The sequence below is a fragment of the Hypanus sabinus genome, unplaced genomic scaffold (assembly GCF_030144855.1).
Source record: "Hypanus sabinus isolate sHypSab1 unplaced genomic scaffold, sHypSab1.hap1 scaffold_504, whole genome shotgun sequence".
In the NCBI taxonomy this organism is placed as follows: domain Eukaryota; kingdom Metazoa; phylum Chordata; class Chondrichthyes; order Myliobatiformes; family Dasyatidae; genus Hypanus; species Hypanus sabinus.
Genome location: NW_026781371.1, coordinates 282,610 through 354,156, shown reverse-complemented (window position 1 = coordinate 354,156; position 71,547 = coordinate 282,610). Strand labels below are relative to the sequence as shown.

The window sequence follows — 71,547 nt, the reverse complement described above, 5'->3', positions numbered from 1 at the left end:
AGAGAGTGTGTGAGAGGGGGAGAGAGTGTGTGAGAGAGGGGGAGAGAGAGAGGGGGAGAGAGAGTGTGAGAGGGGAGAGAGTGTGTAAGAGAGAGGGGGAGAGAGTGTGAGAGAGAGGGGGAGAGTGAGAGAGAGAGGGGGAGAGAGTGTGAGAGAGGGAGAGAGTGTGTGAGAGGGGGGAGAGAGAGAGAGGGGGAGAGAGAGTGTGAGAGATGGGGAGAGAGTGTTGAGAGAGAGGGGAGAGAGTGTGAGAGAGAGGGGGAGTGTGAGAGAGAGAGAGTGAGAGGGAGAGACAGAGCCAATGTCGTGACAAGGAAGGAAAGAGAGAATGCGACACTGGACGAGGAAGTGGAAGAAATGCTGTGGAGGGAGTGAGTTTCGAGAGGGGAGCGATTCAGCCGACTCGGAGGGAGGGGAGGGGGCTCACTCACCTAGGTGGGGTGCAGGGGGCTTCGCCTGTGGCCGTGGTTCGTCTCGGGAGGTCCCCGGCGATCAGTGGGAGCGTTCGCCTGCCAAACCAGGAACCAGCCGGGGGATGCAAATCGCCAGGACAATAGAGGCTGTGTGTGAGTGTAACGAATACTAACGACATTCCCTCCTACCCCTCTCCCGCCCTGCTCTCTCCAGTGCCTTCCTTCCCTCCACTCCTCTCCTCTCCCCACCGCTCTGATTCCTCCCACCCCTCCATCGCCAAATCCTTCGCCCTCATCCCTCCCCGACATGCACCCATCTTTCCCCTCACTCTCCGCCATGCACCCATCTTTCCCCTCACTCTCCCACCTCCTACTCTCCGCTCCCTCTCATTCCATCTCCCTCCCCCTCCAATCCACCTGCCCCTATACCTCTCTGTCACAAACCCCCCCCCCAACCACTCTCTATTTCACCCCTCCTTCCCCATCATTACGCTCTCCCCGGCTCTCCCTCTTCTCACATCCCTTGTGCCCACTGTCCAATGTCACGCTGCCAACCCCACTCCCCGTCATTCTCTCCACTCTCCCTAACGTTACCCCTGCCTCGCTTATGGTCATCGACCCACCCTCAAACTCCCTGGCCCCCCCCCCCAACCCCACTGCGGTCTCGGTTCCTCTGTTGGTCAAAACTTCCTCTCTCGAAACTCCCCTGTCAACGCCGGCTTGCTCTCTGAGCGGCTGTTTCCCCTTGCTGAGCTCAGAGACACATACATCAACGTGAAGTTCACTAAAGCAGACTCCAGGACTCCGTCCCGAGGTGCAGTGGGGCAGAAATACGGAGGGACATTCACCCTGTGTCTGACCCCGGGAGTGTGTGACGGGACGGTGTGGAGGAGATTCACTCTGTGTCTGACCCCGGGAGTGTGTGATGGGACGGTGTGTGGGGGCAGATTCACTCTGTGTCTGACCCCGGGAGGGGGTGATGGGACGGTGCGGGGGGAGATTCACTCTGTGTCCGACCCCGGGAGTGTGTGATGGGACGGTGTGGAGGGAGATTCACTCTGTGTCTGACCCCGGGAGTGTGTGATGGGACGGTGTGGAGGGAGATTCACTCTGTGTCTGACCCCGGGAGTGTGCTGATGGGACGGTGAGGAGGGAGATTCACTCTGTGTCTGACCCCGGGAGTGTGTGACGGGACGGTGTGGGGGGAGATTCACTCTGTGTCTGACTCCGGGAGTGTGTGATGGGACAGTGGGGAGTGATATTCACTCTGTGTCTCTAACCCCGGGAGTGTGTGACGGGACGGTCTGGAGGGAGATTCATTCTGTGTCTGACCCCGGGAGTGTGTGCTGGGACGGTGTGGAGGGAGATTCACTCTGTGTCTGACCCCGGGAGTGTGGGATGGGACGGTGTGAGGGAGATTCACTCTGTGTCTGACCCCGGGAGTGTGTAATGGGACCGGTGTGGAGGGAGTGTCACTCTGTATCTGACCCCGGGAGTGTGTGATGGGACGGTGTGGAGGGAGATTCACTCTGTGTCCGACCCCCGGGAGTGTGTGATGGGACGGTGCGGAGGGAGATTCACTCTGTGTCTGACCCCGGAGTGTGTGACGGGACCGGTGTGGAGGGAGATTCACTCTGTGTCTGATCCGGAGTGTGTGATGGGACGGTGTGGAGGGAGATTCATTCTGTGTCTGATCCCGGGAGTGTGTGATGGGACTGTGTGGAGGGAGATTCACTCTGTGTCTGACCCCGGGAGTGTGTGATGGGACGGTGTGGAGGGAGATTCATTCTGTGTCTGACCCCGGAGTGTGTGATGGGACGGTGTGGAGGGAGATTCATTCTGTGTCTGATCCCGGGAGTGTGTGATGGGACTGTGTGGAGGGAGATTCACTCTGTGTCTGACCCCGGAGTGTGTGATGGGACGGTGTGGAGGAGAGATTCATTCTGTGTCTGACCCCGGGAGTGTGTGATGGGACGGTGTGGAGGGAGATTCACTCTGTGTCTGACCTTCGGAGAATGATGGGACGATGTGGATGGAGATTTACTCTGTGTCTGACACCGGGAGTGTGTGATGGGACGGAGTGGATGGAGATTCACTCTGTGTCTGACCTCGGGAGTGTGAGATGGGACGGTGAGGAGGGAGATTCACTCTGTGTCTGACCCCGGGATTGTGTGATGGGACGGTGTGGAGGGAGATTCACTCTGTGACTGACCGCGGGAGTGTGTGATGGGACGGTGTGGAGGGAGATTCACTCTGTGCCTGACCATGCGAGTGTGTGATGGGACGGTGTGGAGGGAGCTCCACCTGGTGTCTTAATCCGGGAGTGTGTGATGGGACGGTGAGTGGGGAGATTTACTCTGTGTCTGACGCCGGGAGTGTGTGATGGGACAGTGTGGAGGGAGATTCACTCTGTGTCTGACCCCTGGAGTGTGTGATGGGACGGTGTGGAGGGATATTCACTCTGTGTCTGACCCCGAGAGTGTGTGATGGGACGGTGAGGGGGGAGATTTACTCTGTGTCTGACCCCGGGAGTGTGTGATGGGACGGTGTGGAGGGAGATTTACTCTGTGTCTGACCCCGGGAGTGTGTGATGGGACGGCGTGGAGGGAGATTCACCGGTCAGTGAGGAGAGATTGAGTCAGTGGCAGTATTTTGGGGACTGACACCGGTCGGTGAGGAGAGATTTAGTCAGTGGGAGTATTTTGGGGACTGACACCGGTCGGTGAGGAGAGATTGAGTCAGTGGGAGTATTTTGGGGACTGACACCGGTCGGTGAGGAGAGATTTAGTCAGTGGGAGTATTTTGGGGACTGACACCGGTCGGTGAGGAGAGATTGAGTCAGTGGGAGTATTTTGGGGACTGACACCGGTCGGTGAGGTGAGATTGAGTCAGTGGGAGTATTTTGGGGACTGACACCGGTGGGTGAGGAGAGATTGAGTCAGTGGGAGTATTTTGGGGACTGACACCGGTTGGTGAGGAGAGATTGAGTCAGTGGGAGTATTTTGGGGACTGACACCGGTCGCTGAGGAGAGATTGAGTCAGTGGGAGTATTTTGGGGACTGACACCGGTCGCTGAGGAGAGATTGAGTCAGTGGGAGTATTTTGGGGACTGACACCGGTCGGTGAGGAGAGATTGAGTCAGTGGGAGTATTTTGAGGACTGACACCGGTCGGTGAGGAGAGATTCAGTCAGTGGAGTATTTTGGAGACTGACACCGGTCGGTGAGGAGAGATTGAGTCAGTGGGAGTATTTTGGGGACTGACACCGGTAGGTGAGGAGAGATTGAGTCAGTGGGAGTATTTTGAGGACTGACACCGGTCGGTGAGGAGAGATTGAGTCAGTGGAGTATTTTGGGGACTGACACCGGTCGGTGAGGAGAGATTGAGTCAGTGGAAGTATTTTGAGGACTGGCACTGGTCGTTGAGGAGAGATTGAGTCAGTGGGAGTATTTTGGGGACTGACACCGGTCGGTGAGGAGAGATTGAGTCCGTGGGAGTATTTTGGGGACTGACCCCGGTCGGTGAGGAGAGATTGAGTCAGTGGGAGTATTTTGGGGACTGACAACGGTCGGTGAGGAGAGATTGAGTCAGTGGGAGTATTTTGGGGACTGACAACGGTCGGTGAGGAGAGATTGAGTCAGTGGGAGTATGTTGGGGACTGACAACGGTTGCTAAGGAGAGATTGAGTCAGTGGGAGTATTTTGGGGACTGACACCGGTCGGTGAGGAGAGATTGAGTCAGTGGGAGTATTTTGAGGACTGACACCGGTCGGTGTGGAGAGATTGAGTCAGTGGGAGTATTTTGGAGACTGACACCGGTCGGTGAGGAGAGATTGAGTCAGTGGGAGTATTTTGAGGACTGACACCGGTCGGTGAGGAGAGATTGAGTCAGTGGGAGTATTTTGGGGACTGACACCGGTCGGTGAGGAGAGATTGAGTCAGTGGGAGTATTTTGGAGACTGACACCGGTCGGTGAGGAGAGATTGAGTCAGTGGGAGTATTTTGGGGACTGACACCGGTTGCTAAGGAGAGATTGAGTCAGTGGGAGTATTTTGGGGACTGACACCGGTCGCTGAGGAGAGATTGATTCAGTGGGAGTATTTTGAGGACTGACACAGGTCGGTGAGGAGAGATTGAGTCAGTGGGAGTATTTTGGGGACTGACAACGGTCGGTGAGGAGAGATTGAGTCAGTGGGAGTATGTTGGGGACTGACAACGGTTGCTAAGGAGAGATTGAGTCAGTGGGAGTATTTTGGGGACTGACACCGGTCGGTGAGGAGAGATTGAGTCAGTGGGAGTATTTTGAGGACTGACACCGGTCGGTGAGGAGAGATTGAGTCAGTGGGAGTATTTTGGAGACTGACACCGGTCGGTGAGGAGAGATTGAGTCAGTGGGAGTATTTTGGGGACTGACACCGGTCGGTGAGGAGAGATTGAGTCAGTGGGAGTATTTTGGGGACTGACACCGGTCGGTGAGGAGAGATTGAGTCAGTGGGAGTATTTTGGAGACTGACACCGGTCGGTGAGGAAAGATTAAGTCAGTGGGAGTATTTTGGGGACTGACACCGGTCGGTGAGGAGAGATTGAGTCAGTGGGAGTATTTTGGGGACTGACACCGGTTGCTCAGGAGAGATTGAGTCGGTGGGAGTATTTTGGGGACTGACACCGGTCGGTGAGGAGAGATTGAGTCAGTGGGAATATTTTGGGGACTGACACCGGTCGGTGAGGAGAGATTGAGTCAGTGGGTGTATTCTGGGGACTGACACCGGTCGGGGAGGAGAGATTGAGTCCGTGGGAGTATTTTGGGGACTGACACCGGTCGGTGAGGAGCGATTGAGTCAGTGGGAGTATTTTGGGGACTGACACCGGTCGGTGAGGAGAGATTGAGTCAGTGGGAGTATTTTGGAGACTGACACCGGTCAGTGAGGAGAGATTGAGTCAGTGGGTGTATTTTGGGGACTGACACCGGTCGGTGAGGAGAGATTGAGTCAGTGGGAGTATTTTGAGGACTGGCACCGGTCGGTGAGGAGAGATTGAGTCAGTGGGAGTATTTTGAGGACTGACACCGGTCGGTGAGGAGAGATTGAGTCAGTGGGAGTATTTTGAGGACTGACACCGGTCGGTGAGGAGAGATTGAATCAGGGGGAGTATTTTGGGGACTGACACCGGTCGGCGAGGAGAGATTGAGTCAGTGGGAGTATTTTGGGGACTGACACCGGTCGGTGAGGAGAGATTGAGTCAGTGGGAGTATTTTGGAGACTGACACCGGTCGGTGAGGAAAGATTAAGTCAGTGGGAGTATTTTGGGGACTGACACCGGTCGGTGAGGAGAGATTGAGTCAGTGGGAGTATTTTGGGGACTGACACCGGTTGCTAAGGAGAGATTGAGTCGGTGGGAGTATTTTGGGGACTGACACCGGTCGGTGAGGAGAGATTGAGTCAGTGGGAGTATTTTGGAGACTGACACCGGTCGGTGAGGAGAGATTGAATCAGTGGGAGTATTTTGAGGACTGACACCGGTCGGTGAGGAGAGATTGAGTCAGTGGGAGTATTTTGGGGACTGACACCGGTCGGTGAGGAGAGATTGAGTCAGTGGGAGTATTTTGAGGACTGACACCGGTCGGTGAGGAGAGATTGAGTCAGTGGGAGTATTTTGGGGACTGACACCGGTCGGTGAGGAGAGATTGAGTCAGTGGGAGTATTTTGAGGACTGACACCGGTCGGTGAGGAGAGATTGAGTCAGTGGGAGTATTTTGGGGACTGACACCGGTTGCTAAGGAGAGATTGAGTCAGTGGGAGTATTTTGGGGACTGACACCGGTCACTGAGGAGAGATTGATTCAGTGGGAGTATTTTGAGGACTGACACAGGTCGGTGAGGAGAGATTGAGTCAGTGGGAGTATTTTGGGGACTGACAACGGTCGGTGAGGAGAGATTGAGTCAGTGGGAGTATGTTGGGGACTGACAACGGTTGCTAAGGAGAGATTGAGTCAGTGGGAGTATTTTGGGGACTGACACCGGTCGGTGAGGAGAGATTGAGTCAGTGGGAGTATTTTGAGGACTGACACCGGTCGGTGAGGAGAGATTGAGTCAGTGGGAGTATTTTGGAGACTGACACCGGTCGGTGAGGAGAGATTGAGTCAGTGGGAGTATTTTGAGGACTGACACCGGTCGGTGAGGAGAGATTGAGTCAGTGGGAGTATTTTGGCGACTGACACCGGTCGGTGAGGAGAGATTGAGTCAGTGGGAGTATTTTGGAGACTGACACCGGTCGGTGAGGAGAGATTGAGTCAGTGGGAGTATTTTGGGGACTGACACCGGTTGCTAAGGAGAGATTGAGTCAGTGGGAGTATTTTGGGGACTGACACCGGTCGCTGAGGAGAGATTGATTCAGTGGGAGTATTTTGAGGACTGACACAGGTCGGTGAGGAGAGATTGAGTCAGTGGGAGTATTTTGGGGACTGACAACGGTCGGTGAGGAGAGATTGAGTCAGTGGGAGTATTTTGGGGACTGACACCGGTTGCTAAGGAGAGATTGAGTCAGTGGGAGTATTTTGAGGACTGACACCGGTCGGTGAGGAGAGATTGAGTCAGTGGGAGTATTTTGAGGACTGACACCGGTCGGTGAGGAGAGATTGAGTCAGTGGGAGTATTTTGGGGACTGACACCGGTCGGTGAGGAGAGATTGAGTCAGTGGGAGTATTTTGGAGACTGACACCGGTCGGGGAGGAGAGATTGAGTCAGTGGGAGAATTTTGGGGACTGACACCGGTCGCTGAGGAGAGATTGATTCAGTGGGAGTATTTTGAGGACTGACACAGGTCGGTGAGGAGAGATTGAGTCAGTGGGAGTATTTTGGGGACTGACAACGGTCGGTGAGGAGAGATTGAGTCAGTGGGAGTATGTTGGGGACTGACAACGGTTGCTAAGGAGAGATTGAGTCAGTGGGAGTATTTTGGGGACTGACACCGGTCGGTGAGGAGAGATTGAGTCAGTGGGAGTATTTTGAGGACTGACACCGGTCGGTGTGGAGAGATTGAGTCAGTGGGAGTATTTTGGAGACTGACACCGGTCGGTGAGGAGAGATTGAGTCAGTGGGAGTATTTTGAGGACTGACACCGGTCGGTGAGGAGAGATTGAGTCAGTGGGAGTATTTTGGGGACTGACACCGGTCGGTGAGGAGAGATTGAGTCAGTGGGAGTATTTTGGAGACTGACACCGGTCGGTGAGGAGAGATTGAGTCAGTGGGAGTATTTTGGGGACTGACACCGGTCGCTGAGGAGAGATTGATTCAGTGGGAGTATTTTGAGGACTGACACAGGTCGGTGAGGAGAGATTGAGTCAGTGGGAGTATTTTGGGGACTGACAACGGTCGGTGAGGAGAGATTGAGTCAGTGGGAGTATGTTGGGGACTGACAACGGTTGCTAAGGAGAGATTGAGTCAGTGGGAGTATTTTGGGGACTGACACCGGTCGGTGAGGAGAGATTGAGTCAGTGGGAGTATTTTGAGGACTGACACCGGTCGGTGTGGAGAGATTGAGTCAGTGGGAGTATTTTGGAGACTGACACCGGTCGGTGAGGAGAGATTGAGTCAGTGGGAGTATTTTGAGGACTGACACCGGTCGGTGAGGGGAGATTGAGTCAGTGGGAGTATTTTGGGGACTGACACCGGTCGGTGAGGAGAGATTGAGTCAGTGGGAGTATTTTGGAGACTGACAACGGTCGGTGAGGAGAGATTGAGTCAGTGGGAGTATTTTGGGGACTGACACCGGTTGCTAAGGAGAGATTGAGTCAGTGGGAGTATTTTGGGGACTGACACCGGTCGCTGAGGAGAGATTGATTCAGTGGGAGTATTTTGAGGACTGACACAGGTCGGTGAGGAGAGATTGATTCAGTGGGAGTATTTTGGGGACTGACAACGGTCGGTGAGGAGAGATTGAGTCAGTGGGAGAATGTTGGGGACTGACAACGGTTGCTAAGGAGAGATTGAGTCAGTGGGAGTATTTTGGGGACTGACACCGGTCGGTGAGGAGAGATTGAGTCAGTGGGAGTATTTTGAGGACTGACACCGGTCGGTGAGGAGAGATTGAGTCAGTGGGATGTATTTTGGAGACTGACACCGGTCGGTGAGGAGAGATTGAGTCAGCGGGAGTATTTTGTGGACTGACACCGGTCGGTGAGGAGAGATTGAGTCAGTGGGAGTATTTTGGGGACTGACACCGGTCGGTGAGGAGAGATTGAGTCAGTGGGAGTATTTTGGAGACTGACACCGGTCGGTGAGGAAAGATTAAGTCAGTGGGAGTATTTTGGGGACTGACACCGGTCGGTGAGGAGAGATTGAGTCAGTGGGAGTATTTTGGGGACTGACACCGGTTGCTAAGGAGAGATTGAGTCGGTGGGAGTATTTTGGGGTCTGACACCGGTCGGTGAGGAGAGATTGAGTCAGTGGGAATATTTTGGGGACTGACACCGGTCGGTGAGGAGAGATTGAGTCAGTGGGTGTATTCTGGGGACTGACACCGGTCGGGGAGGAGAGATTGAGTCCGTGGGAGTATTTTGGGGACTGACACCGGTCGGTGAGGAGAGATTGAGTCAGTGGGAGTATTTTGGGGACTGACACCGGTCGGTGAGGAGAGATTGAGTCAGTGGGAGTATTTTGGAGACTGACACCGGTCGGTGAGGAGAGATTGAGTCAGTGGGAGTATTTTGGGGACTGACACCGGTCGGTGAGGAGAGATTGAGTCAGTGGGAGTATTTTGAGGACTGGCACCGGTCGGTGAGGAGAGATTGAGTCAGTGGGAGTATTTTGAGGACTGACACCGGTCACTGAGGAGAGATTGAGTCAGTGGGAGTATTTGGGGGACTGACAACGGTCGGTGAGGAGAGATTGAGTCAGTGGGACTATGTTGGGGACTGACAACGGTTGCTAAGGAGAGATTGAGTCAGTGGGAGTATTTTGGGGACTGACACCGGTCGGTGAGGAGAGATTGAGTCAGTGGGAGTATTTTGAGGACTGACACCGGTCGGTGAGGAGAGATTGAGTCAGTGGGAGTATTTTGGAGACTGACACCGGTCGGTGAGGAGAGATTGAGTCAGTGGGAGTATTTTGAGGACTGACACCGGTCGGTGAGGAGAGATTGAGTCAGTGGGAGTATTTTGGCGACTGACACCGGTCGGTGAGGAGAGATTGAGTCAGTGGGAGTATTTTGGAGACTGACACCGGTCGGTGAGGAGAGATTGAGTCAGTGGGAGTATTTTGGGGACTGACACCGGTTGCTAAGGAGAGATTGAGTCAGTGGGAGTATTTTGGGGACTGACACCGGTCGCTGAGGAGAGATTGATTCAGTGGGAGTATTTTGAGGACTGACACAGGTCGGTGAGGAGAGATTGAGTCAGTGGGAGTATTTTGGGGACTGACAACGGTCGGTGAGGAGAGATTGAGTCAGTGGGAGTATGTTGGGGACTGACAACGGTTGCTAAGGAGAGATTGAGTCAGTGGGAGTATTATGGAGACTGACACCGGTCGGTGAGGAGAGATTGAGTCAGTGGGAGTATTTTGGGGACTGACACCGGTCGGTGAGGAGAGATTGAGTCAGTGGGAGTATTTTGAGGACTGACACCTGTCGGTGAGGAGAGATTGAGTCAGTGGGAGTATTTTGAGGACTGACACCGGTCGGTGAGGAGAGATTGAGTCAGTGGGAGTATTTTGGTGACTGACACCGGTCGGTGAGGAGAGATTGAGTCAGTGGGAGTATTTTGGAGACTGACACCGGTTGGTGAGGAGAGATTGAGTCAGTGGGAGTATTTTGGGGACTGACACCGGTCGCTGAGGAGAGATTGATTCAGTGGGAGTATTTTGAGGACTGACACAGGTCGGTGAGGAGAGATTGAGTCAGTGGGAGTATTTTGGGGACTGACAACGGTCGGTGAGGAGAGATTGAGTCAGTGGGAGTATGTTGGGGACTGACAACGGTTGCTAAGGAGAGATTGAGTCAGTGGGAGTATTTTGGGGACTGACACCGGTCGGTGAGGAGAGATTGAGTCAGTGGGAGTATTTTGAGGACTGACACCGGTCGGTGTGGAGAGATTGAGTCAGTGGGAGTATTTTGGAGACTGACACCGGTCGGTGAGGAGAGATTGAGTCAGTGGGAGTATTTTGAGGACTGACACCGGTCGGTGAGGGGAGATTGAGTCAGTGGGAGTATTTTGGGGACTGACACCGGTCGGTGAGGAGAGATTGAGTCAGTGGGAGTATTTTGGAGACTGACAACGGTCGGTGAGGAGAGATTGAGTCAGTGGGAGTATTTTGGGGACTGACACCGGTTGCTAAGGAGAGATTGAGTCAGTGGGAGTATTTTGGGGACTGACACCGGTCGCTGAGGAGAGATTGATTCAGTGGGAGTATTTTGAGGACTGACACAGGTCGGTGAGGAGAGATTGAGTCAGTGGGAGTATTTTGGGGACTGACAACGGTCGGTGAGGAGAGATTGAGTCAGTGGGAGAATGTTGGGGACTGACAACGGTTGCTAAGGAGAGATTGAGTCAGTGGGAGTATTTTGGGGACTGACACCGGTCGGTGAGGAGAGATTGAGTCAGTGGGAGTATTTTGAGGACTGACACCGGTCGGTGAGGAGAGATTGAGTCAGTGGGAGTATTTTGGAGACTGACACCGGTCGGTGAGGAGAGATTGAGTCAGCGGGAGTATTTTGTGGACTGACACCGGTCGGTGAGGAGAGATTGAGTCAGTGGGAGTATTTTGGGGACTGACACCGGTCGGTGAGGAGAGATTGAGTCAGTGGGAGTATTTTGGAGACTGACACCGGTCGGTGAGGAAAGATTAAGTCAGTGGGAGTATTTTGGGGACTGACACCGGTCGGTGAGGAGAGATTGAGTCAGTGGGAGTATTTTGGGGACTGACACCGGTTGCTAAGGAGAGATTGAGTCGGTGGGAGTATTTTGGGGACTGACACCGGTCGGTGAGGAGAGATTGAGTCAGTGGGAATATTTTGGGGACTGACACCGGTCGGTGAGGAGAGATTGAGTCAGTGGGTGTATTCTGGGGACTGACACCGGTCGGGGAGGAGAGATTGAGTCCGTGGGAGTATTTTGGGGACTGACACCGGTCGGTGAGGAGAGATTGAGTCAGTGGGAGTATTTTGGGGACTGACACCGGTCGGTGAGGAGAGATTGAGTCAGTGGGAGTATTTTGGAGACTGCACCGGTCGGTGAGGAGAGATTGAGTCAGTGGGAGTATTTTGGGGACTGACACCGGTCGGTGAGGAGAGATTGAGTCAGTGGGAGTATTTTGAGGACTGGCACCGGTCGGTGAGGAGAGATTGAGTCAGTGGGAGTATTTTGAGGACTGACACCGGTCGGTGAGGAGAGATTGAGTCAGTGGGAGTATTTTGAGGACTGACACCGGTCGGTGAGGAGAGATTGAATCAGGGGGATTATTTTGGGGACTGACACCGGTCGGCGAGGAGAGATTGAGTCAGTGGGAGTATTTTGGGGACTGACACCGGTCGGTGAGGAGAAATTGAGTCAGTGGGAGTATTTTGGAGACTGACACCGGTCGGTGAGGAAAGATTAAGTCAGTGGGAGTATTTTGGGGACTGACACCGGTCGGTGAGGAGAGATTGAGTCAGTGGGAGTATTTTGGGGACTGACACCGGTTGCTAAGAAGAGATTGAGTCGGTGGGAGTATTTTGGGGACTGACACCGGTCGGTGAGGAGAGATTGAGTCAGTGGGAGTATTTTGGGGACTGACACCGGTCGGTGAGGAGAGATTGAGTCAGTGGGTGTATTCTGGGGACTGACACCGGTCGGGGAGGAGAGATTGAGTCCGTGGGAGTATTTTGGGGACTGACACCGGTCGGTGAGGAGAGATTGAGTCAGTGGGAGTATTTTGGGGACTGACACCGGTCGGTGAGGAGAGATTGAGTCAGTGGGAGTATTTTGGAGACTGACACCGGTCGGTGAGGAGAGATTGAGTCAGTGGGAGTATTTTGGGGACTGACACCGGTCGGTGAGGAGAGATTGAGTCAGTGGGAGTATTTTGAGGACTGGCACCGGTCGGTGAGGAGAGATTGAGTCAGTGGGAGTATTTTGAGGACTGACACCGGTCGGTGAGGTGAGATTGAGTCAGTGGGAGTATTTTGAGGACTGACACCGGTCGGTGAGGAGAGATTGAATCAGGGGGAGTATTTTGGGGACTGACACCGGTCGGCGAGGAGAGATTGAGTCAGTGGGAGTATTTTGGGGACTGACACCGGTTCGTGAGGAGAGATTGAGTCAGTGGGAGTATTTTGAGGACTGACACCGGTCGGTGAGGAGAGATTGAATCAGGGGGATTATTTTGGGGACTGACACCGGTCGGTGAGGAGAGATTGAGTCAGTGGGAGTATTTTGGAGACTGACACCGGTCGGTGAGGAGAGATTGAGTCAGTGGGAGTATTTTGGGGACTGACACCGGTCGGTGAGGAGAGATTGAGTCAGTGGGTGTATTTTGGGGACTGACACCGGTCGGAGAGGAGAGATTGAGCCACTGGGAGTATTTTGGGGACTGACACCGGTCGGTGAGGAGAGATTGAATCAGTGGGAGTATTTTGAGGACTGAGAACGGTCGGTGAGGAGAGATTGAGTCAGTGGGAGTATTGTGGAGACTGACACCGGTCGGTGAGGAGAGATTGAGTCAGTGGGAGTATTTTGAGGACTGACACCGGTCGGTGAGGAGAGATTGAGTCAGTGGGAGTATTTTGAGGACTGGCACTAGTCGGTGAGGAGAGATTGAGTCAGTGGGAGTATTTTGGGGACTGACCCCGGTCGGTGAGGAGAGATTGAGTCAGTGGGAGTATTTTGGGGACTGACACCGGTCGGTGAGGAGAGATTGAGTCAGTGGGAGTATTTTGGGGACTGACCCCGGTCGGTGAGGAGAGATTGAGTCAGTGGGAGTATTTTGGGGACTGACACCGCTCGGTGAGGAGAGATTGAGCCACTGGGAGTATTTTGGCGACTGACACCGGTCGGTGAGGAGAGATTGAATCAGTGGGAGTATTTTGAGGACTGAGAACGGTCGGTGAGGAGAGATTGAGTCAGTGGGAGTATTTTGAGGACTGACACCGGTCGGTGAGGAGAGATTGAGTCAGTGGGCGTATTTTGAGGACTGACACCGGTCGGTGAGGAGATATTGAGTCAGTGGGAGTATTTTGGGGACTGACACCGGTTGCTAAGGAGAGATTGAGTCAGTGGGAGTATTTTGGGGACTGACACCGGTCGGTGAGGAGAGATTGAGTCAGTGGGAGTATTTTGGGGACTGACACCGGTTGCTAAGGAGGGATTGAGTCAGTGGGAGTATTTTGGGGACTGACACCGGTCGGTGAGGAGAGATTGAGTCAGTGGGAGTATTTTGGAGACTGACACCGGTCGGTGAGGAGAGATTGAGTCAGTGGGAGTATTTTGGGGACTGACACCGGTCGGTGAGGAGAGATTGAGTCAGTGGGAGTATTTTGGGGACTGACACCGGTCGGTGAGGAGAGATTGAGTCAGTGGGAGTATTTTGGGGACTGACACCGGTCGGTGAGGAGAGATTGAGTCAGTGGGAGTATTTTGCAGACTGACACCGGTCGGTGAGGAGAGATTGAGTCAGTGGGAGTATTTTGGGGACTGACACCGGTCGGTGAGGAGAGATTGAGTCAGTGGGACTATTTTGGGGACTGACACCGGTTGCTAAGGAGAGACTGAGTCAGTGGGAGTATTTTGGGGACTGACACCGGTCGGTGAGGAGAGATTGAGTCAGTGGGAGTATTTTGGGGACTGACACCGGTCGGTGAGGAGAGATTGAGTCAGTGGGAGTATTTTGAGGACTGGCACCGGTCGGTGAGGAGAGACTGAGTCAGTGGGCGTATTTTGAGGACTGACACCGGTCGGTGAGGAGAGATTGAGTCAGTGGGAGTATTTTGAGGACTGACACCGGTCGGTGAGGAGAGATTGAATCAGGGGGAGTATTTTGAGGACTGACACCGGTTGGTGAGGAGAGATTGAGTCATTGGGAGTATTTTGGGGACTGACACCGGTCGGTGAGGAGAGATTGAGTCAGTGGGAGTATTTTGGGGACTGACACCGGTCGGTGAGCAGAGATTGAGTCAGTGGGAGTATTTTGAGGACTGACACCGGTCGGTGAGGAGAGATTGAGTCAGTGGGAGTATTTTGGAGACTGACACCGGTCGGTGAGGAGAGATTGAGTCATTGGGAGTATTTTAGGGACTGACACCGGTCGGTGAGGAGAGATTGAGTCAGTGGGAGTATTTTGAGGACTGGCACCGGTCGGTGAGGAGAGACTGAGTCAGTGGGCGTATTTTGAGGACTGACACCGGTCGGTGAGGAGAGATTGAGTCAGTGGGAGTATTTTGGGGACTGACACCGGTTGCTAAGGAGAGATTGAGTCAGTGGGAGTATTTTGAGGACTGGCAACGGTCGGTGAGGAGAGATTGAGTCAGTGGGAGTATTTTGGGGACTGACCCCGGTCGGTGAGGAGAGATTGAGTCAGTGGGAGTATTTTGGGGACTGACACCGGTCGGTGAGGAGAGATTGTGTCAGTGGGAGTATTTTGGGGACTGACACCGGTTGCTAAGGAGAGATTGAGTCAGTGGGAGTATTTTGGGGACTGACACCGGTCGGTGAGGAGAGATTGAATCAGGGGGAGTATTTTGGGGACTGACACCGGTCGGCGAGGAGAGATTGAGTCAGTGGGAGTATTTTGGGGACTGACACCGGTTCGTGAGGAGAGATTGAGTCAGTGGGAGTATTTTGAGGACTGACACCGGTCGGTGAGGAGAGATTGAATCAGGGGGATTATTTTGGGGACTGACACCGGTCGGTGAGGAGAGATTGAGTCAGTGGGAGTATTTTGGGGACTGACACCGGTTCGTGAGGAGAGATTGAGTCAGTGGGAGTATTTTGGGGACTGACACCGGTCGATGAGGAGAGATTGAGTCAGTGGGAGTATTTTGAGGACTGGCACTGGTCGGTGAGGAGAGATTGAGTCAGTGGGAGTATTTTGGAGACTCACACCGGTCGGTGAGGAGAGATTGAGTCAGTGGGAGTATTTTGGGGACTGACACCGGTCGGTGAGGAGAGATTGAGTCAGTGGGTGTATTTTGGGGACTGACACCGGTCGGAGAGGAGAGATTGAGCCACTGGGAGTATTTTGGGGACTGACACCGGTCGGTGAGGAGAGATTGAATCAGTGGGAGTATTTTGAGGACTGAGAACGGTCGGTGAGGAGAGATTGAGTCAGTGGGAGTATTGTGCAGACTGACACCGGTCGGTGAGGAGAGATTGAGTCAGTGGGAGTATTTTGAGGACTGACACCGGTCGGTGAGGAGAGATTGAGTCAGTGGGAGTATTTTGAGGACTGGCACTGGTCGGTGAGGAGAGATTGAGTCAGTGGGAGTATTTTGGGGACTGACCCCGGTCGGTGAGGAGAGATTGAGTCAGTGGGAGTATTTTGGGGACTGACACCGGTCGGTGAGGAGAGATTGAGTCAGTGGGAGTATTTTGGGGACTGACCCCGGTCGGTGAGGAGAGATTGAGTCAGTGGGAGTATTTTGGGGACTGACACCAGTCGGTGAGGAGAGATTGAGCCACTGGGAGTATTTTGGGGACTGACACCGGTCGGTGAGGAGGGATTGAATCAGTGGGAGTATTTTGAGGACTGAGAACGGTCGGTGAGGAGAGATTGAGTCAGTGGGAGTATTTTGAGGACGGACACCGGTCGGTGAGGAGATATTGAGTCAGTGGGAGTATTTTGGGGACTGACACCGGTTGCTACGGAGAGATTGAGTCAGTGGGAGTATTTTGGGGACTGACACCGGTCGGTGAGGAGAGATTGAGTCAGTGGGAGTATTTTGGGGACTGACACCGGTTGCTAAGGAGGGATTGAGTCAGTGGGAGTATTTTGGGGACTGACACCGGTCGGTGAGGAGAGATTGAGTCAGTGGGAGTATTTTGGAAACTGACACCGGTCGGTGAGGAGAGATTGAGTCAGTGGGAGTATTTTGGGGACTGACACCGGTCGGTGAGGAGAGATTGAGTCAGTGGGAGTATTTTGGGGACTGACACCGGTCGGTGAGGAGAGATTGAGTCAGTGGGAGTATTTTGGGGACTGACACCGGTCGGTGAGGAGAGATTGAGTCAGTGGGAGTATTTTGGAGACTGACACAGGTCGGTGTGGAGAGATTGAGTCAGTGGGAGTATTTTGGGGACTGACACCGGTCGGTGAGGAGAGATTGAGTCAGTGGGAGTATTTTGGGGACTGACACCGGTTGCTAAGGAGAGATTGAGTCAGTGGGAGTATTTTGAGGACTGGCACCGGTCGGTGAGGAGAGACTGAGTCAGTGGGCGTATTTTGAGGACTGACACCGGTCGGTGAGGAGAGATTGAGTCAGTGGGAGTATTTTGGGGACTGACACCGGTCGGTGAGGAGAGATTGCATTAGGGGGAGTATTTTGAGGACTGACACCGGTCGGTGAGGAGAGATTGAGTCATTGGGAGTATTTTGGGGACTGACACCGGTCGGTGAGGAGGGATTGAATCAGTGGGAGTATTTTGAGGACTGAGAACGGTCGGTGAGGAGAGATTGAGTCAGTGGGAGTATTTTGAGGACTGACACCGGTCGGTGAGGAGAGATTGAGTCAGTGGGAGTATTTTGGGGACTGACACCGGTTGCTAAGGAGAGATTGAGTCAGTGGGAGTATTTTGGGGACTGACACTGGTCGGTGAGGAGAGATTGAGTCAGTGGGAGTATTTTGGGGACTGACACCGGTTGCTAAGGAGGGATTGAGTCAGTGGGAGTATTTTGGGGACTGACACCGGTCGGTGAGGAGAGATTGAGTCAGTGGGAGTATTTTGGAGACTGACACCGGTCGGTGAGGAGAGATTGAGTCAGTGGGAGTATTTTGGGGACTGACACCTGTAGGTGAAGAGAGATTGAGTCAGTGGGAGTATTTTGAGGACTGGCACCGGTCGGTGAGGAGAGACTGAGTCAGTGGGCGTATTTTGAGGACTGACACCGGTCGGTGAGGAGAGATTGAGTCAGTGGGAGTATTTTGTGGACTGACACCGGTCGGTGAGGAGAGATTGAATCAGGGGGAGTATTTTGAGGACTGACACCGGTCGGTGAGGAGAGATTGAGTCATTGGGAGTATTTTGGGGACTGACACCGGTCGGTGAGGAGGGACTGAATCAGTGGGAGTATTTTGAGGACTGAGAATGGTCGGTGAGGAGAGATTGAGTCAGTGGGAGTATTTTGAGGACTGACACCGGTCGGTGAGGAGATATTGAGTCAGTGGGAGTATTTTGGGGACTGACACCGGTTGCTAAGGAGAGATTGAGTCAGTGGGAGTATTTTGGGGACTGACACCGGTCGGTGAGGAGAGATTGAGTCAGTGGGAGTATTTTGGGGACTGACACCGGTCGGTGAGGAGAGATTGAGTCAGTGGGAGTATTTTGAGGACTGGCACTGGTTGGTGAGGAGAGATTGAGTCCGTGGGAGTATTTTGGAGACTGACACCGGTCGTTGAGGAGAGATTGAGTCAGTGGGTGTATTGTGTGGACTGACACCGGTCGGTGAGGAGAGATTGAGTCAGTGGGAGTATTTTGAGGACTGACACCGGTCGGTGAGGAGAGATTGAGTCAGTGGGAGTATTTTGGGGACTGACACCGGTCGGTGAGGAGAGATTGAGTCAGTGGGAGTATTTTGGGGACTGACACCGGTCGGTGAGGAGAGATTGAGTCAGTGGGAGTATTTTGAGGACTGGCACTGGTCGGTGAGGAGAGATTGAGTCAGTGGGAGTATTTTGGAGACTGACACCGGTCGGTGAGGAGAGATTGAGTCAGTGGGAGTATTTTGGGGACTGACACCGGTCGGTGAGGAGAGATTGAGTCAGTGGGTGTATTTTGGGGACTGACACCGGTCGGAGAGGAGAGATTGAGTCAGTGGGAGTATTTTGGGGACTGACACCGGTTGGTGAGGAGAGATTGAATCAGTGGGAGTATTTTGGGGACTGACACCGGTCGGTGAGGAGAGATTGAGTCAGTGGGTGTATTTTGAGGACTGACACCAGTAAGTGAGGAGAGATTGAGTCAGTGGGAGTATTTTGGGGACTGACACCGGTCGGTGAGGAGAGATTGAGTCAGTGGGAGTATTTTGGGGACTGACACCGGTCGGTGAGGAGAGATTGAGTCAGTGGGAGTATTTTGGGGACTGACACCGGTCGGTGAGGAGAGATTGAGTCAGTGGAAGTATTTTGGGGACTGACACCGGTCGGTGAGGAGAGATTGAATCAGTGGGAGTATTTTGGAGACTGACACCGGTGGGTGAGGAGAGATTGAGTCAGTGGAAGTATTTTGGGGACTGACACCGGTCGGTGAGGTGAGATTGAGTCAGTGGGAGTATTTTCGGGACTGACACCGGTCGGTGAGGAGAGATTGAGTCAGTGGGAGTATTTTGGGGACTGACACTGGTCGGTGAGGAGAGATTGAGTCAGTGGGAGTATTTTGAGGACTGACACCGGTCGGTGAGGAGAGATTGAGTCAGTGGGAGTATTTTGGGGACTGACACCAGTCGGTGAGGAGAGATTGAGTCCGTGGGAGTATATTGGGGACTGACCCCGGTCGGTGAGGAGAGATTGAGTCAGTGGGAGTATTTTGAGGACTGGCACCGGTCGGTGAGGAGAGATTGAGTCAGTGGGAGTATTTTCGGGACTGACACCGGTCGGTGAGGAGAGATTGAGTCAGTGGGAGTATTTTGGAGACTGACACCGGTCGGTGAGGAGAGATTGAGTCAGTGGGTGTATTGTGGGGACTGAGAACGGTCGGTGAGGAGAGATTGAGTCAGTGGGAGTATTTTGAGGACTGACACCGGTCGGTGAGGAGAGATTGAGTCAGTGGGAGTATTTTGGGGACTGACACCGGTCGGTGAGGAGAGATTGAGTCAGTGGGAGTATTTTGGGGACTGACACCGGTCGGTGAGGAGAGTTTGAGTCAGTGGGAGTATTTTGGAGACTGACACCGGTCGGTGAGGAGAGATTGAGTCAGGGGGAGTATTTTGAGGACTGACACCGGTCGGTGAGTAGAGATTGAGTCAGTGGGAGTATTTTGGGGACTGACACCGGTCGGTGAGGAGAGATTGAGTCAGGGGGTGTATTTTGAGGACTGACACCGGTCGGTGAGGAGAGATTGAGTCAGTGGGAGTATTTTGAGGACTGACACCGGTCGGTGAGGAGAGATTGAGTCAGTGGGAGTATTTTGAGGACTGACACCGGTCGGTGAGGTGAGATTGAGTCAGTGGGAGTATTTTGGGGACTGACACCGGTCGGTGAGGAGAGATTGAGTCAGTGGGAGTATTTTGGGGACCGACACCGGTCGGTGAGGAGAGATCGAGTCAGCGGGAGTATTTTGAGGACTGACACCGGTCGGTGAGGAGAGATTGAGTCAGAGGGAGTATTTTGAGGACTGACACCGGTCGGTGAGGAGAGATTGAGTCAGTGGGAGTATTTTGAGGACTGACACCGGTCGGTGAGGAGAGATTGAGTCAGTGGGAGTATTTTGGGGACTGACACCGGTCGGTGAGGAGAGATTGAGTCAGGGGGAGTATTTTGAGGACTGACACCGGTCGGTGAGGAGAGATTGAGTCAGTGGGAGTATTTTGAGGACTGACACCGGTCGGTGAGGAGAGATTGAGTCAGTGGGAGTATTTTGAGGACTGACACCGGTCGGTGAGGAGAGATTGAGTCAGTGGGAGTATTTTGGAGACTGACACCGGTCGGTGAGGAGAGATTGAGTCAGTGGGAGTATTTTGAGGACTGACACCGGTCGGTGAGGAGAGATTGAGTCAGTGGGAGTATTTTGGGGACTGACACCGGTCGGTGAGGAGAGATTGAGTCAGTGGGAGTATTTTGGGGACTGACACCGGTCGGTGAGGAGAGATTGAGTCAGGGGGAGTATTTTGAGGACTGACACCGGTCGGTGAGGAGAGATTGAGTCAGTGGGAGTATTTTGAGGACTGACACCGGTCGGTGAGGAGAGATTGAGTCAGTGGGAGTATTTTGAGGACTGACACCGGTCGGTGAGGAGAGATTGAGTCAGTGGGAGTATTTTGGAGACTGACACCGGTCGGTGAGGAGAGATTGAGTCAGGGGGAGTATTTTGGAGACTGACACCGGTCGATGAGGAGAGATTGAGTCAGTGGGAGTATTTTGGGGACTGACACTGTTCGGTGAGGAGAGATTGAGTCAGTGGGAGTATTTTGAGGACTGACACTGGTCGGTGAGGAGAGATTGAGTCAGTGGGAGTATTCTGTGGACTGACACTGGTCTGTGAGGAGAGATTGAGTCAGTGGGAGTATTTTGGAGACTGACACCGGTCGGTGAGGAGAGATTGAGTCAGTGGGAGTATTTTTGGGACTGACACCGGTCGGTGAGGAGAGATTGAGTCAGTGGGAGTATTTTGGGGACTGACACCGGTCGGTGAGGAGAGATTGAGTCAGTGGGAGTATTTTGAGGACTGACACCGGTCGGTGAGGAGAGATTGAGTCAGTGGGAGTATTTTGGGGACTGACACCGGTCGGTGAGGAGAGATTGAGTCAGGGGGAGTATTTTGTGGACTGACACCTGACTGCCTGCTGGTGTTGTGCTGTCCCGTTTGAAACTCTTTACCCTTCCTTGACAGGAACGCGGACTCCAAGTTCCTGTACATTGTGAATGCTGGGAACTTCGAATGCAGTGAATGTAAATCTTTTTTGATTTGGGGTTGTAAAAAGGAGCACTGTTTCATTTGTGAGAAACCCGCAGATTTGTGCCCGTAGATCCCTGTGAAGTTCCGGGATCTCTGTCAACAGCCCATGGAGCTGGCTTAAATCCAAGGACATTCCCGCAATACCAGCGCTCTCCCAGACTCTGTCAAACCCATCCCTGCCCTGTTCTCCTCTCTGTTACTCTACTGCGCGTCTCGCTCCCTCTTTACCCCCGATCCTCCAAACTCGCTCTCTCATATCGTCCCCACTGCCTGCTCCCCCCATTTCATCCCAATATTTTTCCCGTTACTTCCTTGCCTCCCGCTCCCAGCATCATAGTGTGGCGACCCATTTCCTGGCACATCCGAACAGGCTCACAATTAGCCAGCGTTCAGACTAAGGGAGATAGCCTACGGGGGTCTGTGAGTACGTGTCTTTTGGAGCATCCGCGCCCACGGGGGTGCGGGTTGTGGGAGGCTTAAAAGCAAGTCTGTGTCGTTCGAATAAAGTCATCTTCGACTGCAGTTTACCGACTCCGTGTGGTAATTTTAGCGCTGCGTGTAGCACACCGCTACAATTGGTGACCCAGACGGTCCAAACGATTTTTGGACCAGAGATGACCGACGCCGCCTCTGTTCATGCGGTTTCGTTGAAACCGCCCGGTTTCTGGTCGCCGCGACCTCACCTATGGTTCCAGCAAGCAGAAGCCCAATTCCACGTTCGTGCTGGACGTTGGTGGGAGAGAGGAGGTTTTCACGGTGGACCGACTCAAACCGGCCCATGTAGACCTGGCGCCGTTTCCGGCACCGCGGCGCAGAGGCCGACCTCCCAAACAGGTTCCGGCCCAGACTGTGGACATTGGGGGGTGTATCGCCGGTTCTGGCGGGGGGGGGGGGGGCGGGGAAGGGGTTATGTGGCGACCCATTTCCTGGCACATCCGAACCGGCTCACAATTAGCCAGCGTTCCGGCTAAGGGAGATATCCTACGGGGGTTTGTGAGTACGTGTCTTTTGGAGCATCCGCGCCCACGGGGGGCGGGTTGAGGGAGGCTTAAAAGCAAGTCTGTGTAGTTCGAATAATGTCATCTCTGACTGCAGTTTACCGACTCCGTGTCGTTATTTTAGCGCTGCGTGTAGCACACCGCTACACCAGGACTCTATCGCTTGTTCACCACCTGACTTAGTATCCGTGGCTTATCCACCTTGAGATTTGTATCTTTGCAGTATCGGCACGTCGCAAGAATGTAATATTAATGTTGGATTATGTCGAGGCGGTGCCCATACATTCAACAATATGCTGGCGGAGGGGAAGCAGGTGTTCCTGGGCCATTGAGTTTGCAGGCCGGGGTGAGCGGCCTCAGTGACGGATCCCGCCTTCTCACCGCTGCCCTCGATGCTCGGGAGGGCTGTGCCCGCGATGGAGCCGGGGGGGGGGGGAGCCCGCGTCCCTCCGCCGCCCCCCTGCGTGGCAGCCTCCACGCCGGGCGGGCGACGGTGCAGCAATTCAGGGTGCAACACTGTTAGCTGCCCCGTGACGGGCCAAAGCTTCCCCGGCTCAGGTGGTGCAGGTGATACGGTCTAATCAGTGTAATCAGTTCAGTTCAAACAAACACGTACAAAATGCTGACGTGACGCAGCAGGCCAGGCAGCATCGATCTGGAGAAGCGTTGTATGCGTTTCGGGCCGAGACCCTCCGTCAGGACTGACTGAAAGGAAAGATAAGAGATTTGAAATTCCGGTTCTCTTACTGTCTTTCCTTTCGGTTAGTCCTGACGAAGGGTCTCGGCCCGAAACGCCGACAGCGCTTCTCCCTATAGATGCTGCCTGGCCTGCTGCGTTCCGCCAGCATTTCGTGTGTGTTGTGGTTTGAATTTCCAGCATCTGCAGATTTCGCGGTGTTGGCCAGAAATCCCCCCCGGCGTGTCGAAAGCTCGCCTGCGCCCCCTCCAGGCGGGTCGCGCCCACTGCTGCCGTGCCTGATTTCCACGGACGTACCCACCTGCTGAATACTCGCCCGCGCCCCCTGCAGGAGTGTCCCGCCCACTGCAGCCGTGCCCGGAACTCCCCCCGGCGTGTCGAGAGCTCGCCCGCGCCCCCTGCAGGAGTGTCCCGCCCACTGCAGCCGTGCCTGATTTCCACGGACGTACCCACCTGCTGAATACTCGCCCGCGCCCCCTGCAGGAGTGTCCCGCCCACTGCAGCCGTGCCTGATTTCCACGGACGTACCCACCTGCTGAATACTCGCCCGCGCCCCCTGCAGGAGTGTCCCGCCCACTGCAGCCATGCCCGGAACTCCCCCCGGCGTGTCGAGAGCTCGCCCGCGCCCCCTGCAGGAGTGTCCCGCCCACTGCAGCCGTGCCCGGAACTCCCCCCGGCGTGTCGAGAGCTCGCCCGCGCCCCCTGCAGGAGTGTCCCGCCCACTGCAGCCATGCCCGGAACTCCCCCCGGCGTGTCGAGAGCTCGCCCGCGCCCCCTGCAGGAGTGTCCCGCCCACTGCAGCCGTGCCCGGAACTCCCCCCGGCGTGTCGAGAGCTCGCCCGCGCCCCCTGCAGGAGTGTCCCGCCCACTGCAGCCGTGCCCGGAACTCCCCCCGGCGTGTCGAGAGCTCGCCCGCGCCCCCTGCAGGAGTGTCCCGCCCACTGCAGCCGTGCCTGATTTCCACGGACGTACCCACCTGCTGAATACTCGCCCGCGCCCCCTGCAGGAGTGTCCCGCCCACTGCAGCCGTGCCCGGAACTCCCCCCGGCGTGTCGAGAGCTCGCTCGCTCCCCCTGCCGGCGGGTCCCGCCCACTGCAGCCGTGCCCGGAACTCCCCCCGGCGTGTCGAGAGCTCGCTCGCTCCCCCTGCCGGCGGGTCCCGCCCACTGCAGCCGTGCCCGGAACTCCCCCGGGCGTGTCGAGAGCTCGCTGGCTCCCCCTGCCGGCGGGTCCCGCCCACTGCAGCCGTGCCCGGAACTCCCCCCGGCGTGTCGAGAGCTCGCCCGCGCCCCCTGCAGGAGTGTCCCGCCCACTGCAGCCGTGCCCGGAACTCCCCCCGGCGTGTCGAGAGCTCGCTCGCTCCCCCTGCCGGCGGGTCCCGCCCACTGCAGCCGTGCCCGGAACTCCCCCCGGCGTGTCGAGAGCTCGCTCGCTCCCCCTGCCGGCGGGTCCCGCCCACTGCAGCCGTGCCCGGAACTCCCCCCGGCGTGTCGAGAGCTCGCTCGCTCCCCCTGCCGGCGGGTCCCGCCCACTGCAGCCGTGCCCGGAACTCCCCCCGGCGTGTCGAGAGCTCGCTCGCTACCCCTGCCGGCGGGTCCCGCCCACTGCAGCCGTGCCCGGAACTCCCCCCGGCGTGTCGAGAGCTCGCCTGCGCCCCCTCCAGGCGGGTCGCGCCCACTGCAGCCGTGCCCGGAACTGCCCCCCGGCGTGTCGAAAGCTCGCCTGCGCCCCCTCCAGGCGGGTCCCGCCCACTGCAGCCGTGCCCGGAACTCCCCCCGGCGTGTCGAGAGCTCGCCCGCGCCCCCTGCAGGAGTGTCCCGCCCACTGCAGCCGTGCCTGATTTCCACGGACGTGCCCACCTGCTGAAAACTCGACCGCGCCCCCTGCCGGCGGGTCCCGTCAACTGCAGCCGCGCCAGATTTCCACGTCTTGCCTCCTTGCGCAGGAATGCACCCGGGTCGGGCCGAGGGTCCCGTCACGCTCGATCGTTTTGACAGCATCTTCCTCCGCAACCTCGTCACCCATCCCGCCCGACGTTGCTCGTGTTTGCTTTTCAAGATCACTTCTGGAATTTGGTTTGAGCAGAGTTGGAGAGAGAGAGAGGGAGAGAGAGAGAGGGAGAGAGAGAGAGAGAGAGAGAGAGAGAGAGACAGACAGACAGGGAGTTGTCTTGTCCTCCAACGCCGATACCCCGCGTAGTCCTCCTGCTCCCGAAACCCGCATTCACCGAATGTGACCACGAAAAGGGAGATGCCGTCTTCCCTGGCGGAGTTATCAACCCCAGACCAGGGTGAAACACACCGATAGCTCCCCACCGGTCACCCCTTCGTCCGCACTGTGAGCAAAACCCCCCACCCCTGCCGCGGGCAACGCAAAGACAGACAGACTTTACTGACCCCGAGGGAAATTGGGTTTTCGTTAAAGTCGCACCAACCAAGAATAGTGTAGAAATGTAGCACAATAAAACCATAAATAATAAGTAATTTATGCCAAGCGGAAAAATAAGTCCTGGGCCGGCCTGTTGGCCGGGGGTGTCTGACACTCCGAGGGAGGAGTTGTAAAGTTTGATGGCCACAGGCAGGAATGACTTCCTATGACGCTCAGTATTGCATCTCCGTGGAATGAGTCTCTGGCTGAATGTACTGCTGTGCCTGACCAGTACATTATGGAGTGGATGGGAGTCATTGTCCAAGATGGCATGCAACTTGGACAGCATCCTCTTTTCAGACACCACCGTCAGAGAGTCCAGTTCCACCCCGACAACATCACTGGCCTTACGAATGAGTCTGTTGATTCTGTTGGTGTCTGCTAACATCAGACTGCTGCCCCAGCACACAACATCAAACATGATAGCGCTGGCCACCACAGACTGGTAGAACATCCTCAGCACCGTCCGGCAGATGTTAAAAGACCTCAGTCTCCTCAGGAAATAGAGACGGCTCTGACCCTTCTTGTAGACAGGATCAGTGTTCTTTGTCCAGTTTATTGTCAATTCGTATCCCCAGGTATTTGTAATCCTCTACCATGTTCACACTGACCCCTTGGATGGAAACAGGGGTCACCGGTGTCTCAGCCCTCCTCAGGTCCACCACCAGCTCACCCGTCCTTTTCACATTAAGCTGCAGATGACTCTGCTCGCACCGTGTGGCAAAGTTTCCCACCAGTGTCCTCCTTGCCCCTGGAGTCGGGGGTCTCCTGTGCGTCCGGATAAAAACTCAGTCGGCCTTTGCTCAGCAGTGCGGACCACCAGCTGTCCGTCATGTAGCTCCGCCTTTCAGTTTCCAAGGCGTCTCCCTCTCTCCCTCCCTCTCTCCCTCTCTCCCTCTCCCTCTCTCCCCCTCTCTCTCTCTCTCTGCTGCTGAACTAGCACACAAACTGTTCCGCTCCCTATCTTGTTAAAGGAACAGTCCACTTTAAAAAAATTCCTTCAGATCTCGTCACAGTCCCAGCGGTCATTTTCTAGTCTTCAGTGAAAGACCCAGTCTTCTCAAACTGCTGACGCCGTAATTCCTTCTGGAGCCAGAGACCGGTGGTGGGGAAGGGAAGTGGAGAGCATGGTCTGGAAAACGCTCAAACACAGACTCGAAACAAACAGGACGACAGTAAAGAAATCGGAACTTTAGATCACAAAGAACAGTTCTGGAAATGGATCTCCTACGGTGGAGCACTGAGTGCTCAGCACGGGGACGTCAACGACAGACTTTCCGTGAAGCGATGCTGACGGGCAATAATCGTCAGTCTGAGTCTTAAAGGGAGTGACATTTCATTAAACTGCGGGGAATCGACGTGCCGACATTTGGAGGCCTGGGGCTGTTCAGTCGGGAACAACAGGTAAAAGGAACAGTGAATATCCTGCTGTACCATCCAGATACACACCGTCCCATCTCACACTCCCGGGGTCAGACACAGAGTGAATCTCCCTCCACACCGTCCCATCACACACTCCCGGGGTCAGACACAGAGTGAATCTCCCTCCACACCGTCCCATCACACACTCCCGGGGTCAGACACAGTGTGAATCTCCCTCCACACCGTCCCATCACACACTCCCGGGGTCACACACAGAGTGAATCTCCCTCCACACCGTCCCATCACATACTCCCGGGGTCAGACACAGAGTGAATCTCCCTCCACACCGTCCCATCACACACTCCCGGGGTCAGACACAGTGTGAATCTCCCTCCACACCGTCCCATCACACACTCCCGGGGTCAGACACAGAGTGAATCACCCTCCACACCGTCCCATCACACACTCCCGGGGTCACACACAGAGTGAATCTCCCTCCACACCGTCCCATCACATACTCCCGGGGTCAGACACAGAGTGAATCTCCCTCCACACCGTCCCATCACACACTCCCGGGGTCACACACAGAGTGAATCTCCCTCCACACCGTCCCATCACACACTCCCGGGGTCAGACACAGAGTGAATCTCCCTCCACACCGTCCCATCACACACTCCCGGGGTCAGACACAGAGAGAATCTCCCTCCGCACCATCCCATCACACACTCCCGGGGTCAGACACAGAGTGAATCTCCCTCCACACCGTCCCATCACACACTCCCGGGGTCAGACACAGAGTGAATCTCCCTCCACACCGTCCCATCACCCCCTCCCGGGGTCAGACACAGAGAGAATCTCCCTCCACACCGTCCCATCACACACTCCCGGGGTCACACACAGAGTGAATCTCCCTCCACACCATCCCATCACACACTCCCGGGGTCAGACACAGAGTGAATCTCCCTCCACACCGTCCCATCACACACTCCCGGGGTCAGACACAGAGTGAATCTCCCTCCACACCGTCCCATCACACACTCCCGGGGTCAGACACAGTGTGAATCTCCCTCCACACCGTCCCATCACACACTCCCGGGGTCACACACAGAGTGAATCTCCCTCCACACCGTCCCATCACATACTCCCGGGGTCAGACACAGAGTGAATCTCCCTCCACACCGTCCCATCACACACTCCCGGGGTCAGACACAGTGTGAATCTCCCTCCACACCGTCCCATCACACACTCCCGGGGTCAGACACAGAGTGAATCACCCTCCACACCGTCCCATCACACACTCCCGGGGTCACACACAGAGTGAATCTCCCTCCACACCGTCCCATCACATACTCCCGGGGTCAGACACAGAGTGAATCTCCCTCCACACCGTCCCATCACACACTCCCGGGGTCACACACAGAGTGAATCTCCCTCCACACCGTCCCATCACACACTCCCGGGGTCAGACACAGAGTGAATCTCCCTCCACACCGTCCCATCACACACTCCCGGGGTCAGACACAGAGAGAATCTCCCTCCGCACCATCCCATCACACACTCCCGGGGTCAGACACAGAGTGAATCTCCCTCCACACCGTCCCATCACACACTCCCGGGGTCAGACACAGAGTGAATCTCCCTCCACACCGTCCCATCACCCCCTCCCGGGGTCAGACACAGAGAGAATCTCCCTCCACACCGTCCCATCACACACTCCCGGGGTCACACACAGAGTGAATCTCCCTCCACACCATCCCATCACACACTCCCGGGGTCAGACACAGAGTGAATCTCCCTCCACACCGTCCCATCACACACTCCCGGGGTCAGACACCGAGTGAATCTCCCTCCACACCGTCCCATCACACACTCCCGGGGTCACACACAGATTGAATCTCCCTCCACACCGTCCCATCACACACTCCCGGGGTCAGACACAGAGTGAATCACCCTCCACACCGTCCCATCACACACTCCCGGGGTCAGACACAGAGTGAATCTCCCTCCACACCGTCCCATCACACACTCCCGGGGTCAGACACAGAGTGAATCTCCCTCCACACCGTCCCTTCACACATTCCCGGGGTCAGACACAGAGTGAATCTCCATCCACACCGTCCCATCACACACTCCCGGGGTCAGACACAGAGTGAATCTCCCTCCACACCGTCCCATCACACACTCCCGGGGTCAGACACAGAGTGAATCTCCCTCCACACCGTCCCATCTCACACTCCCGGAGTCAGACACAGAGTGAATCTCCCTCCACACCGTCCCATCACACACTCCCGTGGTCAGACACAGAGTGAATCTCCCTCCACACCGTCCCATCACACACTCCCGGGGTCACACACAGATTGAATCTCCCCCCACACCGTCCCATCACACACTCCCGGGGTCAGACACAGATTGAATCTCCCTCCACACCGTCCCATCACACTCTCCCGGGGTCACACACAGATTGAATCTCCCTCCACACCGTCCCATCACACTCTCCCGGGGTCACACACAGAGTGAATCTCCCTCCGCACCGTCCCATCACACACTCCCGGGGTCACACACAGAGTGAATCTCCCTCCACACCGTCCCATCACACACTCCCGGGGTCACACACAGATTGAATCTCCCTCCACACCGTCCCATCACACACTCCCGGGGTCAGACACAGATTGAATCTCCCTCCACACCGTCCCATCAGACACTCCCGGGGTCACACACAGAGTGAATCTCCCTCCACACCGTCCCATCACACACTCCCGGGGTCACACACAGATTGAATCTCCCTCCACACCGTCCCATCACACACTCCCGGGGTCAGACACAGAGTGAATCTCCCCCCACACCGTCCCATCACACTCTCCCGGGGACAGACACAGAGTGAATCTCCCTCCACACCGTCCCATCTCACACTCCCGGGGTCAGACACAGAGTGAATCTCCCTCCGCACCGTCCCATCACACACTCCCGGGGTCAGACACAGAGTGAATCTCCCCCCACACCGTCCCATCACACTCTCCCGGGGACAGACACAGAGTGAATCTCCCTCCACACCGTCCCATCACACTCTCCCGGGGTCAGACACAGAGTGAATCTCCATCCACACCGTCGCATCACACACTCCCGGGGTCAGACACAGAGTGAATCTCCCTCCACACCGTCCCATCACACACTCCCGGGGTCAGACACAGAGTGAATCTCCCTCCACACCGTCCCATCTCACACTCCCGGAGTCAGACACAGAGTGAATCTCCCTCCACACCGTCCCATCACACACTCCCGTGGTCAGACACAGAGTGAATCTCCCTCCACACCGTCCCATCACACACTCCCGGGGTCACACACAGATTGAATCTCCCCCCACACCGTCCCATCACACACTCCCGGGGTCAGACACAGATTGAATCTCCCTCCACACCGTCCCATCACACTCTCCCGGGGTCACACACAGATTGAATCTCCCTCCACACCGTCCCATCACACTCTCCCGGGGTCACACACAGAGTGAATCTCCCTCCGCACCGTCCCATCACACACTCCCGGGGTCACACACAGAGTGAATCTCCCTCCACACCGTCCCATCACACACTCCCGGGGTCACACACAGATTGAATCTCCCTCCACACCGTCCCATCACACACTCCCGGGGTCAGACACAGATTGAATCTCCCTCCACACCGTCCCATCACACACTCCCGGGGTCAGACACAGAGTGAATCTCCCTCCCCACTGTCCCATCACACACTCCCTGGGTCGGACACAGAGAGAATCTCCCTCCACACCGTCCCATCACACACTCCCGGGGTCAGACATAGAGTGAATCTCCCTCCACACCGTCCCATCACACACTCCCGGGGTCAGACACAGAGTGAATCTCCCTCCACACCGTCCCATCATACACTCCCGGGGTCAGACACAGAGTGAATCTCCCTCCACACCGTCCCATCACACACTCCCGGGGTCAGACACAGAGTGAATCTCCCTCCACACCGTCCCATCACACACTCCCGGGGTCACACACAGATTGAATCTCCCTCCACACCGTCCCATCACACACTCCCTGGGTCGGACACAGAGAGAATCTCCCTCCACACCGTCCCATCACACACTCCCGGGGTCAGACACAGAGTGAATCTCCCTCCACACCGTCCCATCACACACTCCCTGGGTCGGACACAGAGAGAATCTCCCTCCACACCGTCCCATCACACACTCCCGGGGTCAGACACAGAGTGAATCTCCCTCCACACCGTCCCATCATACACTCCCGGGGTCAGACACAGAGTGAATCTCCCTCCACACCGTCCCATCACACACTCCCGGGGTCGGACACAGAGTGAATATCCCTCCACACCGTCCCATCACACACTCCCGGGGTCAGACACAGAGTGAATCTCCCTCCACACCGTCCCATCACACACTCCCGGAGTCAGACACAGAGTGAATCTCCCTCCACACCGTCCCATCACACACTCCCTGGGTCGGACACAGAGAGAATCTCCCTCCACACCGTCCCATCACACACTCCCGGGGTCAGACACAGAGTGAATCTCCCTACACACCGTCCCATCACACACTCCCGGGGTCGGACACAGAGTGAATCTCCCTCCACACCGTCCCATCACACACTCCCGGGGTCAGACACAGAGTGAATCTCCCTCCACACCGTCCCATCACACACTCCCGGAGTCAGACACACAGTGAATCTCCCTCCACACCGTCCCATCACACACTCCCGGGGATGGACAGAGAGAGAATCTCCCTTCACACCGTCCCATCACACACTCCCGGGGTAGGACAGAGAGCGAATCTCCCTAGACACCGTCCCATCACATAGGCCCGGGGTTGGACACAGAGTGAATCTCCCTCCACACCGTCCCATCACACACTCCCGGGGTCAAAAACAGAGTGAATCACCCTCCACACCATCACATCACACACTCCCGGGGTCAGACAGAGAGTGAATCTCCCTCCACACCGTCCCATCACACTCTCCCGGGGTCAGACACAGAGTGAATCTCCCTCCACACCGTCCCATCACACACTCCCGGGGTCAAAAACAGAGTGAATCACCCTCCACACCGTCCCATGACACACTCTCGGGGTCAATCACAGAGTGAGTCTCCCTCCACACCGTCACATCACACACTCCCGGGGTCAGACACAGAGTGAATCTCCCTCCACACTGTCCCATCACATAGTCCCGGGGTTGGACACAGAGTAAATCTCCCTTCACACCGTCCCATCACACACTCCCGGGGTAGGACAGAGAGCGAATCTCCCTAGACACCGTCCCATCACATAGTCCCGGGGTTGGACACAGAGTGAATCTCCCTCCACACCGTCACATCACACACTCCCGGGGTCAGACACAGAGTGAATCTCCCTCCACGCTGTCCCACCACACACGCCCGGGGTCGGACACAGAGTGAAGCTCCCTCCACGCCGTCCCATCACACACCCCCGGGGTCAGACACAGAGTGAACCTCCCTCCACACCGTCCCATCACACACTCCCGGGGCTGGACACAGAGTGAATCTCCCACCTCACCGTCCCATTGCACACCCCCGGGGTCAGACACAGACTGAATCTCCCTCCACGCCGTCCCATCACACACCCCCGGGGCCAGACACAGAGTGAACCTCCCTCCACACCGTCCAATAACACACTCCCGGGGTCGGACACAGCGTGAATTTCTCTCGACATCATCCTATCACACACTCCCGGGGTCGGACACAGCCACATACTCCCGGAGTCAGACACAGAGTGAAACTGCCTCCACACCGTCCAATCACACACTCCCGGGGTCAGACACAGAGTGAATCTCCCTCCACACCGTCCAATCACATACTCCCGGGGTCAGACACAGAGTGAATCGCTCTCCACACCGTCCCATCACGCACTCCCGGGGGCGGACACAGAATGAATCTCCCTCCACACCGTTCCATCACACACTCCCAGGGTCAGACAGAGAGTGAATCTCCCTCAGCACCGTCCCATCACACACTCCCGGGGTCAGACACACGGTGAATCTCCCTCCACACCGTCCCATCACACACTCCCGCGGTCAGACACAGAGTGAAGCTCACTACACACTGTGCCATCACACAGTCTAGGGGTCAGACACAGAGTGAATCTCCCTCCTGTTGAGCAGCAATAACGCACTCCCAGGACCGGCCACTAGGTGTCTCTCCCGGCTCACCGTCGCTTGATGCAATGCCAGTGTCCGGACACCAGGTGTCGCTCTCGCCGCACGTCCCGTCGCCACATTCCCCTCTCTCTCTGCCTTGTGATTCGGAGCGGGGGGAAGTGGGGATGTCTCCTCAACCTGTCTGCAGGTCAGCAGTCGGCTGATTTGAGCTTTGGTTCCGTGGAGAGTTCTGTACTTCAATTCGAGGTCATTGAATCTGTCTCGGAGATGAGTTTGCGCTCGATGCTGAACAGAGAGATCGGTGCTCAGGACGGAGAGGTTCCTTGGCAGGGCGAACAATTCGTTTTCGAGGGAGGAGCGGTGGCTTTTCAGGACAAACAGTTTGCTGTCGGGAGTGGAGGTGATGTGGTTGAGGGCCGGAACATTCCTGAGACGGAGATCCGGGCGGGAATCGTCGCCTGTCCTGGATTCAACGGCGGAGGTCGTCTCGTCTGTGGGGTAAGCGATTAGTTTGGGGACCGACATAAGCCTGAGGGAGAGTGTGGGTCAGTGGGTGTATTCCGGAGGCTGACACAGGGCTGTGATGGGGAAGTGGGAGATGTTGGGCTCTGCTACATGTCAGTGGTGTGGGAGGGTGTCAGTGACTTTGGGGACTGACACAGGGCTGTGATAGGGATGTGGGAGATTTTGGGGTCGACAGCCCTCTTCGTGCCTTCCCTCCACACCGTCCCATCACACACTCCCGGGGTCAGACAAAGAGAGAATCTCCCTCCACACCATCCCATCACACACTCCCGGGGTCAGACACAGAGTGAATCTCCCTCCACACCGTCCCATCACACACACCCGGGATCAGACGCAGAGAGAATCTCCCTCCGCACCGTCCCATCAGACTCTCCGGGGGTCAGGAACAGAGTAAATCTCCCTCGACACCGTCCCATCACACACTCCCGGGGTCAGACACAGAGTGAAACTCCGTCAACACCGTCCTATCACAGACTCCGGGGGTCAGACACAGAGTGAATCTCTCTCCACACCGTACCATCAGATACTCCGGGGGTCAGACACAGAGTGAATCTCCCTCCACACCGTCCCATCACACACTCCCGGGGTCAGGCACAGAGTGAATCGCTCTCCACAGCGTCCCATCACACACTCCCGGCGTCAGGCACAGAGTGAATCGCTCTCCACAGCGTCCCATCACACACTCCCGGCGTCGGACACAGAGTGAATCTCCCTCAACACCGTCTCATCAGACACTCCCGGGGTCAGACTCAGAGTGAATCTCCCTCCACACCTTCCCGTCACACACTCCCGCGGTCAGACAGAGTGAATCTCACTCCACACCGTCCCATCACACACTCCAGGGGTCAGACACAGAGTGAATCTACGACCACACAGTCCCATCACACACTCTCGGGGTCAGGCGCAGAGTGAATCTCCCTCCACACCGTCCCATAACACACTCCCTGGGTCAGACACAAAGTGAATCTACCTCCACACCGTCCCATCAGACACTCTCGGGGTCAGACACAGAGTGAATCTCCCTCCACACCGTCCCATAACATACTCCCGGGGTAAGACACAGAGTGAATCTCCCTCCACACCGCCACATCACACACTCTCGGGGTCAGACACAGAGTGATTCTCCCTACACACCGCCACATCACATACTCTCGGGGTCAGACACAGAGTGAATCTCCCTCCACACCGTCCCATCACACTCTCCCGGGGTCAGGCACAGAGTGAATCTCTCTCCTGTGGGGCGGCAATAACGCACTCCCGGAACCGGCCACTAGGTGTCTCTCCCGGCTCACCGTCGCTTGACGCACTGCCCGCTTCCGGACACCAGGTGTCGCTCTCGCCGCACGACCCGTTTCCACATTCCCCTCCCTCTCTGCCTTGTGATTCGGAGCGGGGGTATGTGGGGATGTCTCCTCACCCTGTCTGCCCGTCAGCAGTCGGCAGATTTGAGCCTTGGTTCCGTGGAGAGTTCTGTACTTCAATTCGAGGCCATTGAATCTGTCTCGGAGATGAGTTTGCGCTCGATGCTGAACAAAGAGATCGGTGCTCAGGACGGAGAGGTTCCTTGGCAGGGCGAACAATTCGTTTTCGAGGGAGGAGCGGTGGCTTTTCAGGAGAAACAGTTTGCTGTCGGGGGTGGAGGCGTTGTGGTTGAGGGACGGAACGTTCCTGAGACGGAGATCCGGGCGGGAATCGTCGCCTGTCCTGGATTCAAGGGCGGAGTTCGTCTCGTCTGTGGAGTAAGCGATTAGTTTGGAGACTGTCATAAGCCTGAGAGAGAGTGTGGGTCAGTGGGTGTATTCCGGAGGCTGACAAAGGACTGTGATGGGGAAGTGGGAGATTGTGGGCTCTGCTACAGGTCAGTGCTGAGGGAGGGTGTTAGTGACTTTGGGGGCTGACACAGGGCTGTGTTGGGGAAGTGGGAGATGTTGGGCTCTGCTACAGGTCAGTGGTGAGGGAGGGTGTCAGTGACTTTGGGGGCTGACACAGGGCTGTGTTGGGGAAGTGGGAGATGTTGGGCTCTGCCACAGGTCAGTGGTGAGGGAGGGTGTCAGTGACTTTGGGGAATGACACAGGGCTGTGTTGGGGAAGTGGGAGATGTTGGGCTCTGCTACAGGTCAGTGGTGAGGGAGGGTGTCAGTGACTTTGGGGACTGACACAGGGCTGTGTTGGGGATGTGGGAGATGTTGGGCTCTGCTACAGGTCAGTGGTGAGGGAGGGTGTCAGTGACTTTGGGGACTGACACAGGGCCGTGTTGGGGAAGTGGGAGATGTTGGGCTCTGCTACAGCTCAGTGGTGAGGGAGGGTGTCAGTGACTTTGGGGACTGACACAGGGCCGTGTTGGGGAAGTGGGAGATGTTGGGCTCTGCTACAGGTCAGTGGTGAGGGAGGGTGTCAGTGACTTTGGGGACTGACACAGGGCTGTGTTGGGGAAGTGGGAGATGTTGGGCTCTGCTACAGGTCAGTGGTGAGGGAGGGTTCAGTGACTTTGGGGACTGACACAGGGCTGTGTTGGGGAAGTGGGAGATGTTGGGCTCTGCTACAGGTCAGTGATGAGGGAGGGTGTCAGTGACTTTGGGGACTGACACAGGGGTGTCTGCCGGAGTTGTCATTTGAAGTGGCTGTCCCCTCCTTGGCAGAAAAGTGGCCTCTCCTGTCGTGTACGGGAAGAACGCTGGACAGTTCGAATGCAAAGGATGTCCATGGTCCACTCATCTCCCCCGCTGCAGTCAGGTTCGCCATCGTTTCATCTGTGAGAAGCCTGCACCTCTGTGCCCGGATATTCCTGAAATGATCCGGGATCTCAGTCGACAGCCCGTGGGTCCGACTCCAATCACAGGAAAACACCCTCGTTCTCCCCATCTCTCTCTCGGACTCTCACTAACCCATCCTCTCTGCCCCTCGACCCTACCATATACTCCTCCCTCCCTCTATCGCTTTCTTACTGGCCATCTTGTTTTCTCTTTAACCTCGTTCCTCTAAACTCTCTCTATTTCTCATCCTCCTCCCCTCAGACCTTTTACATCCTCATTTTCCTTCCTCTCCCTTCCTTGCCTCCCTTTCCCCCAACTCTTCCCACTTCCGATCATTCTCTCTTCCCATTCTCTACGCCCTCTCGACCCCTCTCTCCCTGTTATCCAACCTCTCTCGCTCTCCCGCTCCCCTCTTCAACTGCTGTCACCTCAATCACGTGCGCTGCTGCTCTCGATACCCCAGTCCCGGGGTAAATAAAGCGCACGCATTCGACTGATCCGTGCCCCCCTCGTGCTTTCCCTCCACACTGTCCCATCACACACTCCCGGGGTCAGACATAGAGTGAATATCCCTCCACATCGTCCCATCACACACTCCCGGAGTCTGACACAGAGAGAATCTCAGTCCACACCGTCCCATCAGACTCTCCGGGGGTCAGACACAGAGTGAGTCTCCCTCCACACCGTCCCATCACACACTCCCGGGGTCAGACACAGAGTGAGTCTCCCTCCACACCGTCCCATCACACACTCCAGGGGTCAGACAGGGTGAATCTCCCTCCACACCGTCCCATCACACACTCCCGGGGTCAGACACAGAGTGAATCTCCCTCCACACCGTCCCATCACACACTCCCGGGGTCAGACACAGAGTGAATCTCCCTCCACCCCGTCCCATCACACACTCCCGGGGTCAGACACAGAATGAAACACCGTCAACACCGTCCTATCACACTCTCCCGGGGTCAGACACTGAGTGAATCTCCCTCCACACCGTCCAATCACAGACTCCCGGGGTCAGACACTGAGTGAATCTCCCTCCACACCGTCCCATCACAGACTCCCGGGGTCAGACACAGAGTGAATCTCTCTCCACACCGTACCATCAGATACTCCCCGGGTCAGACACAAAGTGCATATCCCTCCACACCGTACCATCACACACTCCCGGGGTCAGACACAGAGTGAATCTCCCTCCACACCGTCCCATCACACACTCCCAGGGTCAGACACAGAGTGAAACTCCGTCCACACCGTCCTATCACACAGTCCCGGGGACAGACACTGAGTGAATCTCCCTCCACACCGTCCCATCACACAGTCTCGGGGTCAGACACAGAGTGAATCTCTCTCCTGTGGGGCAGCAATAACGCACTCCCGGAACCGGCCACTAGGTGTCTCTCCCGGCTCACCGTCGCTTGACGCACTGCCCGCGTCCGGACACCAGGTGTCGCTCTCGCCGCACGTCCCGTCGCCAGATTCCCCTCCCTCTCTGCCTTGTGATTCGGAGCGGGGGGATGAGGGGATGTCTCCTCACCCTGTCTGCCCGTCAGTAGTCGGCAGATTTGAGCCTTGGTTTCCTGGAGAGTTCTGTACTTCAATTCGAGGCCATTGAATCAGTCTCGGAGATGAGTTTGCGCTCGATGCTGAACAGAGAGATCGGTGCTCAGGACGGAGAGGTTCCTTGGCAGGGCGAACAATTCGTTTTCGGGGGAGGAGCGGTGGCTTTCCAGGAGAAACAGTTTGCTGACGGGGGTGGAGGCGTTGTGGTTGAGGGCCGTAACATTCCTGAGACGGAGATCCGGGCGGGAATCGTCGCCTGTCCTGGATTCAACGGCGGAGGTCGTCTTGTCTGTGGGGTAAGCGATTAGTTTGGGGACTGACATAAGCCTGAGGGAGAGTGTGGGTCAGTGGGTGTATTCCGGAGGCTGACACAGGGCTGTGATGGGGAAGTGGGAGATTGTGGGCTCTGCTACAGGTCAGTGGTGAGGGAGGGTGTCAGTGACTTTGGGGACTGACACAGGGCTGTGTTGGGGAAGTGGGAGATGTTGGGCTCTGCTACAGGTCAGTGGTGAGGGAGGGTGTCAGTGACTTTGGGGACTGACACAGGGCTGTGTTGGGGATGTGGGAGATGTTGGGCTCTGCTACAGGTCAGTGGTGAGGGAGGGTGTCAGTGACTTTGGGGACTGACACAGGGCTGTGTTGGGGAAGTGGGAGATGTTGGGCTCTGCTACAGGTCAGTGGTGAGGGAGGGTGTCAGTGACTTTGGGGACTGACACAGGGCAGTGTTGGGGAAGTGGGAGATGTTGGGCTCTGCTACAGTTCGGTGGTGAGGGAGGGTGTCAGTGACTTTGGGGACTGACACAGGGCTGTGGGAGATGTTGGGCTCTGCTACAGGTCAGTGGTGAGGGAGGGTGTCAGTGACTTTGGGGACTGACACAGGGCTGTGTTGGGGAAGTGGGAGATGTTGGGGTCTGCTACAGGTCAGTGGTGAGGGAGGGGGTCAGTGACTTTGGGGACTGACACAGGGCTGTGTTGGGGAAGTGGGAGATGTTGGGCTCTGCTACAGGTCAGTGGTGAGGGAGGGTGTCAGTGACTTTGGGGACTGACACAGGGCTGTGTTGGGGAAGTGGGAGATGTTGGGCTCTGCTACAGGTCAGTGGTGAGGGAGGGTGTCAGTGACTTTGGGGATTGACACAGGGCTGTGTTGGGGAAGTGGGAGATGTTGGGCTCTGCTACAGGTCAGTGGTGAGGGAGCGTGTCAGTGACTTTGGGGACTGACACAGGGCTGTGTTTGGGAAGTGGGAGATGTTGGGCTCTGCTACAGGTCAGTGGTGAGGGAGGGTGTCAGTGACTTTGGGGACTGACACAGGGCTGTCTGCCGGAGTTGTCATTTGAATTGGCTGTCCGCTCCTTGACAGAAAAGTGGCCTCTCATGTCGTGTAAGGGAAGAACGCTGGAGAGTTCGAATGCAAAGGATGTACATGGTCCACTCATCTCCCCCGCTGCAGTCAGGTTCGCCATCGCTTCATCTGTGAGAAGCCTGCACCTCTGTGCCCGGATATTCCTGAAATGATCCGGGATCTCAGTCAGCAGCCCGCGGGTCCGACTCCAATCACAGGAAAACACCCTCGTTCTCCCCATCTCTCTCTCCGACTCTCACTAACCCATCCTCCCTGCCCCTCGACCCTACCCTATACTCCTCCCTCCCTCTATCGCTTTCTTACTGGCCATCTGGTTTTCCCTTTACACTCGTTCATCTAAACTCTCTCTATTTCTCCTCCTCCTCCCCTCGGACCTTCGCTGTTACATCCTCATTTTCCTTCCTCTCACAACCTTGCCTCCTTTCCCCCAACTCTTCCCCCTTCCGAACATTCTCTCTCTTCCCATTCTCTACTCCCTCTCGACCCCTCTCTCCCTGTTATCCAACCTCTCTCGCTCTCCCGCTTCCCTCTTCAGCTGCTGTCACCTCAATCACGTGCGCTGCTGCTCTCGATACCCCAGTCACGGGGTAAATAAAGCGCACGCATTCGACTGATCCGTGCCCCCCTCGTGCTTTCCCTCCACACCGCCCCATCACACACTCCCGGGGTCAGACACAGAGCGAATCTCCCTCCACACTGTCCCATCACACACTCCCGGGGTCAGACACAGAGTGAATCTCCCTCCACACCGTCCCATCACACACTCCCGGGGTCAGACACAGAGTGAATCTGCCTCCGCACTGTCCCATCACACACTCCCGGGGTCAGACACAGAGTGAATCTCCCTCCACACCGTCCCATCACACACTGCCGCGGTCAGACACAGAGTGAATCCCCCTCCACACCGTCCCATCACACACTCCCGGAGTCGGACACAGAGTGAATCTCCCTCCACACCGTCCCATCACACTCTCCCGAGGTCAGGCACAGACTAAATCTCTCTGCTGTGGGGCAGCAATAACGCACTCCCAGGACCGGCCACTAGGTGGCCCTCCCGGCTCACCAGCGCTTGACGAACTGCCCGCGTCCGGACACCAGGTGTCGCTCTCGCCGCACGTCCCGTCGCCACATTCCCCTCTCTCTCTGCCTTGTGATTCGGAGCGGGGGGAAGTGGGGATGTCTCCTCACCCTGTCTGCCCGCCAGCAGTCGGCAGATTTGAGCCTTGGTTCCGTGGAGAGTTCTGTACTTCAATTCGAGGCCATTGAATCTGTCTCTTAGATGAGTTTGACACAGAGAGAATCTCAGTCCACACCGTCCCATTAGACTCTCCGGGGGTCAGACACAGAGTGAATCTCCGTCAACACCGTCCCATCACACACTCCCGTGCTCAGACACAGAGAGAATCTCCCTCAGCACCGTCCCATCACACACTCCCGTGGTCAGACACAGAGTGAATCTCCGTCCACACCGTCCCATCACACACTCCCGGTGTCAGACACAGAGTGAATCTCCCTCAACGCAGTACCATCACACACTCCCGAGGTCAGAAACACAGTGTATCTCCCTCCACACCGTCCCATCACACACTCCTGGGGTCAGACACAGAGTGAATCTCCCTCCACACCGTCCCATCACACACTCCCGGGGTCACACAGTGAATCTGCTTCCACACCGTCCCATCACACACTCCCAGTGTCAGACACACAGTGAATCTCCATCCACACCGTCCCATCACACACTCCCGGTGTCAGGCACAGAGTGAATCTCCCTCCACACCGTCCCATCACACACTCCCGGGGTCAGACACAGAGTGACCTTCCCTCCACACCGTCCCATCACACACTCCCGGGGTCAGGCACAGAGTGAATCTCTGTCCTGTGGGGCAGCAATAACGCACTGCCGGAACCGGCCACTAGGTGTCGCTCCGGGTTTACCGTCGCTTGACGCACTGCCCGCGTCCGGACACCAGGTGTCGCTCTCGCCGCACGTCCCGTCGCCAGATTCCACTCCCTCTCTGCCTTGTGATTCGGAGCGGGGGGCAGTGGGGATGTGTCCTCACCCTGTCTGCCGGTCATCAGTCGGCAGATTTGAGCCTTGGTTTCGTTGAGAGTTCTGTACTTCAATTCGAGGCCATTGAATCTGTCTCGGAGATGAGTTTGCGCTCGATGCTGAACAGAGAGATCGGTGCACAGGACAGAGAGGTTCCTTCGCAGGGCGAACAATTCGTTTTCGAGGGAGGAGCGGTGGCTTTTCAGGGCAAACAGATTGCTGTCGGGGGTGGAGGCGTTGTGGTTGAGGGCCGAAACATTCCTGAGATGGAGATCCGGGCGGCAATCGTCGCCTGTCCTGGATTCAACGGCGGAGGTCGTCTCGTCTGTGGGGTAAGCGATTAGTTTGGGGACTGACATAAGCCTGAGGGAGTGGGTCAGTGGGTGTATTCCGGAGGCTGACACAGGGCTGTGTTGGGGAAGTGGGAGATGTTGGGGTCTGCTACAGGTCGGTGGTGAGGGAGGGTGTCAGTGAATTTGGGGACTGACACAGGGCTGTCTGCCGGAGTTGTCATTTGAATTGGCTGTCCGCTCCTTGACAGAAAAGTGGCCTCTCCTGTCGTGTACGGGATGAACGCTGGAGAGTTCGAATGCAAAGGATGTACATGGTCCACTCATCTCCCCCACTGCAGTCAGGTTCGCCATCGCCTCATCTGTGAGAAGCCTGCACCTCTGTGCCCGGATATTCCTGAAATGATCCGGGATCTCAGTCAACAGCCCGTGGGTCCGACTCCAATCACATGACAACACCCTCGTTCTCCCCATCTCTCTCTCCGACTCTCACTAACCCATCCTCTCTGCCCCTCGACCCTACCCTATACTCCTCCCTCCCTCTAACGCTCTCTAAATGGCCATCTTATTTTCCCTTTACCCTCGATCCTCTAAACTCTTTCTCTTTCTCATCCTCCTCCCCTCGGACCTTCGCTGTTACATCCTCATTTTCCTTCCTCTCACTACCTTGCCTCCCTTTCCCCCAACTCTTCCCCCTTCCGAACATTCTCTCTCTTCCCATTCTCTACTCCCTCTCGACCCCTCTCTCCCTGTTATCCAACCTCTCTCGCTCTCCCGCTTCCCTCTTCAGCTGCTGTCACCTCAATCACGTGCGCTGCTGCTCTCGATACCCCAGTCACGGGGTAAATAAAGCGCACGCATTCGACTGATCCGTGCCCCCCTCGTGCTTTCCCTCCACACCGCCCCATCACACACTCCCGGGGTCAGACACAGAGCGAATCTCCCTCCACACTGTCCCATCACACACTCCCGGGGTCAGACACAGAGTGAATCTCCCTCCACACCGTCCCATCACACACTCCCGGGGTCAGACACAGAGTGAATCTGCCTCCGCACTGTCCCATCACACACTCCCGGGGTCAGACACAGAGTGAATCTCCCTCCACACCGTCCCATCACACACTGCCGCGGTCAGACACAGAGTGAATCCCCCTCCACACCGTCCCATCACACACTCCCGGAGTCGGACACAGAGTGAATCTCCCTCCACACCGTCCCATCACACTCTCCCGAGGTCAGGCACAGACTAAATCTCTCTGCTGTGGGGCAGCAATAACGCACTCCCAGGACCGGCCACTAGGTGGCCCTCCCGGCTCACCAGCGCTTGACGCACTGCCCGCGTCCGGACACCAGGTGTCGCTCTCGCCGCACGTCCCGTCGCCACATTCCCCTCTCTCTCTGCCTTGTGATTCGGAGCGGGGGGAAGTGGGGATGTCTCCTCACCCTGTCTGCCCGTCAGCAGTCGGCAGATTTGAGCCTTGGTTCCATGGAGAGTTCTGTACTTCAATTCGAGGCCATTGAATCTGTCTCTTAGATGAGTTTGACACAGAGAGAATCTCAGTCCACACCGTCCCATCAGACTCTCCGGGGGTCAGACACAGAGTGAATCTCCGTCAACACCGTCCCATCACACACTCCCGTGCTCAGACACAGAGAGAATCTCCCTCAGCACCGTCCCATCACACACTCCCGTGGTCAGACACAGAGTGAATCTCCGTCCACACCGTCCCATCACACACTCCCGTGGTCAGGCACAGAGTGAATCTCCCTCCACACCGTCCCACCACACACTCCCGGGGTCAGACACAGAGTGAAGCTCACTACACACTGTCCCATCACACACTCCCGATGTCAGACACAGAATGAATCTCCCTCAACGCAGTACCATCACACACTCCCGAGGTCAGACACACAGTGTATCTCCCTCCACACCGTCCCATCACACACTCCCGGGGTCAGACACAGAGCGAATCTCCCTCCACACTGTCCCATCACACACTCCCGGGGTCAGACACAGAGTGAATCTCCCTCCACACCGTCCCATCACACACTCCCGGGGTCAGACACAGAGTGAATCTGCCTCCGCACTGTCCCATCACACACTCCCGGGGTCAGACACAGAGTGAATCTCCCTCCACACCGTCCCATCACACACTGCCGCGGTCAGACACAGAGTGAATCCCCCTCCACACCGTCCCATCACACACTCCCGGAGTCGGACACAGAGTGAATCTCCCTCCACACCGTCCCATCACACTCTCCCGAGGTCAGGCACAGACTAAATCTCTCTGCTGTGGGGCAGCAATAACGCACTCCCAGGACCGGCCACTAGGTGGCCCTCCCGGCTCACCAGCGCTTGACGCACTGCCCGCGTCCGGACACCAGGTGTCGCTCTCGCCACACGTCCCGTCGCCACATTCCCCTCTCTCTCTGCCTTGTGATTCGGAGCGGGGGGAAGTGGGGATGTCTCCTCACCCTGTCTGCCCGTCAGCAGTCGGCAGATTTGAGCCTTGGTTCCGTGGAGAGTTCTGTACTTCAATTCGAGGCCATTGAATCTGTCTCTTAGATGAGTTTGACACAGAGAGAATCTCAGTCCACACCGTCCCATCAGACTCTCCGGGGGTCAGACACAGAGTGAATCTCCGTCAACACCGTCCCATCACACACTCCCGTGCTCAGACACAGAGAGAATCACCCTCAGCACCGTCCCATCACACACTCCCGTGGTCAGACACAGAGTGAATCTCCGTCCACACCGTCCCATTACACACTCCCGTGGTCAGGCACAGAGTGAATCTCCCTCCACACCGTCCCACCACACACTCCCGGGGTCAGACACAGAGTGAAGCTCACTACACACTGTCCCATCACACACACCCGAGGTCAGACACACAGTGTATCTCCCTCCACACCGTCCCATCACACACTCCTGGGGTCAGACACAGAGTGAATCTCGCTCCACACCGTCCCATCACACACTCCCGGGGTCACACAGTGAATCTGCTTCCACACCGTCCCATCACACACTCCCAGTGTCAGACACACAGTGAATCTCCCTCCACACCGTCCCATCACACACTCCCGGGGTCAGGCACAGAGTGAATCTCCCTCCACACCGTCCCATGACACACTCCCGGGGTCAGACACAGAGTGAATCTCCCTCCACACCGTCCCATCACACACTCCCGGGGTCAGACACAGAGTGACCTTCCCTCCACACCGTCCCATCACACACTCCCGGGGTCAGGCACAGAGTGAATCTCTGTCCTGTGGGGCAGCAATAACGCACTGCCGGAACCGGCCACTAGGTGTCGCTCCGGGTGTACCGTCGCTTGACGCACTGCCCGCGTCCAGACACCAGGTGTCGCTCTCGCCGCACGTCCCGTCGCCAGATTCCACTCCCTCTCTGCCTTGTGATTCGGAGCGGGGGGCAGTGGGGATGTGTCCTCACCCTGTCTGCCGGTCATCAGTCGGCAGATTTGAGCCTTGGTTTCGTTGAGAGTTCTGTACTTCAATTCGAGGCCATTGAATCTGTCTCGGAGATGAGTTTGCGCTCGATGCTGAACACAGAGATCGGTGCTCAGGACAGAGAGGTCCATCGCAGGGCGAACAATTCGTTTTCGAGGGAGGAGCGGTGGCTTTTCAGGGCAAACAGATTGCTGTCGGGGGTGGAGGCGTTGTGGTTGAGGGCCGGAACATTCCTGAGAAGGAGATCCGGGCGGGAATCCTCGCCTGTCCTGGATTCAACAGCGGAGGTCGTCTCGTCTGTGGGGTAAGCGATTAGTTTGGGGACCGACATAAGCCTGAGGGAGAGTGTGGGTCAGTGGGTGTATTCCGGAGGCTGACACAGGGCTGTGATGGGGAAGTGGGAGATGCTCTGCTACAGGTCAGTGGTGAGGGAGGGTTTCAGTGAATTTGGGGACTGACACAGGGCTGTGTTGGGGAAGTGGGAGATGTTGGGCTCTGCTACAGGTCAGTGGTGAGGGAGGGTGTCAGTGACTTTGGGGACTGACACAGGGCTGTGTTGGGGAAGTGGGAGATGTTGGGCTCTGCTACAGGTCAGTGGTGAGGGAGGGTGTCAGTTACATTGGGGACTGACACAGGGCTGTGTTGGGGAAGTGGGAGATGTTGGGCTCTGCTACAGGTCAGTGGTGAGGGAGGGTGTCAGAGACATTGGGGACTGACACAGGGCTGTGTTGGGGAAGAGGGAGATTTTGGGCTCTGATGCAGTTCAGTGGTGAGGGAGGGTGTCAGTGACTTTGGGGACTGACACAGGGCTGTGATAGGGAAGTGGGAGATGTTGGGCTCTGCTACAGATCAGTGGTGAGGGAGGGTGTCAGTGACTTTGGGGACTGACACAGGTCTGTGATAGGGAAGCGGGAGATCTTGGGCTCTGCTACAGATCAGTGGTGAGGGAGGGTGTCAGTGACTTTGGGGACTGACACAAGGATGTCTGCCGGAGTTGTCATTTGAAGTGGCTGTCCCCTCCTGGACAGAAAAGTGGCCTCTCATGTCGTGTACGGGATGAACGCTGGAGAGTTCGAATGCAAAGGATGTACATGGTCCACTGATCTCCCCCGCTGCAGTCAGGTTCGCCATCGCTTCATCTGTGAGAAGCCTGCACCTCTGTGCCCGGATATTCCTGAAATGATCCGGGATCTCAGTCAACAGCCCGTGGGTCCGACTCCAATCACAGGAAAACACCCTCGCTCTCCCCATCTCTCTCTCCGACTCTCACTAACCCATCCTCTCTGCCCCTCGACCCTACCCTATACTCCTCCCTCCCTCTAACGCTTTCTTACTGGCCATCTTGTTTTCCCTTTACCCTCGATCCTCTAACCTCTCTCTATTTCTCATCCTCCTCCCCTCGGACCTTCGCTGTTACATCCTCATTTTCCTTCCTCTCACTACCTTGCCTCCCTTTCCCCCAACTCTTCATCACACACTCCCGGGTTCAGACACAAAGTGAATCTCCCTCCACACCGTCCCATCACACACTCCCGGGGTCAGACACAGAGTGAATCTCCCTCCACACCGTCCCATCACACACTCCCGGGGTCAGACACAGAGTGAATCTCCCTCCACACCGTCCCATCACACACTCCCGGGGTCAGACACAGAGTGAATCTCCCTCCACACCGTCCCATCGCACACTCCCGGGGTCAGACACAGAGTGAATCTCCCTCCACACCGTCCCATCACACACTCCCAGGGTCAGACATAGAGTGAATCTCCCTCCACACCGTCCCGTCACACACTCCCGGGGTCAGACACAGAGTGAATCTCCCTCCACACTGTCCCATCACACACTCCCGGGGTCAGACACAGAGTGAATCTCCCTCCACACCGTCCCATCACACACTCCCGGGGTCAGACACAGAGTGAATCACCCTCCACACCGTCCATCACACACTCCCGGGGTCAGACACAGAGTGAATCTCCCTCCACACCGTCCCATCACACACTCCCGGGGTCAGACACAGAGCGAATCTCCCTCCACACCGTCCCATCACACACTCCCGGGGTCAGACACAGAGTGAATCTCCTCCACACCGTCCCATCACACACTCCCGGGGTCAGACACAGAGTGAATCTCCTCCACACCGTCCCATCACACACTCCCAGGTTCAGACACTGAGTGAATCTCCCTCCAAACCGTCCCATCACACACTCCCGGAGTCTGACACAGAGAGAATCTCAGTCCACACCGTCCCATCAGACTCTCCGGGGGTCAGACACAGAGTGAGTCTCCCTCCACACCGTCCCATCACACACTCCCGGGGTCAGACACAGAATGAAACACCGTCAATACCGTCCCATCACACACTCCCGGGGTCAGACACAGAGTGAATCTCCCTCAACGCAGTACCATCACACACTGCCGAGGTCAGACACACAGTGTATCTCCCTCCACACCGTCCCATCACACACTCCCAGGGTCAGACACAGAGTGAACCTCCCTCCACACCGTCCCATCACACACTCCCGGGGTCACACAGTGAATCTGCTTCCACACCGTCCCATCACACACTCCCAGTGTCAGACACACAGTGAATCTCCCTCCACACCGTCCCATCACACACTCCCGGGGTCAGGCACAGAGTGAATCTCCCTCCACACCGTCCCATGACACACTCCCGGGGTCAGACACAGAGTGAATCTCCCTCCACACCGTCCCATCACACACTCCCGGGGTCAGGCACAGAGTGAATCTCTGTCCTGTGGGGCAGCAATAACGCACTCCCGGAACCGGCCACTAGGTGTCGCTCCGGGTTTACCGTCGCTTGACGCACTGCCCGCGTCCGGACACCAGGTGTCGCTCTCGCCGCACGTCCCGTCGCCAGATTCCCCTCCCTCTCTGCCTTGTGATTCGGAGCGGGGGGATGTGGGGATGTCTCCTCACCCTGTCTGCCCGTCAGCAGTCGGCAGATTTGAGCCTTGGTTTCGTTGAGAGTTCTGTACTTCAATTCGAGGTCATTGAATGTGTCTCTGAGATGAGTTTGCGCTCGATGCTGAACAGGGAGATCGGTGCTCAGGACGGAGAGGTTCCTTGGTAGGGCGAACAATTCGTTTTCGAGTGAGGAGAGGTGGCTTTTCAGGACAAACAGTTTGCTGTCGGGGGTGGAGGCGATGTGGTTGAGGGCCGGTGCATTCCTGAGACGGAGATCCGGGCGGGAATCGTTGCCTGTCCTGGATTCAAGGGCGGAGTTCGTCTCGTCTGTGGGGTAAGCGATTAGTTTGGGGACTGACATAAGTCTGAGGGAGAGTGTGGGTCAGTGGGGGTATTCCGGAGGCTGACACAGGGCTGTGATGGGGAAGTGGCAGATTGTGGGCTCTGCTACAGCTCAGTGGTGAGGGAGGGTGTCAGTGACTTTGTGGGCTGACACAGGGCTGTTTTGGGGAAGTGGGAGATGTTGGGCTCTGCTACAGGGCTGTGTTGGGGAAGTGGGAGATGTTGGGCTCTGCTACAGGTCAGTGGTGAGGGAGGGTGTCAGTGACTTTGGGGACTGGCACAGGGCTGTGTTGGGGAAGTGGGAGATGTTGGGGCTCTGCTACAGGTCAGTGGTGAGGGAGGGTGTCAGTGACTTTGGGGACTGACTAGGGGCTGTGTTGGGGAAGTGGGAGATGTTGGGCTCTGCTACAGGTCAGTGGTGAGGGAGGGTGTCAGTGACTTTGGGGACTGACTAGGGGCTGTGTTGGGGAAGTGGGAGATGTTGGGCTCTGCTACAGGTCAGTGGTGAGGGAGGGTGTCAGTGACTTTGGGGACTGACACAGGGCTGTGTTGGGGAAGTGGGAGATGTTGGGCTCTGCTACAGGTCAGTGGTGAGGGAGGGTGTCAGTGACTTTGGGGACTGACACAGGGGTGTCTGCCGGAGTTGTCATTTGAAGTGGCTGTCCCCTCCTTGGCAGAAAAGTGGCCTCTCCTGTCGTGTACGGGAAGAACGCTGGACAGTTCGAATGCAAAGGATGTCCATGGTCCACTCATCTCCCCCGCTGCAGTCAGGTTCGCCATCGTTTCATCTGTGAGAAGCCTGCACCTCTGTGCCCGGATATTCCTGAAATGATCCGGGATCTCAGTCAACAGCCCGTGGGTCCGACTCCAATCACAGGAAAACACCCTCGTTCTCTCCATCTCTCTCTCCGACTCTCACTAACCCATCGTCTCTGCCCCTCGACCCTACCCTATACTCCTCCCTCCCTCTATCGCTTTCTTACTGGCCATCTTGTTTTCTTTTTAACCTCGTTCCTCTAAACTCTCTCTCTTTCTCATCCTCCTCCCCTCGTACCTTCGCTGTTACATCCTCATTTTCCTTCCTCTCACTACCTTGCCTCCCTTTCCCCCATCTCTTCCCCCTTCCGAACATTCTCTCTCTTCCCATTCTCTACTCACTCACGACCCCACTCTCCCTGTTATCCAACCTCTCTCCCTCTCCCGCTCCGCTCTTCAGCTGCTGTCACCTCAATCACGTGCGCTGCTGCTCTCGATACCCCAGTCCCGGGTAAATAAAGCGCACGCCTTCGCTTCATCCGTGCCCCTCTCGTGCTTTCCCTCCACACCGTCCCATCTCACCCTCCCGGGGTCAGACACAGTGCGAATCACCCTCCACACTGTCCCATCACACACTCCCGGGGTCAGACACAGAGTGAATCTCCCTCCACACCGTCCCATCACACACTCACGGGGTCAGACACAGAGTGAATCTCCCTCCACACCGTCCCATCACACATTCCCGGGGTCAGACTCAGAGCGAATCTCCATCCACACCGTCCCATCACATACTCCCGGGTTCAGACACAGAGTGAATCGCTCTCCACACCGTCTCATCACGCACTCCCGGGGACGGACAGAGTGAATCTCCCTCCACACCGTCCCGTCACACTCTCCAGGGGTCAGACACAGAGTGAATCTACCTCCACACCGTCCCATCACACACTCCCGGGGTCAGATACAGAGTGAATCTCCCTCCACACCGTCCCATCACACTCTCCCGGGGTCAGGCACAGAGTAAATCTCTCTGCTGTGGGGCAGCAATAACGCACTCCCAGGACCGGCCATTAGGTGTCTCTCCCGGCTCACCGTCGCTTGACGCACTGCCCGCGTCCGGACACCAGGTGTCGCTCTCGCCACACGTCCCGGCGCCACATTCCCCTCCCTCTCTGCCTTGTGATTCGGAGCGGGGCGATGTGGGGATGTCTCCTCACCCTGTCTGCCCGCCAGCAGTCGGCAGATTTGAGCCTTGGTTTCGTTGAGAGTTCTGTACTTCAGTTCGAGGCCATTGAATCTGTCTCGGAGATGAGTTTGCGCTCGATGCTGAACAAAGAGATCGGTGCTCAGGACGGAGAGGATCCTTGGCAGGGCGAACAATTCGTTTTCGGGGGAGGAGCGGTGGCTTTTCAGGACAAACAGTTTGCTGACGGGGGTGGAGGCGTTGTGGTTGAGGGCTGGAACATTCCTGAGACGGAGATCCGGGCGGGAATCGTCGCCTGTCCTGGATTCAACGGCGGAGGTCGTCTCGTCTGTGGGGTAAGCGATTAGTTTGGGGACTGACATAAGCCTGAGGGAGAGTGTGGGTCAGTGGGTGTATTCCGGAGGCTGACACAGGGCTGTGATGGGGAAGTGGGAGATTGTGGGCTCTGCTACTGGTCAGTGGTGAGGGAGGGTGTCAGTGACTTTGGGGACTGACACATGACTGTGTTGGGGAAGTGGGAGATTTTGGGCTCTGCTACAGGTCAGTGGTGAGGGAGGGTGTCAGTGACTTTGGGGACTGAGTTGGGGAAGTGGGAGATGTTGGGCTCTGCTACTGGTCAGTGGTGAGGGAGGGTGTCAGTGACTTTGGGGACTGACACAGGGCTGTGTTGGGGAAGTGGGAGATGTTGGGCTCTGCTACAGGTCAGTGGTGAGGGAGGGTGTCAGTGACTTTGGGGACTGACACAGGGCTGTGTTGGGGAAGTGGGAGATGTTGGGCTCTGCTACAGGTCAGTGGTGAGGGAGGGTGTCAGTGACTTTGGGGACTGACACAGGGCTGTGATGGGGAAGTGGGAGATGTTGGGCTCTGCTACAGGTCAGTGGTGAGGGAGGGTGTCAGTGACTTTGGGGACTGACACAGGGATGTGTTGGGGAAGTGGGAGATGTTGGGCTCTGCTACAGGTCAGTGGTGAGGGAGGGTGTCAGTGACTTTGGGGACTGACACAGGGCTGTCTGCCGGAGTTGTCATTTGAATTGGCTGTCCACTCTTTGACAGAAAAGTGGCCTCTCATGTCGTGTACGTGAAGAACGCTGGACAGTTCGAATGCAAAGGATGTACATGGTACACTCATCTCCCCCGCTGCAGTCAGGTTCGCCATCGTTTCATCTGTGAGAAGCCTGCACCTCTGTGCCCGGATATTCCTGAAACGATCCGGGATCTCAGTCAGCAGCCCGTGGATCCGACTCCAATCACATGACAACACCCTCGTTCTCCCCATCTCTCTCTCCGACTCTCACTAACCCATCGTCTCTGCCCCTCGACCCTACCCTATACTCCTCCCTCCCTCTATCGCTTTCTTACTGGCCATCTTGTTTTCTCTTTAACCTCGTTCCTCTAAACTCTCTCTCTTTCTCATCCTCCTCCCCTCGGACCTTCGCTGTTACATCCTCATTTTCCTTCCTCTCACAACCTTGCCTACCTTTCCCCCATCTCTTCCCCCTTCCGAACATTCTCTACTCACTCACGACCCCTCTCTCCCTGTTATCCAACCTCTCTCCCTCTCCCGCTCCGCTCTTCAGCTGCTGTCACCTCAATCACGTGCGCTGCTGCTCTCGATACCCCAGTCCCGGGTAAATAAAGCGCACGCCTTCGCTTCATCCGTGCCCCCCTCGTGCTTTCCCTCCACACCGTCCCATCTCACCCTCCCGGGGTCAGACACGTAGCGAATCACCCTCAACACTGTCCCATCACACACTCCCGGGGTCAGACTCAGAGTGAATCTCCCTCCACACTGTCCCATCACACACTCCCGGGGTCAGACACAGAGTGAATCTCCCTCTACACCGACCCATCACACACTCACGGGGTCAGACAGAGAGTGAATCTCCCTCCACGCCGTCCCATCGCACACTCCCGGGGTCAGACACAGAGTGAATCTCCCTCAACACCGTCCCCTCACACACTCCCGGGGTCAGACACAGAGTGAATCTCCCTCCACACCGTCCCATCACACACTCCCGGGGTCAGACACAGAGTGAATCTCCCTCCACACCGTCTCCTCACACACTCCCGGGGTCAGACACAGAGTGAATCTCCCTCCACACCGTCCCATCACACACTCCCGGGGTCAGACACAGAGTGAATCTCCCTCCACACCGTCTCCTCACACACTCCCGGGGTCAGACACAGAGTGAATCTCCCTCCACACCGTCCCATCAAACACTCCCGGGGTCAGACACAGAGTGAATCTCCATCCACACCGTCACATCACACTCTCCCGCGGTCAGACACAAAGTAAATCTCTCTCCTGTGGAGCGGCAATAACGCACTCCCAGGAACGGCCACTAGGTGTCTCTCCCGGCTCACCGTCGCTTGACGCACTGCCAGGGATCGGACACCAGGTGTCGCTCTCGCCGCACGTACCGTCGCCACATTCCCCTCCCTCTCTGCCTTGTGATTCGGAGCGGGCGGAAGTGGGGATGTCTCCTCACACTGTCTGCCCGTCAGCAGTCGGCAGATTTGACCCTTGGCTCCGTGGAGAGTTCTGTACTTCAATTCGAGGTCATTGAATCTGACTCGCAGATGAGTTTGCGCTTGATGCTGAACAGAGAGATCGGTGCTCAGGACGGAGAGGTTCCTTGGCAGGGCGAACAATTCGTTTTCGAGGGAGGAGCGGTGGCTTTTCAGGAGAAACAGTTTGCTGTCGGGGGTGGAGGCGATGTGGTTGAGGGACGGAACCTTCCTGAAACGGAGATCCGGGCGGGAATCGTCGCCTGTCCTGGATTCAAGGGCGGAGTTCGTCTCGTCAGTGGGGTAAGCGATTGGTTTGGAGACTGTCATAAGCCTGAGGGAGAGTGTGGGTCAGTGGGTGCATTCCGGAGGCTGACAAAGGGTTGTGATGGGGAAGTGGGAGATTGTGGGCCCTGCTACAGGTCAGTGATGAGGGAGGGTGACAGTGACTTTGGGGGCTGACACAGGGCTGTGTTGGGGAAGTGGGAGATGTTGGGCTCTGCTACAGGTCAGTGGTGAGGGAGGTTGTCAGTGACTTTGGGGACTGTCACAGGGCTGTGTTGGGGAAGTGGGAGGTGTTGGGCTCTGCTACAGGTCAGTGGTGAGGGAGGGTGTCAGTGACTTTGGGGACTGACACAGGGCTGTGTTGGGGAAGTGGGAGATGTTGGGCTCTGCTACAGGTCAGTGGTGTGGGAGTGTGTCAGTGACTTTGGGGGCTGACACAGGGCTGTGTTGGGGAAGTGGGAGATGTTGGGCTCTGCTACAGGTCAGTGGTGAGGGAGTGTGTCAGTGACTTTGGGGACTGGCACAGGGCTGTGTTGGGGAAGTGGGAGATGTTGGGTCTGCTACAGGTCAGTGGTAAGGGAGGGTGTCAGTGACTTTGGGGAATGACACAGGGCTGTGTTGGGGAAGTGGGAGATGTTGGGCTCTGCTACAGGTCAGTGGTGAGGGAGGGTGTCAGTGACTTTGGGGAATGACACAGGGCTGTGTTGGGGAAGTGGGAGATGTTGGGCTCTGCTACAGGTCAGTGGTGAGGGAGGGTTCAGTGACTTTGGCGACTGACACAGGGCTGTCTGCCGGAGTTGTCATTTGAAGTTGCTCTCCCCTCCTTGACAGAAAAGTGGCCTCTCCTGTCGTGTACGGGAAGAACGCTGGACAGTTCGAATGCAAAGGATGTACATGGTCCACTCATCTCCCCCGCTGCAGTCAGGTTCGCCATCGCTTCATCTGTGAGAAGCCTGCACCTCTGTGCCCGGATATTCCTGAAATGATCCGGGATCTCAGTCAACAGCCCGTGGGTCCGACTCCAATCACAGGAAAACACCCTCGTTCTCCCCATCTCTCTCTCGGACTCTCACTAACCCATCCTCTCTGCCCCTCGACCCTACCATATACTCCTCCCTCCCTCTATCGCTTTCTTCCTGGCCATCTTGTTTTCTCTTTAACCTCGTTCCTCTAAACTCTCTCTATTTCTCATCCTCCTCCCCTCAGACCTTTTACATCCTCATTTTCCTTCCTCTCCCTTCCTTGCCTCCCTTTCCCCCAACTCTTCCCACTTCCGATCATTCTCTCTTCCCATTCTCTACGCCCTCTCGACCCCTCTCTCCCTGTTATCCAACCTCTCTCGCTCTCCCGCTCCCCTCTTCAACTGCTGTCACCTCAATCACGTGCGCTGCTGCTCTCGATACCCCAGTCCCGGGGTAAATAAAGCGCACGCATTCGCCTGATCCGTGCCCCCCTTCATGCTTTCCCTCCACACCTTCCCATCACACACTCCCGGGGTCAGACATAGAGTGAATCTCCCTCCACATCGTCCCATCACACACTCCCGGAGTCTGACACAGAGAGAATCTCAGTCCACACCGTCCCATCAGACTCTCCGGGGGTCAGACACAGAGTGAGTCTCCCTCCACACCGTCCCATCACAGACTCCCGGGGTCAGACACAGAGTGAATCTCCCTCCCCACCGTCCCATCACAGACCCCGGGGTCAGACACAGAGTGAATCTCTCTCCACACCGTACCATCAGATACTCCCGGGGTCAGACACAGAATGAAACACCGTCAACACCGTCCTATCACAGATTCCCGGGGTCAGACACTGAGTGAATCTCCCTCCACACCGTCCAATCACAGACTCCCGGGGTCAGACACTGAGTGAATCTCCCTCCACACCGTCCCATCACAGACTCCCGGGGTCAGACACAGAGTGAATCTCCCTCCCCACCGTCCCATCACAGACCCCGGGGTCAGACACAGAGTGAATCTCTCTCCACACCGTACCATCAGATACTCCCCGGGTCAGACACAAAGTGCATATCCCTCCACACCGTCCCATCACACACTCCCGGGGTCAGACACTGAGTGAATCTCCCTCCACACCGTCCCATCACAGACCCCGGGGTCAGACACAGAGTGAATCTCTCTCCACACCGTACCATCAGATACTCCCGGGGTCAGACACAGAATGAAACACCGTCAACACCGTCCTATCACAGATTCCCGGGGTCAGACACTGAGTGAATCTCCCTCCACACCGTCCAATCACAGACTCCCGGGGTCAGACACTGAGTGAATCTCCCTCCACACCGTCCCATCACAGACTCCCGGGGTCAGACACAGAGTGAATCTCCCTCCCCACCGTCCCATCACAGACCCCGGGGTCAGACACAGAGTGAATCTCTCTCCACACCGTACCATCAGATACTCCCCGGGTCAGACACAAAGTGCATATCCCTCCACACCGTCCCATCACACACTCCCGGGGTCAGACACTGAGTGAATCTCCCTCCACACCGTCCCATCACAGACTCCCGGGGTCAGACACAGAGTGAATCTCCCTCCCCACCGTCCCATCACAGACCCCGGGGTCAGACACAGAGTGAATCTCTCTCCACACCGTACCATCAGATACTCCCCGGGTCAGACACAAAGTGCATATCCCTCCACACCGTCCCATCACACACTCCCGGGGTCAGACACAGAGTGAATCTCCGTCCACACCGTCCCATCACACAGTCTCGGGGTCAGACACAGAGTGAATCTCTCTCCTGTGGGGCAGCAATAACGCACTCCCGGAACCGGCCACTAGGTGTCTCTCCCGGCTCACCGTCGCTTGACGCACTGCCCGCGTCCGGACACCAGGTGTCGCTCTCGCCGCACGTCCCGTCGCCAGATTCCCCTCCCTCTCTGCCTTGTGATTCGGAGCGGGGGGATGAGGGGATGTCTCCTCACCCTGTCTGCCCGTCAGCAGTCGGCAGATTTGAGCCTTGGTTTCCTGGAGAGTTCTGTACTTCAATTCGAGGCCATTGAATCAGTCTCGGAGATGAGTTTGCGCTCGATGCTGAACAGAGAGATCGGTGCTCAGGACGGAGAGGTTCCTTGGCAGGGCGAACAATTCGTTTTCGGGGGAGGAGCGGTGGCTTTCCAGGTGAAACAGTTTGCTGACGGGGGTGGAGGCGTTGTGGTTGAGGGCCGGAACATTCCTGAGACGGAGATCCGGGCGGGAATCGTCGCCTGTCCTGGATTCAACGGAGGACGTCGTCTCGTCTGTGGGGTAAGCGATTAGTTTGGGGACTGACATAAGCCTGAGGGAGAATGTGGGTCAGTGGGTGTATTCCGGAGGCTGACACAGGGCTGTGTTGGGGAAGTGGGAGATGTTGGGCTCTGCTGCAGGTCAGTGGTGAGGGAGGGTGTCAGTGACTTTGGCGACTGACACCGGGCTGTCTGCCGGAGTTGTCATTTGAATTGGCTGTCCGCTCCTTGACAGAAAAGTGGCCTCTCCTGTCGTGTACGGGATGAACGCTGGAGAGTTCGAATGCAAAGGATGTACATGGTCCACTCATCTCCCCCGCTGCAGTCAGGTTCGCCATCGCTTCATCTGTGAGAAGCCTGCACCTCTGTGCCCGGATATTCCTGAAATGATCCGGGATCTCAGTCTACAGCCCGCGGGTCCGACTCCAATCACAGGAAAACACCCTAGTTTTCCCCATCTCTCTCTCCGACTCTCACTAACCCATCCTCTCTGCCCCTCGTCCCTACCCTATACTCCTCCCTCCCTCTATCGCTTTCTTACTGGCCATCTTGTTTTCCCTTTACACTCGTTCATCTAAACTCTCTCTCTTTCTCCTCCTCCTCCCCTCGGACCTTCGCTGTTACATCCTCATTTTCCTTCCTCTCACAACCTTGCCTACCTTTCCCCCAACTCTTCCCCCTTCCGAACATTCTCTCTCTTCCCATTCTCTACTCCCTCTCGACCCCTCTCTCCCTGTTATCCAACCTCTCTCGCTCTCCCGCTTCCCTCTTCAGCTGCTGTCACCTCAATCACGAGCGCTGCTGCTCTCGATACCCCAGTCACGGGGTAAATAAAGCGCACGCATTCGCTTCATCCGTGCCCCCCTCGTGCTTTCCCTCCACACTGTCCCATCTCACCCTCCCGGGGTCAGACACAGAGTGAATCTCCCTCCACACCGTCCCATCACACACTCCCGGGGTCAGACACAGAGTGAATCTCCCTCCACACCGTCCCATCACACACTCCCGGGGTCAGACACAGAGTGAATCTCCCTCCACACCCTCCCATCACACACTCCCGGGGTCAGACACAGAGTGAATCTCCCTGCACACCGTCCCATCACACACTCCCAGGGTCAGACACGGAGTGAACCTCCCTCCACACCGTCCCATCACACACTCCCGGGGTCAGACACAGAGTGAATTTCCCTCCACACCGTCCCATCACACAACTCCCGGGGTGAGACACAGAGTGAATCTCCCTCCACACCGTCACATCACACACTCCTGGGGTCAGACACAGAGTGAATCTCCCTCCACACCGTCCCATCACACACTCCCGGGGTCAGACACAGGGTGAATCTCCATCCACACCGTCCCATCACACACTCCCGGGGTCGGACACAGAGTGAATCTCCCTCCACACCGTCACATCACACACTCCTGGGGTCAGACACAGAGTGAATCTCCCTCCACACCGTCCCATCACACACTCCCGGGGTCAGACACAGAGTGAATCTCCCTCCACACCGTCCCATCACACACTCCCGGGGTCAGACACAGAGTGAATCTCCCTCCACACCATCCCATCACACACTCCCGGGGTCAGACACAGAGTGAATCTGCCTCCGCACTGTCCCATCACACACTCCCGGGGTCAGACACAGAGTGAATCTCCCTCCACACCGTCCCGTCACACACGCCCGCGGTCAGACACAGAATGAATCTCCCGGCACACCGTCCCATCACACTCTCCCGGGATCAGACACAGAGTGAATCTCCCTCCACACCGTCCCATCACACACTCCCGGGGTCAGACACAGAGTGAATCTCCATCCACACCGTCCCATCACACACTGCCGGAGTCGGACACTGAATGAAACACCGTCAATACCGTCCTATCACAGACTCCCGGGGTCAGACACAGAGTGAAGCTCACTACACACTGTCCCATCACACACTCCCGGTGTCAGACACAGAGTGAATCTCCCTCAACGTCGTCCCATCACACACACCCGAGGTCAGACACACAGTGAATCTCCCTCCACACCGTCCCATCACACACTCCCGTGGTCAGACACAGAGTGAATCTCCGTCCACACCGTCCCATCACACACTCCCGTGGTCAGGCACAGAGTGAATCTCCCTCCACACCGTCCCACCACACACTCCCGGGGTCAGACACAGAGTGAAGCTCACTACACACTGTCCCATCACACACTCCCGGTGTCAGACACAGAGTGAATCTCCCTCAACGCAGTACCATCACACACTCCCGAGGTCAGACACACAGTGTATCTCCCTCCACACCGTCCCATCACACACTCCCGGGGTCAGACACAGAGTGAACCTCCCTCCACACCGTCCCATCACACACTCCCGGGGTCACACAGTGAATCTGCTTCCACACCGTCCCATCACACACTCCCAGTGTCAGGCACAGAGTGAATCTCCCTCCACACCGTCCCATGACACACTCCCGGGGTCAGACACAGAGTGAATCTCCCTCCACACCGTCCCATCACACACTCCCGGGGTCAGGCACAGAGTGAATCTCTGTCCTGTAGGGCAGCAATAACGCACTCCCGGAACCGGCCAATAGGTGTCGCTCCGGGTTTACCGTCGCTTGACGCACTGCCCGCGTCCGGACACCAGGTGTCGCTCTCGCCGCACGTCCCGTCGCCAGATTCCCCTCCCTCTCTGCCTTGTGATTCGGAGCGGGGGGAAGTGGGGATGTCTCCTCACCCTGTCTGCCCGTCAGCAGTCGGCAGATTTGACCTTTGGCTCCGTGGAGAGGTCTGTACTTCAATTCGAGGTCATTGAATCTGTCTCGGAGATGAGTTTGCGCTCGATGCTGAACAAAGAGATCGGTACTCAGGACGGAGAGGTTCCTTGGCAGGGCGAACAATTCGTTTTCGAGGGAGGAGCGGTGGCTTTTCTGGGCAAACAGCTTGCTGTCGGGGGTGGAGGCGTTGTGGTTGAGGGCCGGAACATTCCTGAGACGGAGATCCGGGCGGGAATCGTCGCCTGTCCTGGATTCAACGCCGGACGTCGTCTCGTCTGTGGGGTAAGCGATTAGTTTGGGGACTGACATAAGCCTGAGGGAGAGTGTGGGTCAGTGGGTATATTCCGGAGGCTGACACAGGGCTGTGTTGGGGAAGTGGGAGACGTTGGGCTCTGCTACAGGTCAGTGGTGAGGGAGGGTGTCAGTGACTTTGGGGACTGACGCGGGGCTGTGTTGGGGAAGTGGGAGATTTTGGGCTCTGATGCAGGTCAGTGGTGAGGGAGGGTGTCAGTGACTTTGGGGACTGACACAGGGCTGTGATAGGGAAGTGGGAGATGTTGGGCTCTGCTACAGGTCAGTGATGAGGGAGGTTGTCAGTGACTTTGGGGAGTGACACAGGGATGTGTTGGGGAAGTGGGAGATGTTGGGCTCTGCTACAGGTCGGTGGTGAGGGAGGGTGTCAGTGAATTTGGGGACTGACACAGGGCTGTCTGCCGGAGTTGTCATTTGAATTGGCTGTCCGCTCCTTGACAGAAAAGTGGCCTCTCCTGTCGTGTACGGGACGAACGCTGGAGAGTTCGAATGCAAAGGATGTACATGGTCCACTCATCTCCCCCGCTGCAGTCAGGTTCGCCATCGCTTCATCTGTGAGAAGCCTGCACCTCTGTGCCCGGATATTCCTGAAATGATCCGGGATCTCAGTCAACAGCCCGTGGGTCCGACTCCAATCACATGACAACACCCTCGTTCTCCCCATCTCTCACTCCGACTCTCACTAACCCATCCTCTCTGCCCCTCGACCCTACCCTATACTCCTCCCTCCCTCTAACGCTCTCTAAATGGCCATCTTATTTTCCCTTTACCCTCGATCCTCTAAACTCTCTCTCTTTCTCATCCTCCTCCCCTCGGACCTTCGCTGTTACATCCTCATTTTCCTTCCTCTCACTACCTTGCCCACCTTTCCCCCAACTCTTCCCCCTTCCGAACATTCTCTCTCTTCCCATTCTCTACTCACTCTCGACCCTTCTCTCCCTGTTATCCAACCTCTCTCGCTCTCCCGCTTCCCTCTTCAGCTGCTGTCACCTCAATCACGAGCGCTGCTGCTCTCGATACCCCAGTCACGGGGTAATAAAGCGCACGCATTCGCCTGATCCGTGCCCCCCTCGTGCTTTCCCTCCACACTGTCCCATCACACACTCCCGGGGTCAGACACAGAGTGAATCTCCCTCCACACCGTCCCATCACACACTCCCGGGGTCAGACACAGAGTGAATCTCCCTCCACACCGTCCCATCACACACTCCCGGGGTCAGACACAGAGTGAATCTCCCTCCACACCGTCCCATCACACACTCCCGGGGTCAGACACAGAGTGAATCTCCCTCCACACCGTCCCATCACACACTCCCGGGGTCAGACACTTAGTGAATCTCCCTCCACACTGTCCCATCACACACTCCCGGGGTCAGACACAGAGTGAATCTCCCTCCACACCGTCCCATCACACACTCCCGGGGTCAGATACAGAGTGAATCTCCCTTCACACCGTCCCATCACACAAACCCGGGATCAGACACAGAGTGAATCTCCCTCCACACCGTCCCATCACACACTCCCGGGGTCAGACACAGAGTGAATCTCCCTCCACACCGTCCCATCACACACTCCCGGGGTCAGACACATAGTGAATCTCCCTCCGCACCGTCCCATCACACACTCCCGGGGTCAGACACAGAGTGAATCTCCCTCCGCACTGTCCCATCACACACTCATGGTGTCAGACACAGAGTGAATCTCCCTCCACACCGTCCCATCACACACTCCCGGGATCAGACACAGAGTGAATCTCCCTCCACACCGTCCCATCACACACTCCCGGGGTCAGACACAGAGTGAATCTCCCTCCGCACTGTCCCATCACACACTCATGGTGTCAGACACAGAGTGAATCTCCCTCCACACCGTCCTATCACACATTCCCGGGGTCAGACACAGACTGAATCTCCCTCCACACCTTCCCATCACACACTCCCGGGGTCAGACACAGAGTGAATCTCCGTCCACACTGACCCATCACACACTCCTGAGGTCAGGACCAGAGTGAATCTCCCTCCACACCGTCCCATCACATACTCCCGCGGTCAGACACAGAGTGAAGCTCACTACACACTGTGCCATCACACTGTCTAGGGGTCAGACACAGAGTTAATCTCCCTCATGTTGAGCAACAATAACGCACTCCCGGAACCGGCCACTAGGTGGCCCTCCCGGCTCACCGTCGCTTGACGTACTGCCCGCTTCTGGACACCAGGTGTCGCTCTCGCCGCACGTCCCGTTGCCACATTCCCCTCCCTCTCTGCCTTGTGATTCGGAGCGGGGGGAAGTGGGGAGGTCTCCTCACCCTGTCTGCCCGTCAGCAGTCGGCAGATTTGACCTTTGGCTCCGTGGAGAGGTCTGTACTTCAATTCGAGGTCATTGAATCTGTCTCGGAGATGAGTTTGCGCTCGATGCTGAACAGAGAGATCGGTACTCAGGACGGAGAGGTTCCTTGGCAGGGCGAACAATTCGTTTTCGAGGGAGGAGCGGTGGCTTTTCTGGGCAAACAGCTTGCTGTCGGGGGTGGAGGCGTTGTGGTTGAGGGCCGGAACATTCCTGAGACGGAGATCCGGGCGGGAATCGTCGCCTGTCCTGGATTCAACGGAGGACGTCGTCTCGTCTGTGGGGTAAGCGATTAGTTTGGGGACTGACATAAGCCTGAGGGAGAGTGTGGGTCAGTGGGTGTATTCCGGAGGCTGACACAGGGCTGTGTTGGGGAAGTGGGAGACGTTGGGCTCTGCTACAGGTCAGTGGTGAGGGAGGGTGTCAGTGACTTTGGGGACTGACGCGGGGCTGTGTTGGGGAAGTGGGAGATTTTGGGCTCTGATGCAGGTCAGTGGTGAGGGAGGGTGTCAGTGACTTTGGGGACTGACACAGGGCTGTGATAGGGAAGTGGGAGATGTTGGGCTCTGCTACAGGTCAGTGATGAGGGAGGTTGTCAGTGACTTTGGGGAGTGACACAGGGATGTGTTGGGGAAGTGGGAGATGTTGGGCTCTGCTACAGGTCAGTGGTGAGGGAGGGTGTCAGTGACTTTGGGGACTGACTAGGGGCTGTGTTGGGGAAGTGGGAGATGTTGGGCTCTGCTACAGGTCAGTGGTGAGGGAGGGTGTCAGTGACTTTGGGGACTGACACAGGGCTGTGTTGGGGAAGTGGGAGATGTTGGGCTCTGCTGCAGGTCAGTGGTGAGGGAGGGTGTCAGTGACTTTGGGGCCTGACACAGGACTGTCTGCCGGAGTTGTCATTTGAATTGGCTGTCCACTCCTTGACAGAAAAGTGGCCTCTCCTGTCGTGTACGAGAAGAACGCTGGACAGTTCGAATGCAAAGGATGTACATGGTCCACTCATCTCCCCCGCTGCAGTCAGGTTCGCCATCGCTTCATCTGTGAGAAGCCTGCACCTCTGTGCCCGGATATTCCTGAAATGATCCGGGATCTCAGTCAACAGCCCGTGGGTCCGACTCCAATCACATGACAACACCCTCGTTCTCCCCATCTCTCTCTCCGACTCTCACTAACCCATCGTCTCTGCTCCTCCTCCCTACCCTATACTCCTCCCTCCCTCTATCGCTCTCTAAATGGCCATCTTGTTTTCCCTTTACCCTCGTTCCTCCAAACTCTCTCTCTTTCTCATCCTCCTCCCCTCGGACCTTCACTGTTACATCCTCATTTTCCTTTCCCCCAAACTCTTCCCCCTTCCGATCATTCTCTCTCTTCCCATTCTCTACGCCCTCTCGACCCCTCTCTCCCTGTTATCCAATCTCTCCCGCTCCCCTCTTCAGCTGCTGTCACCTCAATCACGTGCGCTGTTGCTCTCGATACCCCAGTCCCGGGGTAAATAAAGCGCACGCATTCGCCTGATCTGTGCCCCCATCGTGCTTTCATACGTCTCTGAAAAGTCAGAGAACAGATCCTCAACATTTCCGAGCTCTCTCCGTATCCCAGTCCCCCGAGTACGGGCAAGTTCCTCGGAAATCTTCCCCCGCACTCCTCCCACCTCAGGGGCATCTCTCCCCCAGCAGGGTGAGCAGAACCGGACACCGGACTCCCAGCGCGGCCTCACCGGCGTCTCGTACAACAGGGACGTGACCCCTCGACTCCGGTACTCCGTGTCCCGACTGACGGAGGCCGGCGTGCCGAATATCCCGAACCCCTGTATCTCATCTTTTCCACCGGATTCGCGGTCCGATTTACTGTCTGTGATTTACACGAGCTGAGATTTGTTCTTTTGCGCAACCGTGAAGCAAAAAGGTTGTAAAGTTAATGGACGGAGTGGGGTATAAAGAGAAGGGAAGGGGAAGGAGTGGAAGAAGGGGATGAGAGGGGTGTGTATCACTCATGCTGAGCCTTGTTGTCCTGGGGAATTGGGTCCCATCGACACCTCCTCCCCCCGACCCACCCGCGGTCCGTTCCCGGTTTGACCGTCGGACCCTGCACTGCTCTGCCCATCACCGGGGACTCAGACCCTCTGTGCGGGGGATACCGCGGCCCCGGGGACAGACACCCAACACCCACCGAGGCAAGCGAGCCCCTCCCTCCGAGTGAAATGAACAACTCCTCAGTCTCTCTCTCGGTCTCTCTCCCTCCCTCCGAGTGAAATGAACAACTCCTCACAGTCTCTCTCACTCTCTCTCTCCGTCCCTCCGAGTGAAATGAACAACTCCTCACAGTCTCTCTCACTCTCTCTCTCCGTCCCTCCGAGTGAAATGAACAACTCCTCACAGTCTCTCTCACTCTCTCTCCCCCTCCATCCGAGTCAAATGAACAACTCCTCACAGTCTCTATCACTCTCTCTCTCCCTCCCTCCGAGTCAAATGAACAACTCCTCACAGTCTCTCTCACTCTCTCTCCCCCTCCCTCCGAGTCAAATGAACAACTCCTCACAGTCTCTCTCACTCTCTCTCTCCCTCCCTCCGAGTCAAATGAACAACTCCTCACAGTCTCTCTCACTCTCTCTCCCCCTCCATCCGAGTCAAATGAACAACTCCTCACAGTCTCTATCACTCTCTCTCCCTCCCTCCGAGTCAAATGAACAACTCCTCACAGTCTCTATCACTCTCTCTCCCTCCCTCCGAGTCAAATGAACAACTCCTCACAGTCTCCCTCACTCTCTCTCCCCCTCCCTCCGAGTGAAATGAACAACTCCTCACAGTCTCTATCACTCTCTCTCCCCCTCCCTCCGAGTCAAATGAACAACTCCTCACAGTCTCTCTCACTCTCTCTCTCCCTCCCTCCGAGAAAAATGAACAACTCCTCAGTCTCTATCACTCTCTCTCCCCCTCCCTCCGAGTCAAATGAACAACTCCTCAGTCTCTATCACTCTCTCTCCCCCTCCCTCCGAGTCAAATGAACAACTCCTCACAGTCTCTCTCACTCTCTCTCTCCCTCCCTCCGAGTCAAATGAACAACTCCTCACAGTCTCTATCACTTTCTCTCCCTCCCTCCGAGTGAAATGAACAACTCCTCACAGTCTCTCTCACTCTCTCCCCCTCCCTCCGAGTCAAATGAACAACTCCTCACAGTCTCTCTCACTCTCTCTCTCCCTCCGAGTGAAATGAACAACTCCTCACAGTCTCTCTCACTCTCTCCCCCTCCCTCCGAGTCAAATGAACAACTCCTCACAGTCTCTCTCACTCTCTCTCTCCCTCCCTCCGAGTCAAATGAACAACTCCTCACAGTCTCTCTCACTCTCTCTCCCCCTGCATCCGAGTGAAATGAACAACTCCTCACAGTCTCTCTCACTCTCTCTCTCCCTCCCTCCGAGTCAAATGAACAACTCACAGTCTCTATCACTCTCTCTCCCCCTCCCTCCGAGTCAAATGAACAACTCCTCACAGTCTCTATCACTCTCTCTCTCCCTCCCTCCGAGTTAAATGAACAACTCCTCACAGTCTCTCTCACTCTCTCTCCCCCTCCCTCCGAGTCAAATGAACAACTCCTCACAGTCTCTCTCACTCTCTCTCTCCCTCCCTCCGAGTCAAATGAACAACTCCTCACAGTCTCTATCACTCTCTCTCCCTCCCTCCGAGTCAAATGAACAACTCCTCACAGTCTCTATCACTCTCTCTCTCTCCCTCCCTCCGAGTCAAATGAACAACTCCTCACAGTCTCTATCACTCTCTCTCCCTCCCTCCGAGTCAAATGAACAACTCCTCACAGTCTCTATCACTCTCTCTCCCTCCCTCCGAGTGAAATGAACAACTCCTCACAGTCTCTATCACTCTCTCCCCCTCCCTCCGAGTGAAATGAACAACTCCTCACAGTCTCTATCACTCTCTCTCTCCCTCCCTCCGAGTCAAATGAACAACTCCTCACAGTCTCTCTCACTCTCTCTCTCCCTCCCTCCGAGTCAAATGAACAACTCCTCACAGTCTCTATCACTCTCTCTCCCTCCGAGTGAAATGAACAACTCCTCACAGTCTCTATCACTCTCTCTCTCCCTCCCTCCGAGTCAAATGAACAACTCCTCACAGTCTCTCTCACTCTCTCTCTCCCTCCGAGTCAAATGAACAACTCCTCACAGTCTCTCTCACTCTCTCTCTCCCTCCGAGTCAAATGAACAACTCCTCACAGTCTCTATCACTCTCTCTCTCCCTCCCTCCGAGTCAAATGAACAACTCCTCACAGTCTCTCTCACTCTCTCTCTCCCTCCGAGTCAAATGAACAACTCCTCACAGTCTCTCTCACTCTCTCTCTCCCTCCCTCCGAGTCAAATGAACAACTCCTCACAGTCTCTATCACTCTCTCTCCCTCCGAGTGAAATGAACAACTCCTCACAGTCTCTATCACTCTCTCTCCCCCTCCCTCCGAGTCAAATGAACAACTCCTCACAGTCTCTATCACTCTCTCTCCCTCCGAGTGAAATGAACAACTCCTCACAGTCTCTATCACTCTCTCTCTCCCTCCCTCCGTTAAATGAACAACTCCTCACAGTCTCTCTCACTCTCTCTCCCTCCGAGTGAAATGAACAACTCCTCACAGTCTCTCTCACTCTCTCCCCCTCCCTCCGAGTCAAATGAACAACTCCTCACAGTCTCTCTCACTCTCTCTCTCCCTCCCTCCGAGTCAAATGAACAACTCCTCACAGTCTCTCTCACTCTCTCTCTCCCTCCGAGTGAAATGAACAACTCCTCACAGTCTCTCTCACTCTCTCTCCCCCTGCATCCGAGTGAAATGAACAACTCCTCACAGTCTCTCTCACTCTCTCTCTCCCTCCCTCCGAGTCAAATGAACAACTCCTCACAGTCTCTATCACTCTCTCTCTCCCTCCCTCCGAGTTAAATGAACAACTCCTCACAGTCTCTCTCACTCTCTCTCCCCCTCCCTCCGAGTCAAATGAACAACTCCTCACAGTCTCTCTCACTCTCTCTCTCCCTCCCTCCGAGTCAAATGAACAACTCCTCACAGTCTCTATCACTCTCTCTCTCCCTCCCTCCGAGTTAAATGAACAACTCCTCACAGCCTCTCTCACTCTCTCTCCCCCTCCCTCCGAGTCAAATGAACAACTCCTCACAGTCTCTCTCACTCTCTCTCTCCCTCCCTCCGAGTCAAATGAACAACTCCTCACAGTCTCTATCACTCTCTCTCCCTCCCTCCGAGTGAAATGAACAACTCCTCACAGTCTCTATCACTCTCTCTCTCCCTCCCTCCGAGTCAAATGAACAACTCCTCACAGTCTCTATCACTCTCTCTCTCCCTCCCTCCGAGTCAAATGAACAACTCCTCACAGTCTCTCTCACTCTCTCTCCCCCTCCCTCCGAGTCAAATGAACAACTCCTCACAGTCTCTATCACTCTCTCTCCCTCCGAGTGAAATGAACAACTCCTCACAGTCTCTATCACTCTCTCTCCCCCTCCCTCCGAGTCAAATGAACAACTCCTCACAGTCTCTATCACTCTCTCTCCCTCCGAGTGAAATGAACAACTCCTCACAGTCTCTATCACTCTCTCTCTCCCTCCCTCCGTTAAATGAACAACTCCTCACAGTCTCTCTCACTCTCTCTCCCCCTCCCTCCGAGTGAAATGAACAACTCCTCACAGTCTCTATCACTCTCTCTCTCCCTCCCTCCGAGTTAAATGAACAACTCCTCACAGTCTCTATCACTCTCTCTCTCTCCCTCCCTCCGAGTCAAATGAACCTCCTCACAGTCTCTATCACTCTCTCTCTCCCTCCCTCCCTCCGAGTGAAATGAACAACTCCTCACAGTCTCTCTCACTCTCTCTCTCCCTCCCTCCGAGTGAAATGAACAACTCCTCACAGTCTCTCTCACTCTCTCTCCCCCTCCCTCCGAGTCAAATGAACAACTCCTCAGTCTCTATCACTCTCTCTCTCCCTCCCTCCGAGTCAAATGAACAACTCCTCACAGTCTCTATCACTCTCTCTCTCCCTCCCTCCGAGTCAAATGAACAACTCCTCACAGTCTCTCTCACTCTCTCTCTCCCTCCCTCCGAGTCAAATGAACCTCCTCACAGTCTCTCTCACTCTCTCTCTCCCTCCGAGTCAAATGAACAACTCCTCACAGTCTCTATCACTCTCTCTCTCCCTCCCTCCGAGTCAAATGAACAACTCCTCACAGTCTCTCTCACTCTCTCTCCCCCTCCCTCCGAGTCAAATGAACAACTCCTCACAGTCTCTATCACTCTCTCTCTCTCCCTCCCTCCGAGTGAAATGAACAAGTCCTCACAGTCTCTCTCACTCTCTCTCTCCCTCCCTCCGAGTCAAATGAACAACTCCTCACAGTCTCTATCACTCTCTCTCCCTCCCTCCGAGTCAAATGAACAACTCCTCACAGTCTCTCTCACTCTCTCTCTCCCTCCCTCCAAGTCAAATGAACAACTCCTCACAGTCTCTCTCACTCTCTCTCCCTCCCTCCGAGTCAAATGAACCTCCTCACAGTCTCTATCACTCTCTCTCTCCCTCCCTCCGAGTCAAATGAACAACTCCTCACAGTCTCTATCACTCTCTCTCTCCCTCCCTCCGAGTTAAATGAACAACTCCTCACAGTCTCTATCACTCTCTCTCTCCCTCCGAGTCAAATGAACAACTCCTCACAGTCTCTATCACTCTCTCTCTCCCTCCCTCCAAGTCAAATGAACAACTCCTCACAGTCTCTATCACTCTCTCTCTCCCTCCCTCCGAGTCAAATGAACAACTCCTCACAGTCTCTATCACTCTCTCTCTCCCTCCCTCCGAGTCAAATGAACAACTCCTCACAGTCTCTATCACTCTCTCTCTCCCTCCCTCCGAGTCAAATGAACAACTCCTCACAGTCTCTCTCACTCCCTCTCTCCCTCCCTCCCTCCGAGTGAAATGAACAACTCCTCACAGTCTCCCTCACTCTCTCTCTCCCTCCGAGTCAAATGAACAACTCCTCACAGTCTCTCTCACTCTCTCTCCCTCCCTCCCTCCGAGTGAAATGAACAACTCCTCACAGTCTCCCTCAGTCTCTCTCTCCCTCCGAGTCAAATGAACAACTCCTCACAGTCTCTCTCACTCTCTCTCTCCCTGCATCCGAGTGAAATGAACAACTCCTCACAGTCTCTCTCACTCTCTCTCCCTCCCTCCCTCCGAGTGAAATGAACAACTCCTCACAGTCTCCCTCAGTCTCTCTCTCCCTCCGAGTCAAATGAACAACTCCTCACAGTCTCTCTCACTCTCTCTCTCCCTGCATCCGAGTGAAATGAACAACTCCTCACAGTCTCTCTCACTCTCTCTCCCTCCCTCCCTCCGAGTGAAATGAACAACTCCTCACAGTCTCCCTCAGTCTCTCTCTCCCTCCGAGTCAAATGAACAACTCCTCACAGTCTCTCTCACTCTCTCTCTCCCTCCCTCCGAGTCAAATGAACAACTCCTCACAGTCTCTCTCACTCTCTCTCCCCCTCCCTCCGAGTCAAATGAACAACTCCTCACAGTCTCTCTCACTCTCTCTCTCCCTCCCTCCGAGTCAAATGAACAACTCCTCACAGTCTCTCACTCTCTCTCTCCCTCCCTCCGAGTCAAATGAACAACTCCTCACAGTCTCTATCACTCTCTCCCTCCCTCCGAGTGAAATGAACAACTCCTCTCAGTCTCTCTCACTCTCTCTCTCCCTCCCTCCGAGTCAAATGAACCTCGTCACAGTCTGTATCACTCTCTCTCCCTCCCTCCGAGTGAAATGAACAACTCCTCTCAGTCTCTCTCACTCTCTCTCTCCCTCCCTCCGAGTCAAATGAACAACTCCTCACAGTCTATATCACTCTCTCTCTCTCCCTCCGAGTGAAATGAACAACTCCTCACAGTCTCTCTCACTCTCTCTCTCCCTCCCTCCGAGTCAAATGAACAACTCCTCACAGTCTCTATCACTCTCTCTCTCCCTCCCTCCGAGTCAAATGAACAACTCCTCACAGTCTCTATCACTCTCTCTCTCCCTCCCTCCGAGTCAAATGAACAACTCCTCACAGTCTCTATCACTCTCTCCCTCTCCCTCCCTCCGAGTCAAATGAACAACTCCTCAGTCTCTATCACTCTCTCTCTCCCTCCCTCCGAGTCAAATGAACAACTCCTCACAGTCTCTATCACTCTCTCCCTCCCTCCGAGTCAAATGAACAACTCCTCACAGTCTCTCTCACTCTCTCTCTCCCTCCCTCCGAGTGAAATGAACAACTCCTCACAGTCTCTCTCACTCTCTCTCTCCCTCCCTCCGAGTCAAATGAACAACTCCTCACAGTCTCTATCACTCTCCCTCTCCCTCCCTCCGAGTCAAATGAACAACTCCTCACAGTCTCTCTCACTCTCTCTCTCTCCCTCCCTCCGAGTCAAATGAACAACTCCTCACAGTCTCCCTCACTCTCTCTCTCCCTCCCTCCGAGTCAAATGAACAACTCCTCACAGTCTCTATCACTCTCTCCCTCCCTCCGAGTTAAATGAACAACTCCTCACAGTCTCTCTCACTCTCTCTCTCTCCCTCCCTCCGAGTCAAATGAACAACTCCTCAGTCTCTCTCACTCTCTCTCTCCCTCCCTCCGAGTCAAATGAACAACTCCTCACAGTCTCTCTCTCCTCCTCCCTCTCCCTCCCTCCGAGTCAAATGAACAACTCCTCACAGTCTCTCTCACTCTCTCTCTCCCTCCCTCCGAGTCAAATGAACAACTCCTCACAGTCTCTCTCACTCTCTCTCTCCCTCCCTCCGAGTCAAATGAACAACTCCTCACAGTCTCTATCACTCTCTCTCTCCCTCCCTCCGAGTCAAATGAACAACTCCTCACAGTCTCTATCACTCTCTCTCCCCCTCCCTCCGAGTCAAATGAACAACTCCTCACAGTCTCTATCACTCTCTCTCTCCCTCCCTCCGAGTGAAATGAACAACTCCTCACAGTCTCTCTCACTCTCTCTCCCTCCCTCCGAGTCAAATGAACAACTCCTCACAGTCTCTCTCACTCTCTCTCCCCCTCCCTCCGAGTCAAATGAACAACTCCTCACAGTCTCTATCACTCTCTCTCCCTCCCTCCGAGTCAAATGAACAACTCCTCACAGTCTCTATCACTCTCTCTCTCCCTCCCTCCGAGTGAAATGAACAACTCCTCACAGTCTCTCTCACTCTCTCTCCCCCTCCCTCCGAGTCAAATGAACAACTCCTCACAGTCTCTCTCAGTCTCTCTCTCCCTCCCTCCGAGTCAAATGAACAACTCCTCACAGTCTCTCTCACTCTTTCTCCCCCTCCCTCCGAGTCAAATGAACAACTCCTCACAGTCTCTATCACTCTCTCTCTCTCCCTCCCTCCGAGTCAAATGAACAATTCCTCACAGTCTCTATCACTCTCTCTCTCCCTCCCTCCGAGTCAAATGAACAACTCCTCACAGTCTCTCTCACTCTCTCTCTCTCCCTCCCTCCGAGTCAAATGAACAACTCCTCACAGTCTCCCTCACTCTCTCTCTCCCTCCCTCCGAGTCAAATGAACAACTCCTCACAGTCTCTATCACTCTCTCTCTCCCTCCCTCCGAGTGAAATGAACAACTCCTCACAGTCTCTCTCACTCTCTCTCTCCCTCCCTCCGTCAAATGAACAACTCCTCACAGTCTCTATCACTCTCTCTCTCCCTCCCTCCGAGTGAAATGAACAACTCCTCACAGTCTCTCTCACTCTCTCTCTCCCTCCCTCCGAGTCAAATGAACAACTCCTCACAGTCTCTCTCACTCTCTCTCTCCCTCCGAGTCAAATGAACAACTCCTCACAGTCTCTCTCACTCTCTCTCTCTCCCTCCCTCCGAGTGAAATGAACAACTCCTCACAGTCTCCCTCACTCTCTCTCTCCCTCCCTCCGAGTCAAATGAACAACTCCTCACAGTCTCCCTCACTCTCTCTCTCCCTCCCTCCGAGTCAAATGAACAA

At 56.0% G+C, this 71,547-nt stretch overlaps 1 protein-coding gene across 4 annotated transcripts; it reads right to left on the bottom strand.

Annotated features, from left to right (window-relative positions):
- Window positions 1-25,357: 25,357 nt before the first annotated feature.
- LOC132389225 (uncharacterized) lies at window positions 25,358-48,396 on the bottom strand. 4 transcript variants are annotated; one of them, XR_009510454.1, is made up of 3 exons: window positions 37,524-38,359; window positions 32,885-36,143; window positions 25,358-26,706 (listed from the first exon to the last, which is right to left on the bottom strand). XR_009510454.1 is itself a non-coding variant. In XM_059961695.1 (3 exons), the coding sequence occupies exons 1-3, from the start codon at window positions 48,125-48,127 to the stop codon at window positions 26,663-26,665; spliced, it is 708 nt and encodes a 235-aa protein (XP_059817678.1). In that variant the 5' UTR covers window positions 48,128-48,396; the 3' UTR covers window positions 25,358-26,662. The 4 variants fall into 4 exon arrangements, 1 of the variants encoding a protein (XP_059817678.1); XR_009510455.1 differs by having other exon boundaries at window positions 32,885-35,090; window positions 37,524-38,268; XR_009510456.1 differs by having other exon boundaries at window positions 32,885-35,090; window positions 37,649-38,268.
- Between the last annotated feature and the right edge of the window lie 23,151 nt (window positions 48,397-71,547).

What these genes read in the sequence shown, in the direction of transcription:
- LOC132389225 (XM_059961695.1), bottom strand. Translation starts at nt 48,127, where the DNA reads ATGTCAGTCCCCAAACTAATCGCTTACCCCACAGACGAGACGAACTCC. An exon ending in ACTGCTGACGGGCAGACAGG is followed by an intron (nt 35,091 to 47,778) that starts GTGAGGAGACAT and finishes CTTACTCCACAG; the next exon opens with ACGAGACGAACTCCGCCCTT. An exon ending in ACTGCTGACGGGCAGACAGG is followed by an intron (nt 26,707 to 34,775) that starts GTGAGGAGACAT and finishes CCGACTGAACAG; the next exon opens with CCCCAGGCCTCCAAATGTCG.